This window comes from Hyperolius riggenbachi, chromosome 8 (genome assembly GCF_040937935.1).
Source record: "Hyperolius riggenbachi isolate aHypRig1 chromosome 8, aHypRig1.pri, whole genome shotgun sequence".
In the NCBI taxonomy this organism is placed as follows: domain Eukaryota; kingdom Metazoa; phylum Chordata; class Amphibia; order Anura; family Hyperoliidae; genus Hyperolius; species Hyperolius riggenbachi.
Window position 1 is genome coordinate 9,664,491 of NC_090653.1, and position 72,089 is coordinate 9,736,579.

The following is a 72,089-nucleotide window of genomic DNA, read 5'->3' on the forward strand; positions in this document are numbered from 1 at the left end:
AACTACCAGCAAGCAAGAAAATATTAAAAATAATTTTAAGAGTACTTTGTCATCTACTTTTTAATATTTTTCTAAAACTCAGGAGAAAAAGGGAACCGCATGTGTACCATAATGTACTACTACTGCTAAATAGTCATACAGAGGAAGTCACATGACCCTCACAAGCTGGAAACCCCCTTGCCAGGTAAGTAGGAATGGGGATGAGAGATTTTCAAGCTCGTTCTCACTTGCCCCCCCAATCTCACTTAGCGAGGTTCCCGTGAGATCAGCAGCTAATTTTACCATGAAGAAGCAATAGGCGAGAACAAGGATTTTCTGTCAAAATGATCTTAACAGAAGTAAGGAATATTAGTCATTCTTTCAGTTGATGTCAAGGCCGGATTTACCATAAGGCAGTATAGGCACGTGCCTAGAGGTGCCTGAAGATTAGTTGGCTCACCCCACTCCACGAGCGCCTCCCTCCTTACTTCCCTATGCAGAGTCCCTAGCAGAGTGTAAATGCCCCCGGATCTCAGCACTCCACTGATGAGATCTCCCTTCCGTCAGGAGCACCTCTAGCTACTTAATACTTGGGGACACCTGTAGCTACTTATTACCGAAGATAGCTCTGGCTACCTAATACTAAGGGGCACCTGTAGTCAGGGCCAGATTTAAGCCAAGGACACATAGGCCATGGCCTAGGGCACCACAGGATCAAGGGCGGGTGGGAAGCAGGCTATACTGCAGGGAAATGAAGGGAAGGGTCACCTGGCTACCTATACTGGAGGGAGTGGGGCCATCAGGCTATCTATACAGAAGGGGGGGAGGGTCACTAGGCTTCTTTAACAAGAGGGAAGGGGGAGGGGTCATCAGGATACCTATATTGGGGGGAAGGGGGCATCAGGCTATCTAAACTGGAAGAGAGGGGAAAGGTCACCTATACTGGAGGCAAGGGTCAAAGGGCTACCTGTACTGGAGGGAGGGGGAAGGGCTACCTATACTGGGGGGTCATCTAACTATACTGAAAGGGGGTCAGTGCTGACAGTGGCTTCGAGCGGTAGAGACTACAAATCTGGCCCTGCCTGTAGCTACCTATGATGTGCAAGGGAAGTAAGGAAGAGGGGACAGCTGGGACAGCCAGCACACTTGTGGTGCAGTTTGGCTGGGGTTTGTAGGTTCATGGTGGGCGGAGTCTAAGGTGCTAGGACATCAATGCCTATAGCCTCCTGTGATGTAAATCCGGGCCTGCATGAATTTAGCCTTCAATGTTGATCAAAATATCGCCGGCGGTTTTCTGACTAAATTTAGCATTTTATGTTAAAGTCAATGGTGCGGTTGATAGCACAGCCCCCGTACAAAGTTACTGCAGCGATAAATATATCACCAGCAAAAGTGGTGAATTTGCTGCCTGTTTCTGGTTAAGGTCGGCATATTTGAATGCTTTTGAACAACATTCCATATAAACAACCATATATAGACGTACAATCTCTCTTCTTTGACTTTAGCCCTTAGCAATGAAAAGACGTGATTTATTGATCATTTAACTTCAGTTTACAATCATTACTACTCCCATTTATGATAAGTGGAAGTTCTATCTACAATCGTTTTTTCCAACCTAATGTTTCTAATTCCATAAAACTGATTTGCAAAGCAATCAGAAGTATGACGGAAATCTCCGAACCTGACAGTGACGGTTCTGCCCATCACTGAGCAGGATTTGATTTTTGTGGTGGACCTTCCTATCTGTTGGTGGTCGGGGGGGGGGAGAAATATTTTATGTGCAGGAGCATGCCGTTTTAAGAAAATGATATTACTGAGTTTGCTATAAATTCACGGTCAAAAAATTCCTCTGTTTCATAAACCATATGACAGTATGCGATCCCAGCGCCTCACCCCCTTCCAAAGCACCCGGCAGAACGACGACTTGAGTGAAGGCTTCACTTTTGGTGGGGATACCTTCTATGCCTGTACACGACTCCTCTTCCTTGTGTTCTGGGTGAATAAGCCCCCACGGTCAGGTCACAGATGTCACGGTTTGGTGGCCATCGCTGGCAGTAACAGATAGGTTTTTAGCTTTATTTGTCTCTTTGCTCCAACACAAAAGGGTCCAAACAAAACAGAGGGAGAGAGAGAGAATTAATTCTAATAAAGAAAAACTTTACCACAATGGAAAACCAAAACAAAAAATTGGACGCTGACCTTGTCGTGACCCCTTAAAGGTGGCGAGGCGTTTCCTGACACGGCCCCTTCGCTGCCCACTCTCGTCACTAAAGAAAGGCATATTTCTGGAGAAAAGAGGTCAGGATCCCTAACGGGATTTCCGACAGGTCTGCGGTGTCCGGCGGTGGGATTGGGTTGGAAGACATGACAGTTAGATTGTTTGACAAGAAGTCAAGCTGGTAAACGGGAAATGAGTGTATTGAGGAGGTGAGGAACTGGACACGGTTGGTGGACATCAAGGCCTCCTCATCACCTCTTCTGGATAACCACACAAAGGACCAGGACACCAGAGAAAGCACAAGGACCAGGACACCGAAGATAGGACAAATACACAACCTGGCTTCTGGCTGTATCCATCAGACTTGGGAAACGGGTTGCTTTATTAAAGCCTGGTACATACAGACAATTTTGATTGGCCAATGATTGGTCTAATTCCCCATTTCAATGCAGTATGAGAGCTTACCTTCACTATCTCTTTATAGTATTTAAAATCTGCTGGCCTTTCACACTATATGGAGGTGGTAGAATTGGCCAGTCATTAGCCAATCAACATTGGATGTGTGTACCAAGCTTTAGCCACTTCCGGACCACCAATAGGCAAAGTGGCCACATGTGACCCCCGCCAACACACACACACCCAATGGCACCCACGGGTGCATCCCGATCCACTGTCCTGCAAAACAGATCATTTTAAATGTCTGTTTTGCAGGAAGTGGTTAAGATTAGAAATATCAATAGAATGTAAAGGTGCACACACCCAATTTTGATTGGCCAATCAGTTTTACCTCCTCAATGTAGTATAAGGGCCATTTACCCGAATAGGCAGCGTTTCCCATGAAGCTGCATGCGGGGAAATGCTGCAGATTTGGAAGTAGTGGAAACAGGCCGTTACAGATATTGGGGTACTGCAGGGTTACTAGAAAGAGAAGGTATTTAAAAAAAACAACTAGGCAGCATACCGCATGGAGCAAAGACCTGCCACGCCCCTCTCTGCTTCACTAGCCCCAGTGCCCGGGGGAGGGGTGTACGGTATGGGGTGTGGTCAGGGTGGGTTCCCAGCACAATGGGGCTCTGGGCAACAATGACACAGAGCTCCCCTTACCAGCCCCCTGTAAGCGACATTTCATCCCTAATGGTTGCTGCATTGTTGTATTTTTATTTTGTGACGGATGTTTGGAATTCTGCTTTACACTGCCCAGCATGGATACAATTTATGGGTATTGCTTTAACCACTTCAGCCTTCTGTGTATTTTCACCTTATGCATCCGAGCAATTTTCACATTTCAGCGCTCCTCCCATTCATTCGCCAATAACTTTATCACTACTTGTCACAACAAAATGATCTATGTCTTTTTTTTTTCCACGACCAATTAGGCTTTCCTTGGGGCGGTACATTATGCTAAGAATTATTTTTTCAAATTGCATTTTAATGGGAATGTTAAGAAAAATATTGAAAAAAAATCATTATTTCTCAGTTTTTGGCCATTATAGTTTTAAAATAATATATGCTACCATAATTAAAACCCACATATTTTATTTGCACATTTGTCCCAGTTATTACACTGTTTAAATTATGTCCCTATCACAATGTAAGGTGCCAATATTTTATTTGTAAATAAAGGTGCATTTTTTCATAATATATAATAAAAAAGTTCAGTCCGTAAGGTAACTATTTAGGCTTTGTTTGTTTTTTAAATTGTATTTTCTTTTCAAGCAAAAGTTTCATGTGGGTATTTATGGGAGAGTGTGGGAGGTAAGGGGTTAATTATAAATTATGTGTAGGTCTCTTTATTTAAATAAATGGATGGAGGTGTAATTTTACTATTTGGCCACAAAATGTCCTCACTCATTCGCTTCCTGCGTGTGCTTTTAGTAAGTAAAACAGGAAGCAATGAGTGTAAGGGTAATTACAGTGTTTACAAATGACCGCAGGCATCACATTGATGCTGCGATCATTGACATGGTGACCTAAAACGATAAATGGGAACTGCATTACCATTTATTGATCTCCAGGCTAATGGGTGGTGGTGATAACAAGCACAGGATCGCACGCACGGGCGAGCAGGAGAGCGCAAAACAGCGATTTTGACAGAGTACGTATATTTACTCCCTGAGGCTTACATGAAGTTTTTATGCGAGTAGATATACTGTACTAAAACCATTCAGTGGTTAAACAATCACATTTAAAATAATGGTTTAGGAATCCATTGTCCTTTAGTTTAGTCTCTCACCTGCATAGATGTGATTGTTTGTGTAACCAATCACATCTTACTGTGTGTGGTCAGCAAAACACTAAAGACGGCACCTCACAGAATGATGGCGTCTGCCCACAACAAGCCAATCCAGATGCTTGACATCTTCAAACTGTCATGGAAGGGATCACCGTAGCAGCCATAGCGAATACTATGGGCCCCGTAGACAAGGGGGGGCCAGTGGCAATGGCCACTGGCGATAATGGGGTCTAGAGTGGTCTCCCCTAATTGTAGAGTAATGCAAGCGGAACAAAAGACAGAAGTTATCTATACTGGGAGATAACTAATGCTGGGGGGGCCTGGCTACCTATATTGGAAGACTACCGTATATCTATAACTGGAAGCCCCTCTGACTATCCACACTGGGGGTTTACCCAATACTGAGGGCCCCTCTAGTTACCTATACTAGGGGGCTCATACCAGGGCCGGTTCAAGTAACAATTGGGCCTCTAGGGCAAAATTAGCCTGGGGGCCCCTCAACAGACACCCACCGACCAAAAAGCGTCATTAGAAGCCCTTTGTTGCAGCCAAATCTCCCTCCTGGGCCCCTGAGCTGGCTGCTGACCCTCCCCCCAATCATCCCCCAACTTAACAGACTCTGCAGAGTCCCTGGGGAGCAACAGTTAAGATGGGGGAGGGACACCTTGGGGGCCCTTACAGGCTCTGGGGCCCTGAGGCAATTGCCCATGTTTTCCTATGGTAGCTCCGGCCCTGGCTCATACTATCCATATGGAGGGCGACCTAAAACTTTGTGTACCTTTGGCTGCCTTTAGTGGGGAGCATTTCTAGCTACCTGTACTGGGGGCAGCTCTGCCTACCATACTGCCCAACTCTGGGGGCACCTAAAGCTGGTGGTTTTGTAGGCTGCAGGGGCACAAACGGGCCTTACAAATGTACAATACAATGCAACAGTAAAGCGTATGACAAAAAGTGCATACTAGTATCTATGCCTCAGGTCAATACATAGCTGTGGAATGGAAAGCAGGGAAGGTGGAAAGTCACTGAGTAAATAGTCAGGTGTTCATAAATGGCAGACTTAGACTAAACAGGTGGCTCTTCAGATTTGTAAGGATAGCATGACAGAAGGCTCTGGCTCTAAAGGTTGTGAGATGGACTCTGAGGGTGACCGACATGCAAAGTACAGATCAGATTGTTAAGTTCCGTTTTATTGGATCGCTACGCTTGCACGTGGTTCCGTTTGGTAGCCGTGCAATCATTTTTAGTGGCTATTATTACCATAATTGATTGATTTTGTTGAGAATTGTCTCTGTGGCACATCATTATACCGCAGGATTCCTAGTGTCCCTCTGACCCATTTCTCTGCCTTCCTAACGACTGCGTGTTTATTATATGAGTCAGGAATGTCCCCAATGCCACCATTCCACTGAGGAGGCGAAGCAGAACGCTTACCCGCCATCCGCCGCCGTCCTGGAGTGTGCGAATACCAAACGGATGGTCATTACTGCGCAAAGACATGTATAAGACCTGATGGGTGCCAGAAAATGATCAGAATTGCTAAAGAGGCCCTGTAGTGACATATAGCAGAATGCAGTAAAGAGGCCCTGTAGTGACATATAGCAGAATGCAGTAAAGAGGCCCTGTAGTGACATATAGCAGAATGCAGTAAAGAGGCCCTGTAGTGACATATAGCAGAATGCAGTAAAGAGGCCCTGTAGTGACATATAGCAGAATGCAGTAAAGAGGCCATGAAGTGACATATAGTAGAATGCAGTAAAGAGGCCCTGTAGTGACATATAGCAGAATGCAGTGAAGAGGCCCTGTAGTGACATACAGCAGAATGCAGTAAAGAGACCCTGTAGTGACATATAGCAGAATGCAGTAAAGAGGCCCTGCAGTGACATATAGCAGAATGCAGTAAAGAGGCCCTGTAGTGACATATAGCAGAATGCAGTAAAGAGGCCATGAAGTGACATATAGCAGAATGCAGTAAAGAGGCCCTGTAGTGACATATAGCAGAATGCAGTAAAGAGGCCCTGCAGTGACATATAGCAGAATGCAGTAAAGAGGCCCTGTAGTGACATATAGCAGAATGCAGTAAAGAGGCCCTGTAGTGACATATAGCAGAATGCAGTAAAGAGGCCCGTAGTGACATATCGTAGAATGTAGTATATTGCTCAGGATACCCACTTTAAGGCTGCTTTCACAGCGGGACGTTAAAGTCTCACGTTATAAAAAGTAATAACGCAGACTAACGCACAGCAATACAAAGTCTGTGCAACATTCACAGTGCACATGTTGCGTTGTGTGTAACGTGTAGCAATATTTAGAAAGTGCTGCATGCTGTGCGTTATAAGCGTTATTAGCTGCGTTGGACTGTTTGCACATGCTCAGTAATGTTTTCGTTTTTTAAAAAATGTGACGCATGCGCCGTTTTCGTACCATCAGTATGCAACGAAAACGGCGCACCAAGAGACACACAATGCAGTTTAAAATAACGTCCAACTTCAAAACCAACATGCGTTGCGTTAGGGGCACGTTGTGCGACTTTAACGTCGCATCAAACGCAACATCAAACTGGGAAAGAGGCCTTACAGTAATTTATTTATGGTTTTGGTATCAGAAATACTTCCTGCATCTATATATTGCGGTGTATTGGTATGTAGCCCGCCCTCTCAGTGATGTTTAGCCTAGGCTGTTTAGCTATGCAGAATCCCCTTCCCGAGGATTCTGGGGGACTTGACATTATTTACACTGGCTTAGGAATTCTCATGAACAAACCTTCCGCAGAGATCACCTGCCAGCAGTAAAGATGTCACCACCATGTGATAAATGTCAGAATGTAAATCAGGGAGAGGAAAGATTTTATAATGGGCAAACACTGACTAAATAACTTATAAAGGAATATTGTAAGCAAATAAGTCATTTTATTAATTACATCATTTTCACTACAGAACAACTGTCCTTTAAGCAATACCGGTTGCCTGGCTGTCCTGCTGACCCTCTGCCTATAATACATTTAGCCATAGCCCCTGAACAAGCATGCAGCAGATCAGGTGTTTCTGACATGTTTACATCTGATATTGTCAGATCTGACAAGATTAGCTGCATACTTGTTTCTGGTGTGATTCAAACACTACTGCAGCCAAATAGACCAGAAGGGCTGCCAGGCAACTGGTATTGTTTAACAAGAAATAAATATGGCAGCCTGTATATCCCTTTCACTTCAGTTGCCCTTTAAGTAATGAGGATAGCCTCACAGCTGACCAGAGATGGTCAATGAGATTCTAATGATCCCAGTTTGCATGCAAATATCATGCTAATGGTATGCAGCTTGGAATCGCACTAATCACATGCCGACATGGATTCGTCCAGTTCTAAGCTCCATACATTAGCATAACATTAGCATATTATTTGCATGACCTCAGAATGCTCATGATCTCGTCGGGTGATAGGACATCTGTTCTCTGCTGCAGTGGTTAATCCCGACTCGCTCTCTGGGTGTTTTATTCGCTCGGCTGCTAATATAAACCTTTCCTCCGTGGTGTTTGGATTGTCCTAATTGACTTTCCACTGGAGGGAGGCGACATCTGTGGTGAGGCGGGAGAGAAGCTGCTGCTCTGAGATGTGGCGTCCTCCGCACGCTCCTCCGTGAGTCCAGCTGCTGTGCGTGCGCCGGCCTCTCATTGGAGAAGCCAGCTGTCTGTCTGACGGGGATCTTCACGCTATTAATATTTGTATTTTATGTAATGCAACGCTCTGTCTGCACCAGCACAATATATGGCAAATGACTGTCACACCTGCTGTACATTGTTAAAGAGGACCTGAACTCAGAACTCCTCTCTTCTCTATAAGATACACAATAACATAATAACCTGTAAACAAAAAACATTTCTTTGTTACAGCTGATACAAATCCCAATATAAATCTGCAGTGTTTCTTCTTCCTGATTCATGGAAGCAGACATATTGTTTACAGCCTGAGCTTTCAAATGGACGTATCTGCCATAGGCAGTCATGTGACACAGCTGAGGGATCAAATTACAACTTGAGATTAGACACAAATGAGGGGGAATTAGACAGCCTAAACTCTCTAAGGGCCTATTCACACTAGAGCGTTGTGCCGTGATTTTGGCAAAACGCTCAAACGCTAGTGCTACTGCTATTTAAAAGCGCAAGTGTAATGAAACCCTATGGGCCCGTTCTAACTTGGGAGATTTGCGCTAATTGACGCAAATTGCCCAAAATCGCAAACGTGACGCCTGCACCATTTTCAGGCGATTTCCTGCGTCCCAGTGCTATAGAAGCGCTAAACGCGATCGAGGAAAAATCACCGCAGTGTTCAGTGATTTTTCTGCTGAAAAATCACTCATGCAAAACGCCAGCGGTTAGCGCTTTCAAGGGTGCATACAGGGTGCATTTTTCTATGTTTTCCTTGTGTCCTGTGCACCTAGGGCGTTTTATGTTTTTTTTTTGACTGCCTGCGATTTTGAAAATCGCCTTAAACGCGCTTGTGCAATGATTCCTTATGGGACGGTTCATATCAGCGCGTTTTGCCCGCTCTCCGCTCAGCAAAGCGGTGCCTGTACCATTTTCCGGGTGATTTTGCTACAATGGAAGGTATAGGAAAAGTGCAAAACGCTCACCACATCGCTTTATCCGGCGATTGCATTTGCGCTTTTAAGAATAAATGCATTGTATTTATTATTTCCCGGGTCAAAGAGTTATCTTCATGACTTGCGTCAGGCAGTGATAAAACAAACCGCTCTGCAAAAGGGCTTTGAAAAGCGCTGTACATAAAATCGTAGCGTGCAGCGGAGTGCCAGGGGGGGAAAAAATGCATAAAAACGAACGACGTCATTTCAGATGTGAACAAGGCCTGATTGAATATTGAAAAAAAAAATCGAAAACAATTTTCTGAATTGTTACTTTCACAACAGGTCCTCTTTAATATAAAACCATGGCTGTGGCAGCTTGCAGGAGATAGCTGCTATAATTATGGCCCCCTCTGTATATAACTTCTTCAGAACAGTGGACTGATGGTTGTTTGTAGATTGTGGAATGTGTCCCGCAAGTTTTTAGTTTAATGTCCATTAAGGATTGAATAGTGACGGTCGCCAAGCTGGGTTGGCCTGTTTACCCTAACAAGACGTGACCTCTCTTATCTCCACCGACTGGCAAATGCACCTGTCACTCTGAGGATGAAGATGTACAATCCTGGAGTGCTTTGTGGAACACGATACCCACCAAACAGATTCCCACTAACACACAATCCCCAGTCCTTCCACATAATGATATAGCAGTAACACGTGCAAACTCACTGTAACCCGTGCATAAGCTGTCTGCAAGATGCAAGGAGAGGGGAGACAGGAGAACAACTGCGGAGTCTGCTGAATCACTCTGCTGGACAACCGTCACACCATCACCGCAATCATCAGGAGGGTGGTGCAGTGCATAGCAGAGTCACACTGCATCAGGCCTGGGTACTACATGGCGTTTGTATGTTCATCCCCTGTTTGCATGGGCTTCCTACACAATCCCAAAAACATACAGATACGTTGATGGGTTCCCCCAAAATTGGCCCTAAAGGGCAACTGTAGTGAGAGGTTTATGGAAGCTGCCATATCTATTTCCTTTTATAGGATACCCGAGGTATCGGGTATGTAAGTGGCTGACTCAGTCCTGACTCAGACAGGAAGTGGCTACAGTGTGACCCTCAGTGATAAGAAATTCCAACTATAAAACACTTTCTGAGAGCCGGAAAGAGATAAAAAGGATCAATAATTCATAGATTTTAGCTCTGGCATACTTCAATGAAGGTGTCATTGAGCAAAAACAATAAAACAGTTAAAACTTAAAAAGTAGATTTAAACATAAAACTGTGGAATATCTTAAAAAGTCATTTTTAGGAGAAGGAAGATAGATACAATTGTTTATTTCATTCGTTTATTTTCACCTCGGGTGTCCTTTGAGGGCTTGTTTCCACTGTTGCGACGCGATTTCAGCCGCATTCCGACGCTTGTAAAAACGCATGTGGATGCGTTTCCACATGCGTTTTTACCCGCGATTTCGCATGCGATTTCGCATGGCAGGGTGCCATGCGAAATTAACCATGACACTGCCAGGGCTAAATAAAATTGAAAAAGGTGCGAAATCGCACGCGAAATCGCGGGTAAAAACGCATGTAACAAACGCATGCGTTTTTACTATTAAATACATTAGCGGCGATTCGCACGGATTCCCGACGCAGGCGAAATCGTTGGCTCTTTTGTGCGTTTTTTTCATGCTGAAAAAAACGCACCTCAACAACGCTACAGTGGAAACAGGCCCATCCACTTGTATTACATGTGCGGATCTGCATGCGTTGGACGCATGCAGATTCGCGATAGTGGAAACGAGCCCTGAGCAATACCAGTTGCCTGGCTATCCTGCTGATCCTCTGCCTCTAATACTTTTAACCATAGCCCCTGAACAAGCATGCAGCAGAGCAGGACATTTTTGTCAGATCTGACAAGATTAGCTGCATGTTTGTTCCAGGTGTGTGATAGATTCAGACACTGCAGCAACCAAATAGATCAGCAGGGCTGCCAGGCAACTGGTATTGCTTAAAAGGAAATAAATATGGCAGCCTCCATATACCTCTCACTACAGTTCTCCTTTGAAGTGCGCATGAGGTGACATGTGACATTATGAGATAGTCATGTATGTATAATGCCAAGCATACAAACTCCTATGCTGTGTAACTTTTCTTCTTTTTCTGCCTGAAAGAGTTAAACATTCAGGTATGCAAGTGACAGTTTCTCTCCAGTTGGAACCCAGTAGGGTTATAGTAACACTCACTGATAAGAAATTACAGCCATAAAATTCTTTACTGGAAGATAACAGCATCTGAATGCAGGAGATAGATAAAAAGGTCAATAGTTTGTATTTAGTATGTAGTTTTAGCTATGGGACACAGAAAGACAATGTCATTGAGCAGAGACAATACAAAATTAAATCTACTTTTTAGGTTTTTAAAGAGAGTCTGAAGTGTGAATAAATCTCGCTTCAGACCTCATAGATAGCAGGGGCACGGGTGTGCCCCTGCTAAACCGCCGCTATCCCGTGGCTTAACGGGGGTCCCTGATCCCCCAAATCCCCTCCGTAATGCGGGGGAGCGCTTCCTGGTTGGGGCAAGGCTAACCGCCGCAGCCCTGCCCCACGCGCGTCTGTCAGCGCGTATCTCCGCTTCTCCCCCGCCCCTCTCAGTCTTCCTTCACTGAGAGGGGCGGGGGAGAGGCGGCGATGCGCCGCTGATTGACGCGACTGGAGGCAGGGCTGCAGCCGTTAGCCCTGCCTCTGGGAGCGACCAAGTCTGCAACCAAGTGCCGCAGTAGGGGGTTTGGGGGTCAAGGGACCCCCGTTTAGCGGCGCTATTGCGGCGGTTTAACAGGGGCACCTATGAGCTCTGAAGCGAGATTTATTCTCGCTTCAGAGTCTCTTTAAACAAAAAATAAAAGTGTGGGATATCTAAAAATTCAGAGTACATATACAATTGTATTTCATTAGTTCATTTACCTCAAGTTACAATAACGACCGCCTCTGCCGAGACTCCAATGTATGTACGATAGCCCCCGACCTCTCTTGGTGACTTGGCTTCAGTCAAGCGAAAATCTCGTCTTGTTCAATTGAATGACTGGTGAATCTCATACAGAGCTATTCCACTAACATTGGAGACCATAGTAAGGATCTGGAGATATGATGGCCTGGCCTCGGCAGAGCTCACAGACAGCGGAGACTAATAACCCGAGAGACGCGTGCGGTTACGAATGGGGACAGCGCTCGCCACTAAACCGCTCTCATATCGGGCTCTTTCGCTCTCTTCCTAAATCAAAGTAAAGAATAACAAGACATTACCGCTTCCCAGCAGCTTAATGACGCTACCTTCATTATAAGCGCCCCCCTCAGTTATCAAAGTCCTTGGAACGCGCCCGCATTCCCCTCTCGTGGCATTAGCGACCCCGCCGTGTAGCCCAACATGTCATTTTATTTCCAGAGGCCCTTTAATAGACAAGCGAAGAGTCTAGCCTTGCCAGGCCGATAGCGCGCCGTATTCTTCCTCCTGCTCCTAGGCGGTAATTTGTGGCGAGGCTAAACGCCTCTCGTTTGATCGCTGCGGGTGTAATCTGATTTTTTACTCTTTCCCAGACATGGCTGAGAGTGTTCGCAGCACGCGGTTTCTGCACGACCTGTCATTGCGCTAATCCCAAACGCCGCAATTGTGGTTAGGCGACGGTGGGCGTCAGCGAGAATTTACAGATCGATGATGCCTTGATTAGAGACTTCTTTATGATATTATTCTCACATCTTCTTATAAAATATGGAATGATCTTTATAGGGTTAGATCAATGGTTTTTATGATTTTTGTTGTTTGTATAAGACACTGCCAAGAACACTAAAAATAAAAAAATGCACTTAAGGTTCATACACACCTACCAACTATCTGTCCAACTATCTACCTAACTTGTCTGTTAAGCCCCATACAACTTTTGAAATAAGTTGAAACAACTAAAAAAGTATCTTGCTATATATCAAACAGCTGATAAGACTGATAAGAAATCAATCCAACAGTTGGATCAGTCTTATCAGCTGTTTGAACAATAGCAAAATACTTGTTTTAGTCGTTTCAACCTGTTTCACAACAGAAGCTGTTTGACAATTGTGCTGCATAAAAGACCGCTGCTGAGCGTGTGAATGGTGCTTAACAGACAAGTTTGGCAGATAGTTGGACAGATAGTTGGTAGGTGTGTATGAACCTTTACCTGGGGCTTCGTCTTGTGCCTTCGCCGCAGCTCTGCTCCCCACTGGTGGTCCGGGGTCCCCTCCGGCGCAAGATGCCCACTGCGCCTGCGCGAGCGGCTCTCAGAGTCACGCTGATGTCATCCGTACTGTACTGCGTGGTCGTTCATTCGTCTCTGATGAGGTCATGCATGTCTGATGAGATCATGCGTGTCCGGTGAGGCCATGCGTGTCTGGTGAGGTCTTGCGTGTCTGGTTAGGACATGCGTGTCCGGTGAGGTCCTACGTGTCTGGTGAAGCCATGCGTGTCTGGTGAGGCCATGCGTGTCTGGTGAGGCCATGCGTGTCTGGTGAGGCCATGCGTGTCTGGTGAGGTCATATATGTCTGGTGAGGTCATGCGTGTCTGGTGAGGTCATGCGTGTCCGGTGAGGCCAATGCGTGTCCGGTGAGGCCAATACGTGTCCGGTGAGGCCAATGCGTGTCCGGTGAGGCCATGCGTGTCCGGTGAGGTCATATATGTCTGGTGAGGCCATGCGTGTCCCGATGAGGTCATGCGTGTCTGGTGAGGCCATGCATGTCCAGTGAGGTCATGCGTGTCCAGTGAGGTCATGCGTGTCCAGTGAGGTCATGCGTGTCTGGTGAGGCCATGCATGTCCAGTGAGGTCATGCGTGTCTGGTGAGGCCATGCATGTCCAGTGAGGCCATGCGTGTCCGGTGAGGCCATGCGTGTCCGGTGAGGCCATGCATGTCCGGTGAGGCCATGCGTGTCCGGTGAGGCCATGTGTGTCCGATGAGGTCATGCGTGTCTGGTGAGGCCATGCGTGTCCGGTGAGGCCATGCGTGTCCGGTGAGGCCATGCGTGTCCGGTGAGGCCATGCGTGTCCGGTGAGATCATGCGTGTCCGGTGAGGTCCTACGTGTCTGGTGAGGACATGCGTGTCTGGTGAGGCCATGAGCGTCTGGTGAGGTCATATATGTCTGGTGAGGCCATGCGTGTCTGGTGAAGCCATGCGTGTCCGGTGAGGCCATGCGTGTCTGGTGAGGCCATGCGTGTCCGGTGAGGTCATGCGTGTCCGGTGAGGTCATGCGTGTCCGGTGAGGTCATGCGTGTCCGGCAGGGTTGCCAAGCGTCCGTAAAAAGACGGACTGTCCGTAAAAAAACTATCAAAAACCAGCTGTCCGTACTGCCCGTATTTCCTGCCTGCTCGTCCGTCAAAATGCCCATAAATTCTTATAATCTCTTTTGCACATGCGTGCCATGCTCCCTCTGTTCCCCAATCCCAGATTCCCCTCACTCCAGCACTCCCTCAGCTTCCTTCCCCCCCCCCGACCCGACCCATGTCCCGTCCAATCATAGTCAGATCCTTTTTGGCGCCGGCACATCTGCTGCCCAATAAGGGAGAGGCATGTAAGTGATGCACGCGAGGAGGACAGTGCACTCACGGACACACGCGACACAGAAGGACGGAGCAGAGGTCGCATCAGCGCCATTTGGCCAGCAGCAGCAAGCAGCCCAGACCCCAGAGGACATATGCTATACAGACGGACGGAACGGAGGTCACATCTGCTGCCCAATAAGGGAGAGGCATGTAAGTGATGCACGCGAGGAGGACAGTGCACTCACGGACACACGCGACACAGACGGATGGAACGGAGGTCGCATCAGCGCCAGGCGGCCAGCAGCAGCAAGCAGCCCAGAGCCCACTGACTTCAGCCCAGCACAGTATCGGCTGCCGCCCGGAGCCAGGCGCTGCCAGCCAGAACACTGTGGACAGTCAGCCGGCAGCTGCCAAAGTCTGGAGGGAGGTGCAGCCTCTCCTACAGCAAGCCCACTAGGTCCCAGCCTCAGGCCCACCAGCTGCCCAGCAAGGGAAACGGTCGCCGACCTGCCACCGCCATAGACCATCCATCCATCCACCATCTGTTTGTGGGTGAGTTCTGTTCTGAATTCTGAACTGTGAGGGGAGTCAGGGGACAATGAGTGCACTGCAGGGGAGGGGGAAGTCAGGTAGTAGTGGGACTGAGTGTCACTGGGAGACTGCCCACAGTGTAAGATTTACTGGTCTAATCTGCCCACATTGTACGATTTACTGGTCTAATTTGCCCACAGTGTAGATTTACTGGTCTAATCTGCCCACATTGTACGATTTACTGGTCTAATTTGCCCACAGTGTAGATTTACTGGTCTAATCTGCCCACATTGTACGATTTACTGGTCTAATTTGCCCACAGTGTGCGATTTACTGGTCTAATTTGCCCACATTGTGCGATTTACTGGTCTAATCTGCCCACATTGTACGATTTACTGGTCTAATTTGCCCACATTGTACGATTTACTGGTCTAATTTGCCCACAGTGTGCGATTTACTGGTCTAATTTGCCCACAGTGTGCGATTTACTGGTCTAATCTGCCCACATTGTACGATTTACTGGTCTAATCTGCCCACAGTTTACGATTTACTGGTCTAATTTGCCCACAATGTACGATTTACTGGTCTAATCTGCCCACATTGTACGATTTACTGGTCTAATCTGCCCACAGTGTACGATTTACTGGTCCAATCTGGCCACAGTGTACGATTTACTGGTCCAATCTGGCCACAGTGTACAATTTACTGGTCCAATCTGGCCACAGTGTACGATTTACTGGTCTAATCTGCCCACAGTGTATGATTTACTGGTCTAATCTGCCCACAGTGTACGATTTACTGGTCCAATCTGGCCACAGTGTACAATTTACTGGTCCAATCTGCCCACAGTGTACGATTTACTGGTCTAATCTGCCCACAGTGTACGATTTACTGGTCTAATTTGCCCACAGTGTACGATTTACTGGTCCAATCTGGCCACAGTGTACGATTTACTGGTCTAATTTGCCCACAGTGTACGATCTACTGGTCCAATCTGGCCACAGTGTACGATTTACTGGTCCAATCTAGCCACAGTGTACGATTTACTGGTCCAATTTGCCCACAGTGTACGATTTACTGGTCCAATCTGGCCACAGTGTACGATTTACTGAACCAATCTGGCCACAGTGTACGATTTACTGGTCCAATCTGGCCACAGTGTACGATTTACTGGTCCAATCTGCCAACATTAGTGTATTTACTGGTCAAATCTGCAGCATTGTGTGTCAGTTCAGTATGACTGTTACACATGAGCCTTATCTTATGCGGTAATCACCTGCTTCACCTCCTCCCGAAATTCGCAAGAAGTTTCCTAAAAAGCCCGCTACTGACTCCGCCCCCGACTCCGCCCCCTGTCCGTCCAAAACTTGGGGTGTCCAGATTTTTTGACCATTTTGTCCAGGAAAAATAAGAAATCGGGTTGGCAACCCTGGTGTCCGGTGAGGTCATGCGTGTCCGGTGAGGTCCGGTGAGGTCATGCGTGTCCGGTGAGGCCATGCGTGTCCGGTGAGGTCATGTGTGTCCGGTGAGGCCATGTATGTCTGGTGAGGACACTGTCCGCACCTGAACTCTCTGTGCCCTCTGAGCGTCTCTCCTGCCAGCTCCTGATCATTCAGCTTGTTGTGGGATTATATTACATGACTTCTAATTTCATCCTCACTGTCGGCCTTATGTCACACCTCCCAGCCGGCCGCGGGATATTAACACCCTCGCTCAGTACAGGACACATAATATGCGGTAACTCACAACAACCAATCACAGCAGGACAAGAACTCTGAGAGATGGGTTAATAAAAGTCATCTGTAGTCAGATATGAAGTCACAGTGATGCCACAGATACACTCACAGAGGTAGACTCACTGCGACCGATGAGTGGTGAATACTATAGCAAAGCCAGTATAGCGATGAGCCAAAATGTCGTGTTTGCATAATGTTACAATGTAATTTGCAGTTACGATGCAAAACCGTAAATCGTCATTTTATGAAAAATTTGTCATTAATTTAGTCGTAATTTGTCGCATCGTTATTTTGCATTACATTGTAGTTCTGTGTGTAATTTTGTGTTACTTGCACACGAAATTACAAGTAACCCAAATTTACACACAAAATCATAATTAATAGTATTTACGCAAAAAATAATCACAATCATTAAGGCTGCTTACACAAGTGGGCTAATCACACAGCCCACGTTGCGTTACATGTAACGCTGCACGTTCTGCCGAAAGTGCAGCATGCTACGGCGTTAGAGCGGCTTAAAGTGAACCAGAGACGAAGCACCCTTGTGTATTTTACCATAGAAATCAGTGGGAACATTAGAGAAAACATTTACCATGCTCTCTGTTCCATCCTCACTGCTAAAAGTGTCTGTTATCTAGCTGAGATAAGAATCCCGGACTGAGCATTGATTCTGGCTTTGCTATAATGACTCAGCTATAATGATTCCTGAGCAAAGCCAGCAGGGGGCAGGCTTGGACTTGAAGACAGCAAAGAACACAGTCTCAGCTATAATTATTCTGTAGCAAAGCCAGACGGACTGCTTAGTCGGGATTCTTATCTTAGAGGTGATAACAGGCAAATTAAACAGAGAACAATGTAACAAAGAGCAGATTAGGTGTTTACTGTCATGTTCCCACTGATTTATAAGGTAAAATACATGAGGTTGCTTCATCTCTGGTTCTCTTTAAGCCGCGTTAGACTGTTTGCACATGCTCAGTAATGTTGGGGAGGAGGGGAGAGCGGCCAGGCACATGGCTAATTAATATTCACTGCACGTTGTGACGTGCAGTGCTTACTTCCTGGTGCGGCCGCTCTGTGCGGCGATTGTCCGGCGGGACCACGTGATGCCGCATGCGCACAAGAGTACGCATCACGGCATCAAGAACGCCAGAGTGAGCTGCACAACGCGGCTCACTCTGACGTCCACATCGAAGAGCACGTTGCGTTAGGTGCACGTTATGCGACCTTAACGTAGCACCTAACGCAACGTCTTGGTGGGCAAGTAGCCTAAATAAAAAACTATGCATATACTTGTAACAACACAACATTTCATATCACTTTTCATGATTACAAAAATTTAAGCAAAATTTTGCAAAATTGTAATTAGCACACAATCTACACTAGGATGTGGAGCAATTGCTCAGAAATTCCAATCACATTTTTTCTTCTCTTTTCATTTTCCCCAGTTTTTTTTTTTTTTTTTTTTGCATTACTTTTGATAATTCCGCCCTTTGTGTCCTCACTGGCGCTGTAGCAACAAAACCAACACCCCACCAAACATGTGAGGGTGCAGGCTAGTAGTGTACCTTATTTTCTGGCCACTGTCATCCTCCTCCCCACCCACTTTCACCCTCCTCCCCACCCACTTGCACCCTCCTCCCACTCACTGGCACCCTCCTCCCCACCCACTTGCACCCTCCTTCCCACCCACTTGCACCCTCCTCCCACTCACTTGCACCCTCCTCCCACTCACTGGCACCCTCCTCCCCACCCACTTGCACCCTCCTCCCACCCACTTGCACCCTCCTCCCCACCCACTTGCACCCTCCTCCCACTCACTGGCATCCTCCTCCCCACCCACTGGCCCCTTCCCATATTCTTAGACCATTATATGATTGCTGTACTACAGTTTGGCTACTCTCAGGCTATTTTATGATTGCTGTATTACAGTCTGGCTCCTCTCAGGCCTTTATATGATTGCTGGATTACAGTTTGGATATTCTCAGGTATTATATGATTGCTATATTACAGTTTGGCCGTTCTCTGGATATTATACGAATGCTGTATTACAGTTGGCCGTTCTCCAAATATTATACGAATGCTGTATTACAGTTTTGATATTCTCAAGCCATTATATGATTGCTGTATTACAGTTTGGCTACTCTCAGGCTATTATATGATTGCTGTATTACAGTTTGGCTGTTCTCCGGATATTATATGAATGCTGTATTACAGTTGGCCGTTCTCCAAATATTATATGATTGCTGTATTACAGTTTTGATATTCTCAAGCCATTATATGATTGCTGTATTACAGTTTGCCCATTCTCCGGACACTATATGACTGCTCTATCACAGTTTGGCTGTTCTCCGGATATTATATGATTGCTGTATTACAGTTTGGCCATTCTCCAGACATTATATGACTGCTGTATTACAGTTTTCCCATTCTCCGGACATTATATGACTGCTCTATTACAGTTTGGCTGTTCTCCGGATATTATACGATTGCTGTATTACAGTTTGTCCGTTGTCCGGATATTATATGATTGCTGTGTTACAGTTTGTCTGTTGTCCGGATATTATATGATTGCTGTGTTACAGTTTGGATATTCTCCGGACATAATATATGATTGCTGTATTACAGTTTGTCCATTGTCCGGATATTATATGATAGCTGTATTACAGTTTGGACATTCTCCGGACATAATATGATTGCTGTATTACAGTTTGGCCATTCCCCGGACATTATATGATTACTGTATTACAGTTTTACCATTCTCCGGATATTTTATAATTGCTGTATTACAGTTTGGATAGTCTCCGGACATAATATGACTGCTGTATTATAGTTTGGACATTCTCCGGACATTATATGATTGCTGTATTACAGTTTGACTGTTCTCCGGATATTATATAATTGCTGTATTACAGTTTGGATAGTCTCCGGACATAATATGACTGCTGTATTATAGTTTGGACATTCTCCGGACATTATATGACTGCTGTATTAAAGTTTGACCGTTCTCCGGGTATTATATAATTGTTGTATTACAGTTTGGATATTCTCCGGACATAATATGATTGCTGTATTACAGTTTGGACATTCTCCGGACATTATATGACTGCTGTATTAAAGTTTGACCGTTCTCCGGGTATTATATAATTGCTGTATTACAGTTTGGCTTTTCCCCGGGTATTATATAATTGCTGTATTACAGTTTGGCTGTTCTCCGGACATTATATGACTGCTGTATTATAGTTTGGACATTCTCCGGACATTATATGACTGCTGTATTAAAGTTTGACCGTTCTCCGGGTATTATATAATTGCTGTATTACAGTTTGGATAGTCTCCAGACTCTGATCTCCTGGTAAGATTCCGCTCGCACGGCTCTCACGTACGGAACGCAGTATTCTCCTCTCTGCAGGGGATGCTGACTGTATAAGTTACAGAAATAAAGCGCACCATGTGACCAGGCAGCTCCGCGCACTGCAAGGACGCACGTTCACCGGCCATGATAAGAGGAGTCAAGGCCCAGGTGCCGCCTTCTCCCCCTGCGAGTCCACAGCGAGCTTAACCCATGCATGGCCAGACACTGCACATCCATCCGCACACCTCTGTGATCAGACCGCCTCTGTCTGCGGGATTCACATAATAAGACTCTATTTTTAAGGGACAACTGTGGTGAAAATATGGAATCTGCCATGTTTATTTCCTGTTAAACAATACCAGTTTCCTGGCAGCCCTGCTGATGTATTTGGCTGCATTAGTGTCTGAATCACACCAGAAACAAGCATGCAGCTAATCTTCTCAGATCTGACAAAATTATCCAAGACACCTGATCTGCTGCATGCTTGTTCAGGGGCTATGGCTAAAAGTATGAGGGCTGGAACCCACAAGAGCGTTTTTTTTTTAGCATTTTGGCAGCGCTGCGATACGCTAGCGTTTTGCCAAAACGCTGGGCTAATGTTAATGGATGGGGCAACTTCCACAGGAGCGTTTGCGTTTCCCAGAAACGCAAACGCAGGACCTGCAGCATTTTGGGAGCGTTAGCGCTTCAATGTAAAGTATTGAAACGCTAGCAGAAACGCTCAGCAAAACCTAAACTGAGCGGTTTTGCTAGCGTTTTGCGGTTCAGCACACTGTAACAAAATTAAAAATAATTCACAGGACCAATCAGGATAAAAACGCAAAACGCAAAACGCTACGCACCCGCTGGGCAAAAAAATACAATGTTGCAAAACGCGACCGAAAACGCACATGAATCCGCTTGCAAACCGCTCAGACAAAACACTAGCGGTTGCGTTTTGCGTTTGCGGATTTCAATGGGTTCCAGGCCATAGAGGCAGAGGATCAGCAGGGCTGCCAGGCAACTGGTATTGATTAAAAGGAAATAAATATGGCAGCCTCTGTATCCCTCTCGTTACAGTTGTCCTTTAAGACGTAAATTGACATCTCAAGATTTTTACTTCTTCTCACCGTCAACAAAACAGTTTAATTTAAAACTAAGAGGTACAGACTAACCAGCAAGCTCATGGTGACCCAGAACTCATTGGAGTGTGTAAGGGACTACAATGGTCCTAAAAGCCCCCTTACTAAGATGTTAAGAAAAACAAAAGTTTGCTTTCTTAAAACAGAAAGAATTTGCGATAATTCAGGTTGGAGTGAGCTTGAGATGTCTCCCAGAGCATCACTGCTGAATATATGCAAATTAACCTCTGTTGTCCCTGGAAGCTAGCCACACCTCCAGATCCGCTGGAATGCAATGATGTGTCAGCTTGTTAACATACATCACCACTATTGAAGGTCAGTCAGATGGAATGATTTCTCCTTATTTATTTACATTCAAATTTCATGTAAAGGTTCTGCAGCTTGAACATGGGGGATCAGTGAATAATGGCGCACAGTGCCTATGCATAAAAATGGCGCTGCATTAAAAAGAGATGCTTATCGCTATTTATCGTTAGTACTGCATAATAATGGCGCACAGGGAAAAAAAGAAGAAAACCGGCACACACTAACGTTATTCATCAATAGTGGCACACACTAACATTATTTATCAATAGTGGCACACACTAACGTTATTTATCAATAGCCCCCTACATAAGCCAAACTGCAGACGTTATTTAACTGCAAAACGGGGAATGGATTTAATGTAACACTGTCAAGGTTAGGGTTAGGCACCACTGGGGGGGGGGGGTCTTAGTGTTAGGCACCACCAGGGAAGTCTTAGGTTTAGCCACCACCAGGGGGGTGGTTAGGGTTAGGCACCACCAGGGGGGTCTTAGGTTTAGGCACCACCAGGGGGGTGGTTAGGGTTAGGCACCACCGGGGGGGGCTTAGGTTTAGGCACCACCAGGGGGGTCTTAGGTTTAGGCACCACCAGGGGGGTGGTTAGGGTTAGGCACCACCAGGGGGGTCTTATGGTTAGGCACCACCAGGGGGGTGATAGGGTTAGGCACCACCAGGGGGGTGGTTAGGGTTAGGCACCATCGGGGGGTTTAGGGGTTAGGGATAGGTACAGAGAGGGTTCTGTGTGTTAACGGTAAATAACAATAAGGCTTTAACGTTAAATAACAATAATGCATTAACGTTAAATAGCGATAAGCGGCAAACGGATTAGCGGCAACACCGTGCGCCATTATTCGCAGGCGCCAATTTCAGATGGATGCCTGACCATGGACCCATAAAAATCAACATTAAGTTATTCTGATTGGTTCAATTTCAAGCTGTCAATCATCATCAATGGCCAGCCCATCTTTTCAGGTGATTGTTGCTATGTCTGTGGTGGGTATTGGATTGTAAGTCTTGCTACATCTTTGCTTGTGGCTACATAAGCCGACAGCAGCACGGCATTCTTCACCACGTTTGTCACGGATAAATCATGAATCGGTCGGCAGTGATGTGAAGTCTTTTCTGCTTTAAAAGATTGAGCCAGAGTTTGTCATGATGCCATACGGGTCTAATTTCAGTGCGTTTCTTCCACCCTCCAGTATTATTACCAGAGCAATCCATGACACGCTTGCATGTACTTTATATACTCAAATACAAGTCGACCTCGTGTATAAGTCGACTCTAATATTCAACCCTCTTAAAGCTGTATAATATTACATAATATTCAATAAAAACATGTTTTCCTACTTTTTATATGCCATACGGTAATCATATTTACATGTGTGCATAAGTATTATTATTCATTTAGAAATTACAAGTTTCCAAAAGTACAGTTTTTTGCTTTGAGAGCTGACTTTGCATTTTATTCATAACTGGTTTTATTCATTATGTACTGAAGGCAGACATGCTTTCTGAGTGTCTGTCTGTGTCTAGGAGCTTCTGCACAGTCAGAGAATGTGTCACATTGCTCCCTTGATACAATTAAAGGAATACCATCGATTCACATATTTTTTTCAATTGACACAGGAATTGTTTGGGAAGTGCTGCTAAGTACTGGTGTATACATTTTAGTAGCAACTTCTTTGTTTACTGTTAGCAAAATACATTCAAACTTTACTGACGCCAAAACTGAGGGCTGACTGAGCCGTGAGGAGAGGGGACATTCCCCTCACACTTGATCAGTTAACTCTATGTGTAGCTCTGTGTGTGACAGAGAAGAGAGAGCTCCCAACAGCTGCAGCTCCTGTGTCCTGCGTTTCTGACTGACGTGTCTGAAGAGAGCAGAGGAAATGTAACTAATTGTCACAGCTTTTCATACTGTTTTTGCTTTCAGAGTTTGATATGTTTGATATTTGCTTTCTGTAGTCTGATATGCAACTCTGGCTGTGCATTGAAGCAGACACCCCTTCTGCAATTGATTTGTCCCAATATAGCTAAATCCTACCCTCAATAAATTACAGCTTTTGCCTCAGATATTTAACATGAAAAGTAGGAAAATGTTTACACAGCTACTTAGACATTATTTGTACATTGTCATTTTAGAACACTTGGGTATCGATAGTATTCCTTTAAGTAAACACAAGATAACATTATCTCAACTTCGGATGCATCCAGATTTCTCTGCACTGAACTTGCAAGTCCTGTGTGTAACCCTTTGAATGCTGTTCTAGTAAAAAAAAAATGCTGGTTGTATATAATATGCTGTAAATAATTTTTTAGAGCACAGAAGAAATGCTGGGTTTCATTCCGCTTTAAGCCGGAATGTTTTTATTGACTCAAGTATAAGTCTACCCAACAAAGTTAATGGCTGCACTTGGGGCTCAGGAGGGGTTAATGACTGCACTGCATACAGTATTGCAGCTAGTAACCCCTTCTGTCTCTTAAGTGCCGCCAATACCTCCTCCAGGCCCACAAGTGTTGCAGTTATTCACTTCTCTTCCTGCAGCCCAGTATTCCACCCCCCCCCCCCCCTTCCTGCCCCTTTCCTTGGTAATTGTTGTGGCCAGGACTTTCACACCTGTGTTTGTTTGGCATTTCCTTTCCTCAAAGTATCACTTACCACATGGTACATTGCTGCAAATGGGAATGTCACTATTAGTACACACATTACTCAGTGTGCTCAGTGTTGCATGTGACTCGTGTATAAGTCACCCCTTCTACTTTTATGAAGTGAATTAGACCTAAATTTCTACACTTATACTCGAGTATATACAGCACTTCTGCGCAGATGCTGAATGCTCCTGACCACGGCAGAACCGGGCATGTGTGACAAAGAGCGTCTTAGCCAATGTAACGCCCATCCAGTGCGGGACCTGAGCAGCCTGGGAAGAAGGCGAGGGGCAGAGCAGCATAAAGGGGGCTGGAAGAAGTCCACGGTAAGTATAAAGGTAGGTATATATATATATATATATGTATCTGATTGAATCTGATCGGAGAGAGATCTGTCGGCTGGAGACCGATTCCTGGCTAAGTAAAATTGATTTTCATTCTATGCCCAGTATCAAATAAATGTTGCATGACCAAAAACTGCTGAGCCAGGCAGAGCCGGGACAAGGTCCTCCAGCACCCAAGGCTGAGACACCAAAGTGCGCCCCTCCATCCCCCCACCCCAGCTGTCACACACTGATTGCTATTACACTAAGAGGCCCCTCCTCCATCCCTCCCACCCCAGCCGTCACACACTGATTGCTATTAGACTAAGAGGCCCCTCCTCCATCCCTCCCACCCCAGCCGTCACACACTGATTCCTATTACACTAAGAGGCCCCTCCCCATCCCTCCCACCCCAGCCATCACACACTGATTGCTATTACACTAAGAGGCCCCTCCCCATCCCTCCCACCCTAGCCGTCACACACTGATTGCTATTACACTAAGCTGCTCCTCCCCCATCCCTCCCTCACCCCAGCCGTCACACACTGATTGCTATTACACTAAGAGGCCCCTCTATCCCTCCCACCCCAGCCGTCACACACTGATTGCTATTACACTAAGAGGCCCTTCCATCCCTCCCACCGCAGTCGTCACACACTGATTGCTATTACACTAAGAGGCCCCTCCCCCATCCCTCCCACTCCAGCCGTCACACACTGATTGCTATTACACTAAGAGGTGTCCCCCTCCATCCCTCCCACCCCAGCCGTCACACACTGATTGCTATTACACTAAGAGGCCCCTCCCCATCCCTCCCACCCCAGCCGTCACACACTGATTGCTATTACACTAAGAGGCCCCTCCCCCATCCCTCCCACCCCAGCCGTCACACACTGATTGCTATTACACTAAGAGGCCCCTCCCTCATCCCTCCCACCCCAGCCGTCACACACTGATTGCTATTACACTAAGAGGCCCCTCCATCCCTCCCACCCCAGCCGTCACACACTGATTGCTACTAGACTAAGAGGCGTCCCAGGGCCCCCAACCTCCCTAATACCTTAATCTCTAGTTATCTGGCTTGCAGTCACTGCCATGTATCCCCTTTTCCTATTTCTTTCTGCTTCAAACACAATTGGGAATGACAACTGAATGAATTGTGTGCCCCCTCCTACACTGCGCCCTGAGGCTGGAGCCTCTCCAGCCTCTGCCTCGGCCCGGCCCTGGAGCCAGGAATGTTCATTTCAGACTCCATGGGGCTGCTGTGGACTCTAAGGAGGCGGAGCATAGACTGCACTCTCTGAGACTACTGCCACCTATAGAATTAGCAGTCTGCGACACAGGAAATGGACAGGTTTAAGCTCCTGATTTAGTATAAGTGACTTATTGGACATCAGCTAATCCAGAGTTCTCTTCACAGGAACAATAAATAGTTCTGACATGAGGAACTGAACAGATCCAGGAAGACATGCATGCTTGGAATGAGACAATAAGGCAGGCAGTAACAGCAGTGTCTGATGGACACTGGGGAGACAGCTGATGTGCACATTATGGATAATGTAAGCTTTCAGACTACATAGGAAGATGTGGTTCTGCAACGAGCGGTAACAGTAGCAATATCGGCTCGCTATACTATCAGCCATTATTATCACTCTCCAGATGCCTATAAAATCATCTCTCTACAATACACTAGGCTTTTATAAGCCCTGAAATACTCTCCTATGCATGGATCTTTACAGATGATGTGAGGCCTACAGGAAGGGGCGGAGCAATTTATAACTTACATCACAAACTTGGCAAACTAGTGTCATGTTCTTTTCACCTTAAATCCAACACATTTCTCATGAGTTATCTACAGTATGTCTCACCTTAGGTACACACCATGCAATTTTCCCTTCATGATCCCTTTCGAGCGAGTGATCAGATCGATATTCAGATCTGACAGCCATTGGCTACAGAAGAAAGGTAGTGTACTCACGTATGTGATCAGATTGATCATTTCCAAATCAATATTTAGGGAAAAGTAATAGAATAATAGAAAAGGGCATAAACACATGATGGAACTATAGCCAAAGCCAATATTTCAAAATTATATTTTTTAGGATGTCTGGTCTGTTTCTGATCAAGAAACACGTGAGTTTTGAGCTGGTATGAGATATGGAAATCATTTTTTTAATTGGAAATAGGATAGGACGTGAAAATTGCATGGTGTGTGTGTACCAGCCTTTAGGTACACACCGTACAATTTTCCTGGTAGATAATTTGGAAATTTCTCATCTATATATAAAACCCGTGTGTCTTTGTCCATGCTTTTGGCCTACCGCGCAGGCGGCCGTTGGGACAGGAGGAGGACGGGGCCAGGGGAGGGGGGGCGGATGTGTGAGCGCGTGAGGGTATGCGGTGAGTGCGCGGGTTCGCATCGCGGCCGTGTGTGCGCGTTGACATGCGGTGGCGACGGGGTCGGGTTGGGAGGGAGGTTTCGAGCAGAATCCTAGCACCCGTTATTTTAATGAGCCTTAGATCTAGTTGTTCAATAACTTCCAGCATGTCCGACCTGTTTCCGATCGAGAAAGGGATCGAGAAGCCCTATTCTCAACCTATATAGCCCACGTGCTTAGAGCTAATTCCTTGCATCAAGAGAAAAGAAAAAATGGTGTGTGGGCGGCACATGACAATATAATCAGAAAAAGAAAGCTGACGGTCTACTGTGGCAACAATGCCAGTGGTACGCGTGACCAAGCGTCAGTTGAGACACGAAACGGCCGTCACTCCACCAATTTGAGCCTCCACCCACCTCCTGCACCGCCCACCCTGCTTGGTCCAGTCTCGTAAGATATTTCCGGCATCTCACCACTTGTACACTTGATATGTATTGGAAGTGTTCATCATGAATATGTGTATTGAGACTGACTGTAATACCACGCCAGTAAATTTTATAAGACGGATGGTGCACGCTTGTTCCTTTTCTCTTGTGATTACCAGTACTTAGAGATAATTTCCCCTTACCTTTTTGGAAGGCCTACAATGCTGCTAATTTCATATATATTTGGCTACATTCATTGCCACACCCACATTCTGTTGCATGGCCACGCCCATTTTTTGGCACAGCGTGTGTTGCGGGCATCCTGGGGAGGTGGTGAAATGTGTCTTTGTCCTTGGTTGATTACAACCCTAGCTACCCTAGCTAACCCTAGGGTTTCCGGTAGGTGGACTTTGATTGGTCGGTTTCCGGTAGTTGGACTCTGATTGGTGGGTTTCCGGTGGGTGGACTCTAATTGGTGGGTTTCAGGTAGGTGGACTCTGATTGGTGGACTCTGATTGGTGGGTTTCCGGTAGGTGGACTCTAATTGATGGGTTTCCGGTAGGTGGACTCTTATTGGTAGACTCTGATTGGTGGGTTTCCAGTGGGTGGGCTCTAATTGATGGGTTTCTGGTAGGTGGACTCTTATTGGTGGACTCTGATTTGTCGGTTTCCGGTAGGTGGACTCTGATTGGTAGACTTTGATTGGTGGGTTTCTGCCGGTAGGTAGACTCTGATTGGTGGGTTTCCGGTAGGTGGACTCTGATTGGTGGGTTTCCGGTAGGTGGACTCCTGATTGGTGGCCCATCTATATGGAGCGTGGCCATGGTGGTGATTGATGCTGTAGCATGTTTTGGGTCTGTGTATGTGTCCGTGTTATGATTGATAGCAGCCAGGGCTGGGTGTGATTCTGGCATTCATGGATTGGGTTACACTGTAGCCGCGGCCGGTAACATGAGCTGTTGCCGGTATTAGTGACTGGAAGCTGCAATGTTTCAGCGAATCTTCTCCGCTATGTTCCAAGGCTTCTAGGAATCCTTCCCGAGCTTCTAATGACCTTTCAGATAGAGCCAGAGTGCGGTAAAAAGAGGCGAAAATGTAGACGTTATGTGCGGCGATCACCCAATATGCCCAACATGACGACGGGTCAGTTAGTTCAGGGAGCCGTCGCTCAACTTCCCATTTTTATTGTGAATGTTTATGATTGTAAATTTGCATTAAGCAACAATGCATAAAATGTTGTTTATTCTAAGTCTGTAGTTTTTTGCTTTTTTATTATTATTTTACGGGGCACTACAGCAAAAACTTTAAAATTTACAATATATGCAAACATATACAAATAAGAATTTTCCAGAGTAAAATGAGCCATAAAATACTTTTTGCCTAGGTTGCTGTCACTTACAGTAGGTAGTAGAAATCTGAGAGAAGTGACAGGTTTTGGACTAGTCCATCTCTTTGTAGGGGATTCTCCGGGATATATTTATTTTCAAAAGCACTCAGTGAATGGCAGTTGCTCTGTCCAACTGCCAAAAAACTGTGTAGGGAGCAGGGAAGCCGGCCAGCATCATTGTCTAAATCCTTTTTAGGGAATATCTTTATAAAGAATAAAAGCCTTGCTGAGAATCCCCTATGAAGAGATGGACTAGTCCAAAACCTGTCACTTGTGTAAGATTTCTACTACCTACTGTATGTGACAGGAACATAGGAGAAAAGTCATTTATGGCTCATACTTCTTATTTGTATATGTTTGCACATATTTTAAATTTTACAGTTTTTCGCTGTAGTGCCCCTTTCATAATTATACAAAGAGTACCTGACTGTCTGGCTCCTGCAGATCCTAACCGACAGAAGAGTGGGAGGTATTTCCCCAACAAAGAGCCAATTGACTCCACCCACCTGGAGTTTGTGAACACACTGCAGCACTGCAACCTTTGCAGCTCCTCCCTGTTGAGGGTGTGGTGAAGCATTTAACCCCTTACACACCTTCATCAGTATGTTGACAAAAAGTCACACATACCTTTCCTCTCCATGCCATAGCTGCAAAAAGAAACAGTTATTTAACTCATCTATAAAGATAACATTGATGAGGCTATGCAAAGGGTTAATGCTTTCCTTTGTGCACAATGAGCAGGAACAGGGAGATAATAATGATCTGTACTTATAGTGATGGCCATAATGAGCTCATCTCACAGCAGCAGAGGGAGGAGGTGGTCCTGGGTCAGGTGATCTGTAATCATAGGGAAAGCCTACTGGTATCCTCCAGTCCTAGTGCCGCCCCCACTATCTCATAGGATGGGACAGGGGAGGAGCCACAACAACAAACAGTGCAGTTCAATTGCAGTGTGATCTCTACAAGAAGGGGAGCTGCAGGGCCCAGCCAGAAAGGTGCATTCTCTTCAGCCTGTTCTGTTCTATGGAGAGAGGGAGGGGGCAGTGTGAGGGGTAGGGGGGGGGTTATTGCAGGAGAAGTGTCTTCTGGCAATGCAAGACATCAGTACCAGCTACTAAGACTTAAAGGGAACCTGAACTGAGAGGGATATGGGAGCTGCCATAATTATTTCCTTTTAAACAATGCAAGTTGCCTGGCTGCCTCCTGATCCTGTGTCTCTAATACTTTTAGACATAGACCCTGAACAAGCATGCAGCAGATCAGGTACTCTGACTCTACATGATTAGCTATATGCTGGTTTCAGGGTTTTGAGACAGAAACTACTTATGTCATAATATTAACAGAGTTTCCAGTCGACAGGTATTGTTTCAAGGAAATAAATATGGCAGCCGCCATATACCTTTCACCTCGGGTTCCCTTTAATCACTGGGGATGGGGTGATTGGGGGGGGGGGGGGGGGGTAGGGTGTGTTTAGCGGAGGAAGGAGGAGGGGTACCTCTAAAAGGGGCTGCCATATTCATTTCCTCTTGAACCATGCTAGTTGCCTGGCAGTCCTGCTGATCTCTTTGGCTGCAGTAGTGTCTGAATCACACACCTGAGACAAGCATGCAGCTTATCAAGTCACACTTCAGTCAGGACACCTGATCTGCGGCATGCTTGTTCAGGGGCTGTCGCTAAAGGCAGAGGATCAGCTGGGCAGCCAGGTAATGTGCATTGTTTAAAAGGAAATACATCCACTCCTAAAGCCACCACCATAGTCACAAACAGAACTTTCAATATTCTTTAGGCCCCTTTTACACTTGCAGGTTGAACCTGCATTGCATTACCCTTTGCTACTGCAAGGGCCCGCAAAAGCAATGAAAGTCTATGGAGACTTCCACACTTATTGCAGTCCATTGGGGTGTACTGGAGTGGAAGTACCTGATCCGACACAAGCACCGCTCTTAAAGGGACACTGTAGGGGGGTCGGGGGAAAATGAGTTGAACTTACCCGGGGCTTCTAATGGTCCCCGACAGACATCCTGTGCCCGCGCAGCCACTCCCCAATGCTCCGGCCCCGCCTCCGGTTCACGTCTGGAATTTCAGACTTTAAAGTCAGAAAACCACTGCGCCTACGTTGCCGTGTCCTCGCTCCCGCTGATGTCACCAGGAGTGTACTGCGCAGACACAGACCATACTGGGCCTGCGCAGTACGCTCCTGGCGACATCAGCGGGAGCTGGGACACGGCAACGCAGGCGCAGTGGTTTTTCAGACTTTAAAGTCTGAAATTCCAGAAGTGAACCAGAGGCGGGGCCGGAGCATCAGTGAGTGGCTGCGCGGGCTGCGGGGGACCATTAGAAGCCCCGGGTATGTTCAACTCATTTTCCCCCGACCCCCTACAGTATCCCTTTAAAGGGAACCCGAGGTGGAGACTTCAATTTATAAAAAAAACACTGCTACCCCTGGGCGGATCAGATAGCCGCCATCTCCACCGCTCCTGTCGTCCGCATCTTCTTACTTTCATTTTAGTGTCCTCTGGGTCATGCCTCTGGAAGGAGAGTGAAATGCTCTGTCAGCGTTCAGGGAGGTGGAGGAACGGCAGGGGGCGTGGCCAGGGAGAGACAGCTACCCAATGGCAGCTGGGTAAAGCCTGCAAGAATGCCCCCAGTGGGTGTTTTAAACAGGGAATACCTCTTCTCCTTTCCCCTTGAATTTAGTGACAATCATCGTAGCCAATTTTGGGGGGATGATAGTCTGGCGGTGGGGGGGGGGAGGGGCAGAGAGCGGCGTGGGGGGGGGACAGAGGCATGTCGTGAAGCAGGGAACATGCCTCTGTGTCCCATCTTCCCACCTGTCGCACCGCCTCAGATACTCTTTAACGCACGGAGCTTGGAGTAATGCAAGTCTATGGGCGACGCCTGTAGTTTAAACGAAGGAGCGCGGTGCGTAACTGAGATCATGTGCGGACCGACGGGAATCCCAGTGAGGTACTTCCTGCCCAGCTGGACATATAGACTAAGGCTGGGTTCACATATGACATAGTGTGAAAAAGTAGCGTTTTAGGATGGTGCGATTGCGACTTGCTATTGCGTTTGCGTGCGTTTTAATGCGTTTGCGGTTCATTAATAGAAAATGCATATCCGTTTTGTATGCATTTTTATTTAATTTATGCAAATCACTAAGAAGACATTAGGAAGCGGAAACACATCAGAGATCTTTACATTTTAAATAAAAACGCATTGAAAAACGCATGGAAAACGCAATGCATATGCGTCACCATAGACTTTCATTATGTGGGTTTTAGCAGCCAGCCTGCATAATATGCAACACTACCAGCGTCTTCAGAACGCTTACTGTAAATCACAGGTGCAACGCTGGTCCTTCTGCGTCCCATACACTAACATTGCTGCATAAAACGCAGCGTTTCCTGCTCCGCAAGCGTTTCTGCCATGTGTGCGCCTGGCCTGAAGCAGTAAACCAAGGAGATGTTTTTGCTTTTCAGCCAAACTAGCAGACATCCAAAAGGAGAAACAGTCATTTGTAACATTTCATGATTTCCGGATCACTGAATATATTGGTAGGAAATATAATTCAGAATGAAATATAATAAATATCTACACATTTGTTTTGATGTGGAATATTTAGCTATAATTAGCCACAACGATAAAATAATTTGATCTGTTCCTCCGCTAATAAATTACCTAATCCAGTGGCATTTTTTTTCCCTGAAAAATATATCCTTGTAAAAACGTTTTCAGATTTTAAATTTTATTTTCCGATATTGATATTTTTTATGGTTTGGTCATAAGATAAAATGGGAAAGAAAATCATTGTTCAGTATTTTTTTTTCTTTTATATTTAGTAAAATATGCAAATGCCCAAGAACCACAAAATTCTCTAACAATCGCTTTAAATTAAAATATCACAAAAATAAATAGAATACGGCCATTAATATTTAAAAAAAATAAGAATTTTTCTTTTCGAGATACATACACATATATATACATATACACATATAAATCCATTTGCTTAAAAGGAAGAAAGAGTTCGAGGAACAATACTGGTTTTTGTGTTTTTTTTTTTTTTCTTTGTTTTTTTTTTTACAATATAGTAACCATGTTAAGATAATTTTTTTTTTTATATTAGAAAGTGCTATTAGGACAGATTCCATTCATTACTATACATTTGTTTAACACAAGTCGAATGGACAACGAGGCCTTCACGCTCTCTGAATGACGATGATTGGTTAACAAAGAACCTGTAGGCAAGTTCGTAATGAGACTTATATGACCAATTTATGTCCACATACATCACACTTGATGATAGTCCTCCTTATATCTGGTTTGAAAGACATTCGACGGGATGGTTGACATTAAGAAGCATGTTGACCTTGAAAGTTGACCGAACAATGGTGTTCAGCCATTTTACTCTTCTTGAGTGGGTTGAAGTTTTGGCAGCCAAGTCAATTGACCGGCTAGGTTACTTTAAAGAGTTAGTTGAATTTGAGTAAGCTGGCTTGTGGCAAAGAGATTATGGACGGATGTTTGAGTGATTTGTCTTTGAGAAGTAAGCTTTTTTTTAATGTTTTTGAAAACAGAATGTCCACTTGTGAACTGAATACCAAGAATTTGGGGGTGGCTGACTTTTGTCAGCCAAGCAGGCGTTGACCAGTGTTTTGCCAATAAAGTTTGTTGAATTTGTAGACTCATTTGATTTTGAAGAAATTGCTGTCCTAGTTGATGACCTGGTTGACTTTGTACAGAAGAAATCACAGTTGAATGTTGGCATCCGGTGGTTAAGAATCTAAAAATTGTTCTCCTGGATATTAAGGCCAATCCACTTCTTTGTTTTCAGCACCAGTAGTGAGTTAGTGAATGTAAGGCAGACAGAGTGGTACAGACGACCGTAGGGCAGTAGCTTTGCAGATAAGTCTTGATCCAGTGGTAATTAGACAAGCTTTCCTGAGGGAACAAAGGCCAACTTAAGCCCCAGCCAGACTTGCTGTATCCCGGACAAGGTCACATAATCCCATCCAAAATAATGTCCCAAAATCCATGGCTTTGTCAGACGGGATGGCGTCCAGACGTAGACGGATCCAGGAGGCACAAGGCAGGAGACCTAAAGTTTTCCTTCAGAAAGTTCAGCCTCACCCCAGGGTCAGACAAACCAGATAAATTCTGTGGAACGGGATGGATCTCTTGCCAGACCATCTGGAAGGGGAAAAAAAAAAACGCCAAGGGTTAATAACTCATAAGAGAAATGTATTCCACGATGTGGAGAAGAAGACATCATATAAAATAGACTTAAGGGTATAAATTTAGACATTTTATGGCCTCCTAGCCTCGCGACTGCAGGCATGCCACAGATGTAACTGTATCCCTCTCCATTTGATATTTGCCTTCTCGGCCTGACCAAACGCTCCCCAGTTATACTCACATAACCCTTTAATGCATTCCAAGTTATGCAATTACATCCTGTAGCCGGTAACTAGAAAAGGTTTACCAGTCCACTCAACTACACTCGAGATTCTCCGACTGTACTGAACTCCACTTGAACTGTCAAGTGATTGTGAAGAGTGTCAGAAGTATGGTGCCCATGCCAGACTACAGCTTATAATTAGGCCGAACTAAAATCCAATAAAGGAAGTGGCATAACGTAGAAAAGTTACAGCAGGTAACAACTTTTCTGTTCAGATGACTTTATATGTCCATTGATTTTGTCCAGTTCCAAGTTACGTATATTTTCATAAAATCAGCATACACTTTGCATCAGTTTAAAACTATTAGCTTGTCATTGACAATCTTTAATGAGGACCTGTGATATTTGTCATCATGCAGTTTGTAGTCATTAGCGGTTGTTTGGTATGAAGAATCTTTGTGGTTGCTGTAAGTAATGTGACTGTACGGTTATCGTGGTCTTTCGTACTAGATAAAGACCATTCTTACCTTTTATAGCTCTAGAAGGGCATTGGCCCCTTGTGAGAGAGGCGTGGTCTCTGACGCCGCAGTTTCCTGTAGCCAGCTGCTCGGGGTGGGGCTGCGTGACGCGAGTTCTTGTTTGAACTTACGAGGTTCCGAATATGGTGGTCTTCGTCATTCCTGTCTGCCCCTTCAGCTAATGGAGCTGCAAGGAAGAGAAGAAAGTCTCTGTTAGTTGTCTGTATTGTACACAGAAGAGGATCTTATGTATATGATACTAAATACATTTTGCATTATTTTTTAGCAAGAAAACAGCGAGACTTTGTCACGGCAGATTGATAGAATGTATCTTCACCTTGAAAACCACCCATCTCATTGCATCATTGTGGCATTCACTAGAGACTACAACAAGGGCCGGTGGGCTGCTACACCTAGTGGGCAGTGGACTACTTATGCTGCAAGTGTTTACTATGTGATGACCTGTGGAATGGTCCTGCCAGACACAGGGATAAGTGTGGAAGAAAAGGACTTGCAGGTATTAAGAAGTGCCCTGGTAACAGGCTAAGTACAAGGCTATGGGTGTTAAAACAAAACTTACATGCCAAAGTGGAGACCAACAAGAGTCGAGATGAGGTTCAAGCAGGATTAGGGTCAGATGAAATCGATGTCAGGTATCAAAAGAAAAAAAGTTATTCCTATTCAATGCCCAGTTTAATTATCCTTCATTAAGTTGACTTTGAAGGCTATATCAACAGTGGTCCTGCAGGCTCACTTGGTAACAGTCTGATCACTAAAGTGTATAGACAATGTCTAAGCTTATCTGCTCTTCCACTACACACACAAGACAGCCCACATCTTCAGAAATATACAATGACCAGGTACCATTTCACAGACCCCCAGCATGCTGCCACCTGGTCCATTCACTCTCCCCAGGCCATATTTGTAATAAGACTGGAGAAGTGTGGGCCAAAGAATCGAGGAATCCATGGATTGAGAAAACATAAGGAAGACACAATCCAACTTAAGTCAAAACACCAAAATATGAAAGAAATATGAGATTAACTCACACATTTCAGGTTGCAGCAATTAGGCAACCATGGCACCAAAAAGGCTTGCACATGATTTACCGCTCCTGTACGAGTTTGCAAAGCTCCTCAGAAGGTCACACTGTAGGTTGCTAGGTAGGTCCTGACCTAAAACGAGAACTTCACTAAAGCAATACAACCTCCCAACAGATGTGTACTGTAAGTGCGTGGAGGCCCCAAAATAATTAAAAGCCATTTAAGAAGGAGAGGTATGGTTGGCTTACCTTTCCTGAAGATCTCAAAAATAGCCAATATGGTTTAGTGTTATTTCAATAGCCTATTGCACACCGTAGGGTCAGCCAAGAAGATGTTTCACAGGTATTTCCTACTTCTATAAGTCTACGTCAAATAGCAAACACCAAAAATGTGCCGCTGGGCCGAGAGAAGTGGTCAGACTTAAAGAGGAACTCCATTGAAAATAATGTAATGAAAAAAGTGCTTCATTTTTACAATAATTATGTATAAATGATTTAGTCAGTGTTTGCCCATTGTAAAATCTTTTAAATCCCTGATTTACATTCTGACATTTATTACATGGTGGCATTTGTACTGTTGGCAGGTGATGTAGCTGCTGCATGCTTTTTTGGCAGTTGAAAACAGCTGTAAACCGCTAATTCCCACAATGCAACAAGGTTTACAGACAGGAAACTGCCAGGAGTACCACGGTCCTCAGAGTTTCTTGTGGGAGGAGTTTTACCACAATATCAGCCATACAGAGCACCCTGATGGTCTGTTTGTGAAAAGAAATAGCTTTCTTATGTAAAAGGGGGTATCAGCTACTGATTGGGATGAAGGTCAATTCTTGGTTGGAGTTTCTCTTTAAGGGTCTCTCCTGAAGCCAACCGCACCTGTCCTTCTAAAACTGCTTTTAATTAATTTTACTATTTTGTGCACCTCCACCCACCGATATCTTTATAATAACCCATCATTCTGCATCTCATGGTCCTTTGATGGGTCACTATGTGGCTGGGCCCACTCCTCTATAGACTGCTCAGCGGTCTTCTCTTATTGGCCAGAAGTATTCGGCCTGCTTCTGTCAGTAGGAATCTGAGCTGGGAATCTGCTACATTCCTGTCTCAATGGGGATTACATATGTTCTTGAGGTTTATTGTGTGTAAGACCTTCCTAGGAAGGGGTAATACGGAGGGGTATGTTAATCCGAGCGGAGCCCGTAGCATGACAAGCTGAATCGGCATTTTTGGGATGAAGCCGAAGTGGGCTGGATAATTCACTAATAGGATATAAAAGCAAAGTTTTAGAGAGTTGTGTGACTGGCGCGACATATTCTGGAACAATCACACAAGGAAGAGAATCTCGTTACATTGCAGCATATTGTCAGCAGATGGACGGCGAGAGTTTCCAACACGAAATCCAAAGATCCCTCAGAGAGGACTTCAGGGGAAGGAGAATCTGGGGCAGTTATTTGGGAAGACCTTAATCTGCTTTTATTAACGCCAATATAATAATAAGGTCACATTTCTGCCTCCACCTACTAATGAGACTCCCCTCTTTAATTTAAAAAGGTCAGTTGTAGGACCAGGAGGTCATAAACAGGAGGTTATAATCCATGGTGCATGTCGTGACTGCTGAGACAGGATTTCCAAAGTTCTTTCAAAGTCAGACCTAAACCTATATATACACACTGAGCATGTTATAAGACATAATAATAGTATATTAATACTGGGCAGGGTCTCCCTTTATTAGGAACACTATACTAATACTGGGCAGGGCCTCCCTTTATTAGGAACACTATACTAATACTGGGCAGGGTCTCCCTTTATTAGGAACACTATACTAATACTGGGTAGGGTCTCCCTTTATTAGGGACACTATACTAATACTGGGCTGAGTCTCCCTTTATTAGGAACACTATACTAATACTGGGCAGGGTCTCCCTTTATTAGGAACACTATACTAATACTGGGTAGGGCCTCCCTTTATTAGGAACACTATACTAATACTGGGTAGGGCCTCCCTTTATTAGGGACACTATACTAATACTGGGCAGGGTCTCCCTTTATTAGGAACACTATACTAATACTGGGTAGGGCCTCCCTTTATTAGGAACACTATACTAATACTGGGTAGGGCCTCCCTTTATTAGGGACACTATACTAATACTGGGCTGAGTCTCCCTTTATTAGGAACACTGTACTAATACTGGACAGAGCCTCCCTTTATTAGGAACACTATACTAATACTGGGTAGGGTCTCCCTTTATTAGGAACACTATACTAATACTGGGTAAGATCTCCCTTTATTAGGAACACTATAGTAATACTGGGTAAGATCTCCCTTTATTAGGAACACTATACTAATACTGGGTAAGATCTCCCTTTATTAGGAACACTATAGTAATACTGGGTAGGGCCTCCCTTTATTAGGAGCACTATACTAATACTGGGTAGGGCCTCCCTTTATTAGGAACACTATACTAATACTGGACAGGGCCTCCCTTTATTAGGAGCACTATACTAACACTGGGCAGGGCCTCCCTTTATTAGGAACACTATACTAATACTGGGTAGGGCCTCCCTTTATTAGGAACACTATACTAATACTGGGTAGGGCTTCCCTTTATTAGGAACACTATACTAATACTGGGTAGGGTCTCCCTTTATTAGGAACACTATACTAATACTGGGTAGGGCCTCCCTTTATTAGGAACACTATACTAATAGTGAGTAGGGTCTCCCTTTATTAGGAACACTATACTAATACTGGGCAGGGCCTCCCTTTATTAGGAACACTATACTAATACTGGGTAGGGTCTCCCTTTATTAGGAACACTATACTAATACTGGGCAGGGCCTCCCTTTATTAGGAACACTATACTAATACTGGGCAGGGCCTCCCTTTATTAGGAACACTATACTAATACTGGGTAGGGTCTCCCTTTATTAGAAATACTATACTAATACTGGGTAGATCCTCCATTTATTAGGAACACTATACTAATACTGGGTAAAGCCTCCCTTTATTAAGAACACTATACTAATACTGGGTAGGGCCTCCCTTTATTAGGAACACTATACTAATACTGGGCAGGGCCTTCCTTTATTAGGAACACTATACTAATACTGGGTAGGGCCTCCCTTTATTAGGAACACTATACTAATACTGGGTAGGGTCTCCCTTTATTAGGAACACTATACTAATACTGGGTAAAGCCTCCCTTTATTAGGAACACTATACTAATACTGGGTAGGGCCTCCCTTTATTAGGAACACTATACTAATACTGGGTAGGGCCTCCCTTTATTAGGAACACCATACTAATACTGGGTAGGGCCTCCCTTTATTAGGAACACTATACTAATACTGGGCAGGGCCTCCCTTTATTAGGAACACTATACTAATACTGGGTAGGGTCTCCCTTTATTAGGAACACTATACTAATACTGGGTAGGGGCCTCCCTTTATTAGGAACACTATACTAATACTGGGTAGGGTCTCCCTTTATTAGGAACACTATACTAATACTGGGCAGGGCCTCCCTTTATTAGGGACACTATACTAATACTGGGCAGGGCCTCCTTTTATTAGGAACACTATACTAATACTGGGTAGGGTCTCCCTTTATTAGAAATACTATACTAATACTGGGTAGATCCTCCATTTATTAGGAACACTATACTAATACAATACTGGGTAGGGTCTCTCTTTATTAGGAACACTATACTAATACTGGGTAGATCCTCCCTTTATTAGGAACACTATACTTATACTGGGTAAAGCCTCCCTTTATTAAGAACACTATACTAATACTGGGTAGGGTCTCCCTTTATTAGGTACACTATACTAATACTGGGCAGGGCTTCCGTTTATTAGGAACACTATACTAATAGTGAGTAGGGTCTCCCTTTATTAGGAACACTATACTAATACTGGGCAGGGCCTCCCTTTATTAGGAACACTATACTAATACTGGGCAGGGCCTCCCTTTATTAGGAACACTATACTAATACTGGGTAGGGCCTCCCTTTATTAGGAACACTATACTAATACTGGGCAGGGCCTCCCTTTATTAGGAACACTATACTAATACTGGGCAGGGCCTCCCTTTATTAGGAACACTATACTAATACTGGGTAGGGCCTCCCTTTATTAGGAACACTATACTAATACTGGGTAGGGCCTCCCTTTATTAGGAACACTATACTAATACTGGGTAGGGCCTCCCTTTATTAGGAACACTATACTAATACTGGGTAGAGTCTCCCTTTATTAGGAACACTATACTAATACTGGGCAGGGCCTCCCTTTATTAGGAACACTATACTAATACTGGGTAGGGCCTCCCTTTATTAGGAACACTATACTAATACTGGGCAGGGCCTCCCTTTATTAGGAACACTATACTAATACTGGGCAGGGCCTCCCTTTATTAGGAACACTATACTAATACTGGGTAGGGCCTCCCTTTATTAGGAACACTATACTAATACTGGGTAGGGCCTCCCTTTATTAGGAACACTATACTAATACTGGGTAGGGCCTCCCTTTATTAGGAACACTATACTAATACTGGGTAGAGTCTCCCTTTATTAGGAACACTATACTAATACTGGGCAGAGCCTCCATTTATTAGGAACACTATACTAATACTGGGTAGGGCCTCCCTTTATTAGGAACACTATACTAATACTGGGTAGGGCCCCCCTTTATTAGGAACGTTATACTAATACTGGGCAGGGCCTCCCTTTATAAGGAACACTATACTAATACTGGGTAAGGTCGCCATTTATTAGGAACACTATACTAATACTGGGCAGGGTCTCCCTTTATTAGGAACACTATACTAATACTGGGCAGGGTCTCCCTTTATTAGGAACACTATACTAATACTGGGTAAGGTCGCCATTTTTTGGGAACGTTATACTAATACTGGGTAAGGTCGCCATTTATTGGGAACGTTATACTAATACTGGGTAAGGCCGCCATTTATTAGAACAATTATACATAAAATACATATCTTTGGCTGACTGGAGTGGAGCTCGATATGGTACAATTTCTGCTCACTTCCTACCATGTCATCACAAGAACCAGACGTGAGAAAATCTCTCTAAATGGACATCTGGAGATGCGTAAGGTGGAGCCACATTAGGTAGGACTTTATAGGGTAGGTTTAGAACGTTAAATTAGATCCATGGTTTGATGAACTACTAGCAGACAGAATGGCAGATAAGCAGAATCTGAGGAACAAAGTTAGGTGGGTGAGCTGAGCAACATAGTTCAGGATGGATTGCAAGTGGTGCCGATCGGGTCCATGGTAGGCCCCACATAAAGGGCCGAGGTATGAGGTTGTGTTTGAAGACGTTCAGAGATGGGGAGTGCTGGATGATTTGCAGAAGTGAGTTCCAGGGGAGAGGACAAATTTGTGAAAAGTCCTGCATGCGGGATCAGGAGGCCGTGGTGACTAGAGTGAATGGAGGGTGATGTTTTATTCCTAATCATAAGCGCAGCAATGCATGGAGGGGGCATATTAAAGGGAACCAATTGACACTTTTTTCCGTAGATTGTCCTGGTTTCTAATAGCTATTGGAGCTGCCATGTTCCCCCCTCCCCTTCTAGCTACCCATGTGAAGATGGCAACTGTGGCTTCTCTAACCTCTTTGAAGCACAGTGTGGTATACCCCCTCCCCCCTCCTTCTGCTAATGAAAGCTTTTGTTTTCTTTCTCCTAATGTGTGCAATACAATAATTACATCAGTCCTTATCTACCTGAAATGTCTGAAGTCAGGCAGGCCATGGAAGGTTAGTAATAAAGGCCTCTGCTTAACTTTTAAATGTAAAAAGAAGAGGTAAAAATTGAAGTTTTTCTAATAATGAACCACATTCTTGGTATGCATTTTTAATGTGCTATTTACATGTCCTGGGTGCTAAAAAAGGGTGCTTGTTTCACTTTAAGTAGTTAAGGGGGAAAATGTGATGCAACACAGAATAATTAAGGCCAGGGCCACACATACAACACACTGGAAAACTCATGCGATTCTGCTAAGTGTGACCCTGGCCTGTTTGTCTTGTTATCATGAATAATCAATGATTTTTTAAAATTTTATCTTGCTGCAAACCTGAAGACAGAATGCAGTGCTGTATGGTCTCTTTTATTGTACCGCGGTCATCAGAGACGGTCCTATGTGCGTTGCGAGCTTTCACTGGTATCTCGCAAGGACCAGACCGCAGCTCGGTTACACGTTTTCCGCTCTGACGCACCACACTGACAGATTACTCCAGCCAATTCTGCGCTATGAATGACTTGCCAGCCCGAGCACAGCTGACTGTGAGCGATGGCGATCGCCCCCCCCCCCCTTCCCCCAGGAACGCAGCGATCAATGCAAAGCATGTTATTGTATAGAGCAGCGCGCATAATCTCCTCACGTATGTTGTGTGCTGCGGCATGTTTCCTGCAGATGTCCGCGTTCCTGGCAGAGATTTCCATTAGCCAGGGTCGAGGAAAGGCCGCCGCCCCCCTGAATGGGGGATAAAGGGGCTGAATGGCTTCTGGAAAGGTGTGTATTGGTTTTGGGCCACTTGTAAATGGATTTAGAGGGGGGGGGGGGGGGGGGGCTGGGATTGGTGAGTATTGCCGGGACGGTGACACCGAGCCTTCCTGTGCCGCTTCTCAAGCCTCGGATGGAGTTTCGTGGCAGCGAGACAAGGAAACGATGGCGCGCGGCCCAGTATGAGGCTCATTTTCCTGAATGACTTTACTAATAGCGCTAATCACTGCAAGATAATGAGTCTCATATTATTTCCCTGCAGCCAGAAGCAGCAATACTCAGAAATATCTCTTAAAGTGGACCTGAACTCTTGTGCAGGACAGAAGCAAAACACAGAGAAATCCACCCTGTATGTATTTAGATAGTTTAGCCTGTCTAATTCCCCCTCATCTGTGACTAATCACAAGCTGTAATTTAAACTCTCAGCTGTGTCAACTGACTGCCATGGCAGATAAGCTTATTTGAAAGCACAGGATGTTCACAATATGTCTGCTTCCATGAAAACAGGAAGTAGACACACTGCATATTTATTGCAGGATTTGGATCAGCTGTAACAAAGAAATGTTTTCCTTTAAAGGTGATTATGCTGTTGCATATATTTTAGCGCAGAGAGGAAGTTCTGAGTTCAGGTCCGCTTAAAGGGAGCAGATATCTCAATCAGACGCTGCAGACTCTCTGACATGTCAGGTAGGAGAAAGGCAATCCCCCTCTCCTGCATGTCATGTGATTCAAGGGGGAGTGGCTTGGACTGACGGGCAGCTAGCAGGCCGCTGTAGGTCGCTGAGGAGGAGATGAAGATCTAGGATTTAGTGTAACAGGTGACTTGGTTTATTATTTTGCAAAACTAAAACTTTTATTAAAAAAAACTTTATATGCATGATTAATGTGAATGAAATGTTGTGCCTGATGAGGGCCTTTATCATGCCTGGTACACACCATGCAATTTCCCATCTGATCGTCAGGTCAAATCGATAATTTCCGATGTGTCCGATCAGCTTCTGATCAATAACGGGATACATTTTGTGCAGTAATATGACATGAAAAATCAATCTCATTTATCGTTCAGGAGCAGTTTGGTCGTGTCGGTAATTATCGATTCAACTCATTGATCAGACGGGAAATTGCATTGTGTGTGTTTAGTATTAAGTGCCAGTTGCCCTATATTTATTAGAGATATGTTCTGCAATCGCTGATCAGTGACCTTCCCCTCACCCCATTATGTCCTGATGTGACCCTGATTGGGCAGTAAACTTTCACCACCTCACACATGCAATTTCGATTGGCCAATTTTACACACTTCACTACACAGAATTATATTTTATTATTGCAATAAATCACAAAACGATTTAAATTGCATCAATATGAGCATTATAATTTTTAAGAAAAGTGGAGTAACTATTTAAAGGGAACCTAAACTGAGAAGGATATGGATTTTTCCTTTTAAAATAATACCAGTTGCCCGCCTCTCCTGCTGATCCTGTGTCTCTAATACTTTCAGTCACAGCCCCTGAACAAGCATGCAGATCAGGTGCCCTGACTGACATCAGACTGGATTAGCTGCATGCTTGTTTCAGGTGTGTGATTCAGCCACTACTGCAGCCAAAGAGATCAGCAGGACAGCCAGGCAACTAGTATTGTTTAAAAAGAAACATCCATATCCCTCTCAGTTTAGGTTCCATTTAAAGAGGAACTGTAGTGAAAATACCCTAATAAATAAAATTGCTTATTTTTTATACAATATCTACTTATAGATTATTTAGTCAGTGTCTGCTCATAGTAAAATATGTTCTCTCTTTGATTTACATTCTGAAAGTTATCACAGGCGGAAACATCATTAGCCCTGTCAGGTGCAGCTCTGTGGATTGTTTGTTTTAGAGAATTCAGAAGGGAGGAGAATTCTGCATAGCTAAGCAGCCTAGGCAAAGCATCACTGGGAAGACGTGTTTCTGATGCTGAAACTAGGAAAATTACCGTTAAAAATGGGTAACCTGAATTATTTATTGCGTACTGTATGTCACTACAGGGCCTCTTTAAAATAAAGTCGCCCTTTTATTAAAATCCTCATGTCAGACCAGCAGGAAAATATTACGGGCTTGTTCCACGATAGCTGCTCCCTTCTGCTGGTGACAGGCCCTCTTTAAGCTGTCGAGGAATGCATTGCGTTCCAGCACAGATTGGGCCTGGCGTTGGGCCAGGACGGTCTCTAGGAAGCTGGTGATTGCCGTCTGTGCGGACAGCGTAATTACCATTAGAAAAGCGGGGGGTTCAGGGGGGCTTTTGTCCGATGACAGCCCTCTGCTATCTGGGACTGTCTCCCAGTCATATTTCAGCATTGCTTTAGTCCTAATTGCTTTGCCAACTTCCCCATTCAGGTTTTGTGTTAGTGTGTATGTGTGTGTTTTTATTATTTCTTTTCTTGGTTTAATTGACAGTAAGCGGTTCGGAGGAACCTCGGGATTCCAGGCCTCGGCCACTTTGTTCATTGTCTGAATACCTTTATCTGGGACAGAGGTCAGATTGTAATTTCCTCTCGCAGTAAATCATGGCTTTCTATGGCGGTAGCGGCACAAGGAAAGCCGGCTTTGTGTGTTGTTTGTGAATGGCTGTTACCGCAGGACAAACAATCATTCTCTATGCTGTCATTCGCTTTACAAACTGCGCCCGCAACGGCGGGTAGATCGGCACGTCCTTAGCCGCCCGGCGCGAGACTGCAATGCTGGTACTTCCGGCGCAACCTTTGGTCGATAAACTAGAACTGCTGCTTTCACTACCGTGCCCTCCTGTAGCTGATCATATAAGGCAGTGGTCCTCAAACTAAGGCCCGCGGGCCGAATGTGGCCCCCTGAGGATTTTTACCGGCCCACCACACACAAAATGTATTCGTTATAGATGCGGTCAGCTACATCTTTAAATATTGGTGGTCCGCATATACAATAGCAGTGTTGGTACCACCCATCCACATGGAAGCCAGAAAGCAGTTATTCGCTGGTTTCCAATCACATTCCACATCGGGTGAAATTGCTGTCCAATTGGACTGCAGATTGTCACCTGGGTATGCTTCACTGTCTGGCCTGCAAGGACTTCTACATCATTTTATGTATACTCCAGCCCCCCAGCAGTTTGAAGTATGTTGACCCGGCCCTCCACCCAAAACGTTTGGGGACCCCTGATATAAGGTTTGGCCATGTTTTTATATGATTGTGAGTTGTAACATCCAAAAATAAAAACTTTCCAAAAAGTAGTTAGTGCCCCAAAACGTATGAAAACCCTTTTTCACAAATAGTTCCCCATATGTCCCTGAAAGTGAAAGTTTCCTGTTTTGGATAAGATAAGGAGACTATGATCAGAAGCTAATTGAATCCCCCCTCCCTTTGGATAGTTTACAAACTGATGTTGTCTAGGTGATGTTTGCTGTGGGAGGGGCAGTAAGCTGTGGCAGTAGGGAGGCAAAATTAACACTGAGCTGGGTTGAAAAAAAATGCACTTCTAGCAGTTTTGAGGTGTTCTATAAATGCCTTCAAAAGCCCTTCAAACATCTGTCAGTCATTTGGGCAACTGCATGTGAACATCATTGTTAAATGGGCAGTTTTCACTTGGCCCTTAGGTGAGCATAACCACCAGTTAGATACATATAACCAGCCCTTAGATGAATCTAACCAGCCCTTAGATGCATATAACCAGACCTTAGATGCATATAACCAGACCTTAGATGCATACAGCCGCGGTTGGCTCTGTACAATCACAGAGTATTGCTGTTTGGTTGGTGTTGCTGATAAATGGCTCCATCTGATCACCAGAGACATAATTTCTAACAGACAACCTCTAAACAGGGAATCCCCTTGAAAGCTAATGACAAACATGTTAAGTGAAGGTGATTTATCCTCCTCACAGCCTATTAAACTCCTCTTCATGTCTACCTGCTGAGAAGGCATCACCCCACTGTGATCCAGACCTTCAAAGACCAAATCCCCCAACACGCAACCTTCATCCGAGATCTGAGGTTACCTCCCCGTCCTGCTAATCTTCATGTGTACTCGTTGTCTTCTACAGAAACATTTGCCCCAAGAACATAAATATTGTCCTCTTTCAAGTCTCCTGTGATGTGCAGAAAACAGAAAGAGCGAGGAGGGGGGCAGATCTGAGGCTCCTGAGATATTCCCAGGTGTCGTGTAGCTGAAGAGCGGAGATAGAGGTTCCATCTCCACCCCTGATACTGAAGGCCCACATCGTGGTTATCACCACGGATGGAGCATGCTGGGACAGGTGTCAGATCTGAGAGGCTGACATTCTTAGACAGGCGTCTCCCTTCGGCCCGCTCAGCCGAGGTACCAGCCTGCTTCGTGGCGAGATCGATGTGATTAGTCCAGGAGACATTAACCATACGGGCTGATATCGGGAGATAGAGAGCAAAACCATAACCCTTTCCCAATCGAAGACTCTGAAGTGAAATCTTCCAGCGCTTTGCCTCACTGCATTTCATATTTCGCCATTATTATTATTATTTAGTATTCATATAGCGCCGACATATTACGCAGCGCTGTACAGTGTATATATATCTTATCACTAACTGTCCCTCAAAGGAGCTCACAATCTAATCCCTACCATTGCCATATGTCTATACTATGTATTGTAAGTACTGTAGTCTAGGGCCAATTTTTGTTAGGGGGAATTAACTTATCCGCATGTTTTTGGAATGTGGGAGGAAACCGGAGTGCCCGGAGGAAACCCACGCAAACACGGAGAGAACATACAAACTCTTTGCAGATAGTGCCCTGGCTGGGATTCAAACCAGGGACCCAGCGCTGCAAGGCGAGAGAGCTAACCACTACGCCACCGTGCTGCCATTTTCACAGTCCGCTTATTAACCCTTCCCACTCTTATGTCGGGATATGTCCAACATTGGCCTTGTCCAGTTTAGGCCCAATGTCGCACATACTGTGGTCTGACACATGAAAAATGGCTGCCGCAAGATGGTGCTGTTGTTGGATAAAATCAGGCACACCATCAGCCCCTTTCGATCAACGTCGCAACTGACCCCATAATCCATCACTGTGCCACGTAATTTAAATATTACATGGACGCTTTTGGGCTGATTTCAGGATCTGGTCTGGGACAACGTCACCCCAAGTGTCCGACACTCCAATCCCCTCCAGCATGCAGTCTATAGATGGATTGACCAATCCACCCAATTCCTCACGTTCATGGACAGACAGATTGGGCTCTGGCCTCGCTCACCTTCTCCTGGCTCTCTGCGAACAGAGTCTCCCCCTCCTCTTCTGATGAGCGACTGAACAAAAACAGGTTCAATCAAACAGAATTGTACAAAGTATCCTCGTGTTTAGTATCAGGGCCCCCACGGGGCTCTCCCCCATAACAAGCCTTTAATGAATGTTTTGTGTAAACGTGCTAGAGGAGTCTCAATGATGGATCACCCTCTTCAAAGCCTTCGCTGCCCTTTTAGCCCCCAGTGAGAAAAAAGCAGCTTATATTCGCTGATGGTTTTCAGAAGCCCCCCAGTCACCCCACCCCACCCATCAGCACTTTAAAACGCATCTATCAGGCTCATCCGCTGAAAGAACACATGTGGCCAATAAGGCGCCATAAGTAGCCATTTCCTGCGCGGTCACCGGGCTCCTTGCTAAATCAGCGGGGGAGAGGCGTATTTCAAAAACTCCAGATTCTTCCTATATCTGCAGATCGCTTAGAAATGACTTTGTACAAGTGGACATCTGTTAGGTGAACTTTAAAAAGTGAAATTGAGGAGCGAATGTGTCTCTCACAACTAGGGATGAGTGTTCCAATATCTCAGAATTACGATTTCCAAGTCGCCGATTGGAAAATCGGTTTTCCACGGGCGGAATGGGAATTCTGGGGAATGCCGCATTCCCTAGAGCAGTATTTCCGAGTACCAAAACTCAGAACTTTTAGACCAATCAGAGAACTTAGAACTTAGAAGTGTACTGTGGTTGGAAATACATCTGCCTACATCTGCAAATAAAATAGCAGATTCTGCAGAAAAAAACCTTACTCTATAAAAAAAAAAACTAACTTTATTAGCAAAACAAAATATTCCGCGGGAATCAGAAAATTCCAACCATCCCTACGCACGGTTCTGAGATGCCAAAAATATTTTGACAAAGTGTGGCTGGTGGAAGTCGCCTCACAACCACGGACAGATACCGGACATCCAGTAGTAAAATGCCCTCAACCACACTGCCCTCCTTACCCAAATGTGCCCATTTTTGCCTTTTGCGCCACTGCTGTAAAACTCCCGCCATTGCAGTCTGAACAGCAGGATCATGCAAGCCAAGCAGCAGCAGCTCCACCCACAAAGCCTAAAACCTACCTTCCCCTCTGAAACACTGACTCTGTACATTAACCGCCTTCTGAGCTCTTGCCCTGGAACAAGTATGCAGGTCTGGAGTGTCACAACACCTGATCCGTATACTGGTTTCAGGTAGTGATGGTTATGTCTAGAAAAACTCACGGAGAAGCATGCGATTTGTTTGATCAGCTGAGAGAAGCCCCAATAGAAGCCTCCGTAGGTCTATAATGTGAGGTGTAATATAATGTTCCTTCGTATTAATTTGAGTTTTGTGCAGCTCAGGCCAGGCATGGCTGGAGGACTGGTGTCATCTGTTGATTGTTCCGAGATGGAATAACAGCACAGAATGAGTTTTGTTAGGCCCGTAAAAGAGCTATTGTCCATCTGGCCGGCCACAGGAAGGGCAGCACATCGAGGATCTGTCAGCCTCGTCACATCTTCTCCTCTCCGGCCTTCATAAGCCCCACTACTTCCTAAACGCAGCTCCCACCACCTCAGCATAGGCAAGATCGACGTCCATTGTACGGTGTACAAGTGGCAGGCCAAGGAGCTAATTAATGCTCTCCAGAAAAGTATTTCAGTTTTGAATCCTGTCTTAAGGAGTTGTAACTTATTATATTGTTTTGGCTCTGCTCTCTGTGTATGCGTCCCAATTTCCTTCCCATACATACTCTCCTGAAGTGACCAAACCTCTTCAACAGTCTGAGGAGGCATCAGAACCCCATCTTGTCTTCATTACTGTCTATAATTTCCTGTCAACAGGGGGGGGGGGGCAGCCATTTCTTTGCACGCCACTGTACGTGGTCTATGTTCAGAGAGGTTACGGTTAAGGTTAGGCATCAAGAAGGGGTTTCCATTGGGTCGGAGGGGCAGGGTTAGTCTTACAGGTTAAGTAGGAGATTACATTGTGGGTATGGTTAGGGATAGATGTCAGGAACAAGTATATGATGGTGAGAAGTTTAGGTTTAGGAGTCAGTAACAGGATTACTGTGGAGGGGAGGTTAGGGTTAAGAAGGGGCAGGAATGTTTTTAGGTATGGAGGAAGGATAGGGTTAAGCGTCTGGAAGGGTTTCCATTGGGGCAGAGTGGCAGGTTTAGTCTTACAGGTCAGGAAGCAGATAACATTGTGGAGAAGGTTAGGGTTAGATGGCAGGAACAAGTATATGATGGTGAGAAGATTAGGTTTAGGAGTCAGGAAGGGGATTACTGTGGAGGGGAGATTAGGGCTAAGAAGGGATATGAAAGTTTTTAGGTTTGGAGGGAGGTTAGTGTTAGGAATGAGATTACTGTAGAGGGGAGGTTGGGCTAAGAAGTGGCAGGAACGTTTTTAGGTATGAAGGGAGGTTAGAGTTAGGCGTCAGGAAGGGGCTTATGTTTGGAGGCCGGTTAGGGCTCAGTGTCAGAGAAGGGATTACAATGTGGAGAAAGGTTAGAGTTCAAAATTAGGAATGGGTTTATGTTTGGGGAGGAAGTTGGGCTTAGGCATAGGTAGAGGAGGCCCCTTTCAGACGAATAGCTAAACGGCGCATCAATCGAATCTTTTAGCCGCCGACTGTCAGAGTCAAGCACCTTCCAGTTGCAAAATAATGCAACCAAATGGGAGTGTTAGTAACCACAAGTGTATCAGTGGTCGATACATGGTGTAGTTACTGCCCGGCAAAAAATTGCAGTATGTAGCATCCAGGGCCGACTACCGCCTTCTCGGATGCAAGCGCCCTGCACAAAAAGCGAAGCGGCTGTCAAGCAGTTAAGTGCGCTGCTGTCGGACGTTCGTGAAAGGGCCCTTAGTATCAGGTGTCATCAGGCCCATACATACTAGCATTTGCCAGAAATATTCATGTGCCAGTGCCAATGTAGGTGCACACCTGTTAGCAGACGTGCGTTTCATGAAGCGTTTCGGGAGAACTCCCGTACGCAAACTGGCAGGTGCTTGTTCACCTTGCAAACCATATTGCACCATGTTATTCACCCAACACTACTAAAATAACTACAATATTTTGTTTCCTTAGTACCAGATTTAAAAGTTACACCTTTCATGTGCTTAGTTCAGTTGTAGTTTCCAGAAGTCAGAATTCTTTGGGGATCCATTTCTGCCTTTGGTGATTTAAATAAATATACAAACCTTCCCCAAACACCCAAAACGGATAAATTAATATGAAAAACTGACCCTCAAGCACCTGCTTCCCTCCCCTCCAGCCTCCCCTGAACCGCAGTCTATCTCGCCTTCACCTCCGCACAACGCGTTCTGTTTGAGATCACAGATTACATTGGTTAAACAAACAGCAGAGATCCTGCCCATGGTTTATGTTATGTGTATAGAAGCACGTTCGCTATAGCGGGCAGCAAAACTCGATATATCACGCTCAAGGTCACCGCGTACACAATAGCGTCACAGCCGGGCAAATCCTGACATCCTGTCTACAAGTCACCTCAACAAAAGATTCCACCTCTCAACAAACCTGCAGAATCCATTGATTCCTTCATGTCAACGTTTCTTTGAAGAAAATAAAGCGCTGAAAGTTTATGTGGAGATATTTCGGTTCAGCGGAACAGAACTTTTCTAGAGCACTTTGGTGTGTTGACATTCAGCTCATTGTGGTGCGTATCGCACGGCAGTGTAGAGATAACTTCACAATGAGTTTCCCTGATAAAGAAAGTGTTCTTGTGATCGGCAAATCGCGTGTATTCCGAAAACCAAACTGTGGGACTTTTTCCACTATCCTGCGATTTGTGATTTGATTCCGATCGCAAAATGCAAGGTACATTAAGCTAATGGAAACGGCGGCAGCAATTTCCATTAGTGCGATCCGATTGCAATGCGATTTTGGTCAAAGCGCAATCGTCGTCCTGCCACGTTTTGGATGCGCTTGAGCTCTACTAATATTATTATTTAGTATGTATATAGCACCGACATCTTCCGCAGCGCTGTACATAGTATGTATATAATCTTGTCAATAACTGTCCTTCAGAGGAGCTCACAATCTAGTCCCTACCACAGTCATATGTCTATGTGAGTATGTATTGTAGTCTAGGGCCAATTTAGAGGGAAGCCAATTAACTTATCTGTATGTTTTTGGGGTGTGGGAGGAAACCAGAGTGCCCGGAGGAAACCCACGCAGACACGGGGAGAACATACAAACTCCTTGCGGATGTTGACCTGGCTGAGGTATGAACCAGGGACCCAGCGCTGCAAGGCGAGGGCGATAACCGCTACGCCACCGTGCTGCCCATTATACTAAGTATAGTAGCTCAATTGCAATCACATGGTGGAAACTGAAATGCGATCGCATTTCATAGTGGAAAAGAGCCCTAAAGTGAAATTAGTGGAAAAAAGGCCCTTAAAGTGGACCTGAACTCAAAACTTCCTTTCTGCTCTAAAAGATAAGCAGCAGCATAATACGCTTTAAAGAAAAACATTTCTTTGTTACAGCTGATACACGTCCTGCAATAAATCTGCAGTGTGCCTACTTCCTGCTTTCATGGAGGCAGACATATTGTTAACATCCTGTGTTTATCAATTAGCTGCTCTGCCGTGGCAGCCAGCTGACACAGCTGAGAGATCAAAGTACACTTGTGATTAGTGACAGATGAGGGGGAATTAGATAGGCTAAACTCTCTGAATACATACAGGGTGCATTTCTCTGTGTTTTCCTTCTGTCCTGTGCAATAGTTCAGGTCCAGTTTAATGCTGGGTACACACTATGAGATTTTATGGTCGATTTATTGTCAGATCGATTATTTCCAACATGTCCGATTTGTTTTCTGATCGATTTCTGAGCATTTTCCGATCGATTTCCGTTAACTTTAATTGGAAGTCGATCGGAAAATGCTTGGAAATCGTTCGGAAAGCAATTCAAACATGTTGGAAATAATCGATCTGCCAGTAAATCGACCATAAAATCTCATAGTGTGTACTCAGCATTAGGCCCATATTCGGTATGCAATATTTCCATACGATTTTTCATCATGAACGATTTCATCCGCGATATCGTGCAACATAATTCAACGAAAGTTCATTAAGCAATGATCAACGCTGGCCAATTGCACGCAATAACTGTTCGCCTTGAGCAACCGTTGAGACGGATCCAATCCCTGATGGTCGTTTACGATGCCCATTCACCCCCGCTCTAATTACCACGATCATTCAACATCCCGTTCGTGCCCGTCGTTTGTTACCATGGTATGCGATTGCAGAAGATAGATTCCATGTGCCATCCCAAACCCTCTCCTACCACCCCCAACCACCCCGCTAGCCCATATCCATTCTTCTCTTCTGTCTCTTTCTGTGTCCAAGTGTCCCCTTTGGGCATCTCCGTGGTTCTCAGAGATTTTTACATTACCGGACACAGTTTAGAAGCACTTTGTTATGTAAAGTACAGAACTAAAAAAATGTTGTTTGTTCACAACACCCAAATCACAAAAGTAGGCATAATAGCACAAATGGACAGAGAAAGGATAGAAGAACGGTCTTCAGAGAGACATGGATCAATGGTTGCCGCATTTGGCTCAAGGAGAAGATCTTACGTAAGATGCAGAGCAGGAGAAAAGGCTTTCGGGGAAAGTGTCATGGCTCCGGTCACACATGGACAGGGAGGACTTCTGGTTGGAGCTGTATGGATCTATGGAACTTCTATAGTGCGAAAGACATAAAGACCCAGAACAGCCGCTATTCAGACAACATTACACACTCCATGAAGTCCACATCTAATTACTGCCACCTTTAGCCCCTCAGAAGACAACCGTCCCTAACATATTTCCAAACGGCGTGAAGTGGATCTGGAGAAAAAGCCGCCATCTGGAATTCTAATTGTCAAAGACTAGCTGCCCAATTGCCAGTCATGAATCCAAATGAGTTGCCTTAGAAAGAGTTGGAACACAAAGTCCGAGAGAGACGTGTTACCAGCCAAGAACTTCTATAGAGCCTTTTATAGGAGGCCTGGTGAACGCAGCTTGAAATTCAGCCACTCGATTACACTACCCATTGATTTCGATTGGCCCAATCCCAAGCATACACTATACATTAAGTTTGCATTGGAAAAGATTTGCATCTCATGGACTGACCATCTCTAATTTACAGCTGGCTGGATTAGGAGGAGGAAAAAGTTTACAGCGAAAGAAACAGCCGCAGTAATTTCGGCAAACATTTCCCTTTTAGTAAGGGAACCTAAAGCAAGGCTTCCATATTCATTTCCTTTTAAAGCGGAACTGTAGATACTTTTTAAACACATTGTTTCATTCACCTGGGGCTTCCCCAAGCACCCAGCAGCCGTCCTGTCCCGTGCCGGTCCTACACGAGTCTCCATACTCCCGCTGCCGCTCCGTTCCGTACCTTGACTTGTAAGTTGAGGCCAGCGCAGCCCTGCCAAGTGAATCTTTTCTATGAGTTCCCATCTGCAATAGCGGGGAATGCGAAGAAAGGATACGCGTGGCCAGAGCCGCGCAGGCGCAGTGGCCCGGCAGCGAAATTGAAAGTAGCTGGCAGCGGGAGAACGGAGGCTCGTGGAGGACTGGCCCTGGACAGGACGGCTGCTGGGAGCCCCAGGTAAGTGAAACAGTGTGTTGAAAACGCATCTACAGTTCCGCTTTAAGTAATACCAGTTGCCTGGCTATCCTGCTGATCTCTTTGGCTGCAGTCGTGGCTAAATCACATCCTCTGCCTCTAATACTTTTAGCCATAGACCCGGAACAAGCATGCAGATCAGATGTTTCTGACTGGAGTCTGACTAGATTAGCTCCACACTTGTTTCTGTGTGATTCAGGCACTACTGATGACAGAATGATCTGCAGGACTGCCTGTTAACTGGTATTGTTTAAAAGGAAATAAATATGACATTCTCCATATCCCTCTCACTTCAGTTTCCTTTAAACTTAGTCAGAAAGGAGTTGAGATGGAATTGCACCTGCGGTTCAGTGCACATCCACAGGTCAACATTCCTTCCAAACGATACCAAATATCCCAACAATAAACACCCCAGAGGAGGATCCTGGGAAACAGACTAGCGTGTGATGAGGAATTAGACATTAAAGAGGCTTCCAGTATTTAGGTTAGGAGTGATAAGAATCCACATCGTGAGAGATCTCTGATTGTGATAGGCCTCCTCTCTCTTCATTAGTGCCGCAGCACGCACGGCCAACATTGTCCTCACCGGCTAATCTCTCCTGGAGAGGGCCTGGGGGTCTACAAAGCTGGGCTTCAGTTGGGTAAACATTGTAAGATGCAGACAGAATGGAGGTCAGGGGGTGTCATTGTGTACACCGTGGCCCGGGGGTGAGGCGTCTGACTCAGATCTTGTTGTGGGTCTCAGCTAATGGGATTTGTAGCAGTCCGCTCACAAGTGGGTCCTGTTGTTCATTTGCGGTGTTTGAACGTTGGGTGAAAGCGGCGTTTTAGATGGTTGAGGGGTCTTATTCCTGGAATGCAGTAACGACACAAATCAGGAGACCCCAAATGGATCTACAGGCCCTTGTGGAGAACTAAATCATGATTGGCTGGCTGGCAAGACCCACCCTGGTCACCCCCCCCCCCCCCCCCCCCAAAAAAAGAAAAAAACTTTTTCACACTGCCACTAAAAAGTTTTTGGCAGTGTAGACACAACTGTCCTGGTTGGCGGACTCCTCCGTTGCTCCGTGGCTCTGTGCGTTCCCGTCTGCATCCCCGCTGGTCGCATCTTCTCAGTGACCCCAACGGCATATTACATAATAACATGTTTCAGGTCACGGAGGAGAGGAGCCCCTGGGGGGGGTGAAGACAGGAACGCACAGAGCTACAGACTAACGGAGGAGCGTGGCAGCCGGGACAGGTGAGTCGCTACAGTGCCAAAAACTCTACAGAGTCCCCGATGACCACAATAACACTGGGGGGAGACCTGGGGGAGGGGGCAGACAGGTCGGAGGACCTGGGAATTTGGCAGAAACAAAGGAGCCTCTAAATGGGTGGGGGGGGGGGGGGGAGGGGGGGATAGGTCTTTTGGGGGCAGGTTGGGGCCCCCAGATTAATTTTGCCTGGGGACCCCATTGTAACTGGAAAGGGCCCTGGATGGATTTGCTAGAACATCGAAGGTGGAATTTTTGTTTACACTTTTTTTTTGGGGGGGGGGGGGGGATATTATATTGTGGGATAGTAGTAGGACATGGTGGGGGATGGTGGTGTAGCCACAAGTTGGACGTTTAGTTTGCCCCCTCCCAGTAATGCCCTGCATTGTGGCCTGTATAAAAGTGCCCAAATGTCTACACTGTTATACCCTCTGTATCCGGCTGTACTGCCCTTCATTGCCCCCTTGTAGTTCTTTCATTGCCCCCCTTGTAGCGCCCTCTATAGCCACATGGGTCCTCTGGAAGCACAGGCCCCATTCACGACCAGGACCTCGGCAGCTTCTGTTCCTTCCTGGGCCACTAGGAGGCAGTACTGAGTGCACCGTGCCATTCTGTTCATATTTACTATTCAGATTCATAATAACTGTATCCCAAAATTATCTGGAACAATAAAGCAGCGCAGATCAGCATAGAAGGCTCTGGAAATACAACCTGTGCATTGACTATAATACACACATTCACAATGAGCTGAAGAAAACAACAACAATTTACCATTGGGGAGTTAAAGGGAACCTAAAGTGAGAGGTATGTGGAGGCTGCCATATTTATTTCCTTTTAAGCAATACCAGTTGCCTTGCAGTCCTGCTGATCCTCTGCCTCTAACACTTTTAGCCACAGCCCTTGAACAAGCATGCAGCAGATCAGGTGCTCTGATTGAAGTGTGACTGGATTACCTGCATGCTTGTTCCAGGTGTGTGATTCAGACACTACGGCAGCCAAAGAGATCAGCAGGACAGCCAGGCAATTCGTATCGTTTAACAGGAAATAAATATGGAAGCCCCCCTTTAACAAAAGAATCTTACCCTAAAATGTGTAGCCTTTGCCTGCAGGGAAAGTCATTTTTTTTCCATTTTCATGTTCCCATAAAACTGAGCAGTTACAATAAACCTCTCAGTCAATTACAATTTGTTTTTATGATGCTATTAGCATTGCCCCCAGTTATACGGTTTAACTGAATCACATTCCCCAGGTCATGAAATTCTCTGTTCTAACTTCACTATTGGCCCAACGATCTCAGTAATGGCCAAATAATGGGCAAATAATGGCCTCCAGTATTAGAGGGCCTTGTTAGCTGAGGATGTGTGAGATTCTCGGTGTTTGCCAGCAGTTGAGACAATACATCAGAGGTTTCCTGTAATACGGGAAGAAGGATTTTGGTAAAGAGAGGGAAGTAGGATGGATGGATGGATGAAAGGGTTGGGCTCTCCAGAAAATCCCTGGGATTGTCTTAGGTTACCAGACTGTAAAGTGACAACACGGTGTAACGTTTCACAGAGCGCGGAGTGTGTACCTGTCAATCAGCCCAACTTCTGTAGAAATTCCTCTACAGTCGTTGGGCGTATATAATGGCTTAACGGGCATAGAGGGAGAGGTTTGGCAACGCTGGTTAAAATTTAGTTTTTTTGAGGAGGTTCCTCATCTTAGGTTGTTCTTTAGATTTTATGGGGTGTGAGTACCCCAACATTTAACTAATCCTGAGTTCTCCCAAGAGGACCGGGAACTCTGATTTGTGCACGCAAATTTTCTTCAAACAATCTTTATCTACTTAAAGGGGAACTTCAGCCTAAACAAACATACTGTCATTAAGTTACATTAGTTATGTTAATTAGAATAGATAGGTAATATAATCTCTTACGCACCCCGTTTTAAGAGAACAGGCAAATGTTTGTGATTCATGGGGGCTGCCATCTTTGTCATGGGGGCAGCCATATTTTTGGTTGAAAGGAGGTGACAGGGAGCATGAGACACAGTTCCAACTGTCCTGTGTCCTGATCACCCCTCCCAGCTGCACACGCTAGGCTTCAAATGTCAAATTCAAAATGTAAAAAAAAGAAAATTGCACCAAAACAGCAGAACGAGAACAACAACATCAAAAATCCCATCATGCTTTGCACAGCACTGGGGAAAAAATGCCCGGGCAGTTTTTTTCTGTGCAGCTAAAAATGAGGCTTGTATAAGAGAAAAAAAGTTCTGATGCTGTGAAACAGTTAAAGAAACACCAGGCCTTTTCAGTGCTGCTGAGTCAATTTTTAGTCAGGAGGTTCACTTTTAAGGTGGCCATTAATGGTATTTTCAGAGAACGATCGTATTTTAAATCGGAATATTCAGATCGTATTGTATGAAAACAGAGAAGCTAGTGGGTCTAATCCATCTCAAACGATCGCACGGTCAATCGTTTCCTTAAAGAAAAGTTGATCAGAACTAGTTTATATTTGATCACAAGTTGGATTCTTTAATAATGTGGATTGATCGAGTAGATCTTTTCTTTAATGGTTTTCAATTGAAGATAAAGCCTGGTATACACTTTCAATTATGATTGGCCAATCACTAACCAATGTTACCACCTCCATGTACTATGAGGGTTTACCTACACAATCTGCTCATAGTATTCAATATCTGTTGACCCTCATGCTACACGAGCCTATGAATCGGCTGCTGGGAGACTTGGGTGGAGGGTAAAACCGATAAACAGCTCTCCCTGCTCCTGCACAAGTCCTGGCGACGTTAATTACTATTCCCCCTCCAGGTCCACGTGGATGGTGGGTAATGATGTAAATCGATTTCCAGCTATTGCTGGTGGACGAATTACAGTGTTTTAAAAGTAATTTGTGCTCCGTCTTTTGACGGCATCCAAATTACTCACTAAGTGCCGCTATAGTCGTAATTCCTATTACAGCCTATGGTGGCGCCGGCTGCGCCCATATCTCCTGCGCTGTTTATATAGGGTGTGCATACTACATGGTAGCTGTAAAATTTGTCAGTGATTGGACAATCATAATTGAAAGTGTTAACCAGACTTTTGTAAGGTACACACAATGAGATGTTCTGGCAGATTTACTGCCAGATCGATTATTTCCAGCATGTCCAATCTGATTTCCGATCGATATTCTGATTATTCATTCACTTCTATGGAAAATCGATCGGAAATCAAATCAGACATGTTGCAAATGATCAATCTGGCAGTAAATCTCATTGTGTGTACAGGCATAAAAGCTTGGTGCAAAGCCTCCTAATTTTGATTGGCCAAAGTTATCACTTCCATGTAGTATAAGAGCTTACCTGGACAAGCTTCATAGAATCGTTTTGCCTCATACTACAGAGAAGTGGTGTCATTGGCCAGTCCTTGGCCAATCAGAATTAAATGCCTGTATGCACCCTGGGGGGCAGGATTTTTGTATTGTAAAGGCTGAGCATACAGACATGTGTCTGGCAGACAGGGCACCCCCTTTGCCCCGGGGCCCCACAACACCCGCCTCAGCTGCCACTGCTAATACTGGATTAGCAAACTTATTTTTTCAAGTGCTATTCTAATCTAAATCACCACTCAGACAAATGAATACAGTTTGCCTGACTGAAGCCGACTCCAGCCCAGTTACATCGCCCAGCACACAGTGAGACGAGTCTGACCCCTTGCTAGGTTTCTTTTGTTGTTGTTTTTTGCTGTCTTTGACCCCTGCAGGATAACTTACTCTCATGCTAGTCCTACAGTGACTTTCAGACTTCTATGTTTAGTTTAAAATGTCTCTTCGTTAGGAGAAGCCATCAGGATGTGGTTGTCACCAACCGTTTGTCACTGACCCTCTGGCGGTTTCTCCATAAGAATATAATGATAACGCAATCAGGAAACGCAGGTGGCCATGCACTCATGTACTTACCCGATTTGCGATGACGCAATTGTGATTCCCATTTACTGGTTCCTCCAGTTCGACGAAGGCGTTTTTTAAGCCGAAAGCTCACTGTTTATCCATCTCTAAGTTAGCCAATAAATGGTATCATCCTGATTCAAAACTTCTTGCTTTTACTGATGGCTAACACAGTACAACACTCTACTGCTTCTCTTACAGTGAATGGGAATTGCAAAGTGTTTGTGTATTTTTTTACGGAAACCATGCGGTGTGATTCCGAAAGTAAATTGCATGGATGGGGACATCAGACCGTACAGCCTATGCACTTCTGATGTCCCTGCGGATCACGTTGCCACAAAGCAAGGCTAAAAACGCGACTGTGGGGGAGGGTCCAAAGGCTACACACAACAGGAAACTGCTCTGACCGTTTTATACTAATTAGGTCTTTGAAGAGCTTTAAACTGGCCCCCAATCAGTTCAAAATTAAAACAAAAACAACAAAAAAAAAAACCCTTTTTGTACAAACTTTTCTAAGTGACGTTTTACCTGAAAATGGGCGGGTGTTCACCTTTTTTTTGGCCCCTTTTACACTGCGCACATCACAGTTCAGTACTCTCCCCGCCACATCTCATTGCAAGAGAGATGAAAGTCAATGGAGAGTTTCATATTTACGCGTTGCAATGCGGCGCAACGGAAGTGAGCATTTAGACGCAATGCTGTTGCAAAGTCTGCAGTGTGTTACCGTATGAGCCAAGCCTGCCGCATGGATAACGCAGTAACGCGTGTCAATGGGCGACGCAGTCTGTGTAAACAGCAGAGCGCAGTGCGACGCACATGAGCGGACCGACGGGAATACCTAGCAGGGAGTATGTCGCTGACTGGGAGGCGGGCCTATGCATATGACCCTCTTGGCGCACTGTGGCGCAGGGTCATATGAGGAAGGATTTGTGCACTGGGGCGGCGACAGGTTCCCCTGCAGCGCGATCAGCACGCCGCTGTAGTGTAAAACCGGCCTTAAAAGAGTCTTTGTATATTACGGTTATGAACATAAAGCAATTGGTGACCACAAATTCAATTTCCTCAATTTGCACGGATTAAAAAAGCCAGCTCTGATTGGATTTTGCTTAAGGTGCATAGGCACATCCAATTTTGATTGGCCAATCACTGACCAATTTCACCACCTTTATGCAGTATGAGGGTCGACAGATATTGAATACTGTGAGCAGCTCTCAAACTACATGGAAGTGGTACATTTGGCCAATTAAAATTGAATGTGTGTAGCAGGCTTTAAGATGGACAATGAAATGGAAATATTTCTGTGTCGCATTCAAATATTATGCAGCTTCTCACCGGGGCCAATTCATCTGGAAATGTAACTGATTGGCCGGTTTCCGATGTGCATACAATTTGCATGCAAGCCTCAGTTCTTAGCGTCTCCCTGACCATGTCTTGTGGTTGCAGGTTGTATGTTTCTCCTGTTTTTATAAAGTCAGAGCACCAGTATTGTGTGCGGAGTGTAATGTCTTCACCTGCTGTTGCATACAATTTGCACTACATTTGCATCCAACCCTCAGTTCTTAGCATCTCCCTGACCACCTCTTGTGCCTGCACGCTGCATGTTTCTCCTGGTTTTATAAAGTCATTGCTCCAGTATTGTGAACGGAGTCTAATGCTCTTTACCTGTTGTTGCATACAATTTGCATTACATTTGCATGCAAGCCTCAGTTCTTAGCATCTCCCTGACCACCTCTTGTGCCTGGTTTTATGAAGTCAGCGCACCAATATTGTGCATGGAGTCTAATGCTCCACACCTGCTGTTGCATACAATTTGCATTACATTTGCATGCAAGCCTCAGTTCTTAGCGTCTCCCTGACCATGTCTTGTGGTTGCACGTTGTATGTGTCTCCTGGTTTTATGAAGTCATTGCGCCAGTGATGTCCTCGGAGTCTAATGCTCCACACCTGCTGTTGCATACAATTTGCATTATATTTGCATGCAGGCCTCAGTTCTTCGCGTCTCCCTGACCACCTCTTGTGGCTGCACACTGCATGCTTCTCCTGGTTTTATGAAGTCATTGCTCCAGTGATGTCCTCGGAGTCTAATGCTCCTCACCTGCTGTTGTAAACCTTACGACGTCCAGCAAGTCTAACAATAACTCTGAGCTTGGCAGGCGTCCAGGATGATGTTATAGAATCCATAGTGCTGGGATTTAATGAACAGCAAACAGCCAGCGGCGTGCTGGGAGGCGGATGAGCTTGCTGAGCAGTTTAGTTTATGGCAGGAGGGATAAATAGATCACACAACTCTAAATGTGGTTTATACCCCGTACAATAACAAACCTTGAGGGCGGCGGATTAGGGACGCTGGATTACAACAGACATACGCTACAGGTCCTCCGCGCTGTGTAAACTTATTGTCATGAGCCACATTCCTCAACACTCGCCTCAAGGCCTCCTAAACTCTACCTATTCAATAAACCAAATCATCCAGACTCCTAAAGTGTACCTATTCAATAAACAAAAAGTTCCAGACTTCTAAACTCTACCTATTCTATAAACCAAATCATCCAAAAAATCCTAGTCTACCTATTCTATAAAACAAATCATCCAAAAACTCCTAAAGTTTACATATTCATAAAACCAAATCATCCAAAATCTCCTACAGTCTACCTATTCTATAAACCAAAAGATACAGACTCCTAAAGTCTACCTCTTCAATAAACCAAATCATCCAAAAACCCCTACAGTCTACCTATTCAATAAATCAAGATCATCCAAACTCCTAACCTCTACCTATTCTATCAACCAAAACTCCTAAAGTCTTCCTACTCTATAAACCCAAACATCCAAACCGTCCAGTATGGATGAGTGAAATCGTCAATGGCAAGTTTCAAAGATTTTCAGCAAACCAAAAGGTGCCCGTTGACAGTCCAATATCCTGAACGATTGAACGTATGATCAATCAGATTGGGTGCAGTTAATGGTGTCGATCGTTCCATCAATTTAAATGTCGGAACAAGCCTTTTAGTCTGATAAATTGCTTTGTGCTATAAATTCGCTTGTTTTTCTGAATGACCATGTACGCTGCACTATAGATCACATGACTCAATGTCCTCATAGGTTGCTATGGTTACTACGTTAAGTGTCCATTTGTGGTTTCATGTTTCTTCCCCTTTTGGCACTGTGATTGGTTCCACTGCCAGTGGGAGCACCAGTCGCAGCAGACATCAAGTTCCAGAGGCGGGGAAGAACATCCTGACGCACACAGCATAAAATCTATATGTTGTAACCATAGCAACCAACATAATCAAACTGTTGGCTGTGGAGCGCAAGGTAATGAGATGTTTTTCAAACAATTTACATCGGAGCATATAACAATATATGGGAACTATATGAGCTGGGGGGGGGGGGGGGGGGGCGAGGTGAAAAACATGAAGTGCCCCAAAGGTGGAAATCTACTCAAAATCAAGTCCTGAAGGGTACAATTTGGGTGAAAGCCTAGGGCTAGTTCACAGTGCTCAGTCACCTTGCAGAATGATTCTGCATGCCAACTCACTCCTTATACAGTCCTGTGGGCCATTTCACAGTACTGAGTTGTAGATGATTGCATTATTCTAGCTCGCTGCATGCAGGCTTTGCATTAAAGTCTATGTCCAGTCTCCATTGCAGTTCACACTCATTATAACGCATGCGTCATGCAACCGATCACAGCAAATCCAGCCTTAGGACCCATTCACACTAGAGCAATTTGCCGGCGATTTCGGCAAAACGCTCAAGTGCTAGTGCTTTTTAAAGCGCTAGTGCAATAATACTCTATGGGCCCATTCTCACTTGGGGGATTTGCGTTAATCGCCGGCAATTAACGCAAATTGCCAAACGCGAACGTGTAGCCTGCACCATTTTCAGGCGATTTCCCAGCGATCGTGTTTCAGTGCTATACAAACGCTAAACGTGATCGCTAAAAAAATCGGCAAGTGTGAATGGCAATTTTTTTTCCCCCGTTCAACGCAAGAAAAAAAAAATCGCCTGAGCAAAACGCTAGCAAAAGTGCTACCGTTTTGCGTTTAGCAAGTGTGAATGGTGCCTTAATGCTGGGTATAGTACACACGTTGCGATTTCCCGCTCGAGAAGCAGCTGAGGCCCCTTGAGATATGTCTGGACAGATTATTGATTAAATTATTTGTATATAGGGTAGTTGTGACCCTCAACCAGAAATAGGCAGCTTTTTTTGCACAGAGATGCGATTTCCCGCTCGATGCACGGTGTCGATTCGATTATTTCCGACATGTTCGATTCGGTTTCGTTCGATACAGCTGTCGATTTTGCATACTTATCATCGCAACATGTGTACCCAGCATTAGAAAGCTCCCAATGTTCATCCTGAGGGATATATTTATTAAGCCTGGGCAAACAGACTCCATTGATACTAATACTTTACGATAGATAAGACACCAAAACCGGGATGTGAGAGATTTAACCTGTGGTCAAGAAGAAGACAATTTGTGAATCAAGGCGAGGTGGCTTTGCTAGGGCTGTTCTGATTGAGCATCGATTAGTAACATTAGATCTTCCCATTAGTTTGTGTACAAGCAGAGAGTCTTCAGTCTCAGGATGACAGACAAGTGAAGAGGTCTTTTGTTTATTGACCATATCAGCTTTCATCTCCTTGCTTCAAGGCAGTGAGAGGAGCAGTTCCACTTATCAGAGGCTTCATCAGATCAGGTACAAGAGTAATGAATTGTTGTTCAGCAGGATAGCACCACCCAGAGCGGAGGGCTTGGTAGCCACAAACTAGTCAGGAGCACAGCCAGCAGGTGGCTACAAGCTCTCTGCAGATCTATCACCACCAGGATTGTCAACAGCCTTCTGAGTCCCACAGGACCTCATGTTAACATCATTCTAGAGATAATAATTTATTATTATTACTCATTTGTATACATACAGAACTGACACGTTTATCAGCACTTTACAGCGGACATTTAATGGTGTATATGATTGAGGCCTGGTCACATTAGTGTTAAAAAACGATATATTCCTGGATGGGAAGGGAACGGATCGTAACAGATGAGAATGGATCCAATGTTAACCTATGGATCCGTTCACATCTGTACGTTCAAACGGATCCCGTTCTGCACGATCCGCTGAACAGATCGCATGTAAGTAGCTGGATCAATTTTTCACTGAGCCCAACAGAACGGAAACGGACGCTAAAACGATACATTGGGGGCAATGAGGAAACGGAACGTTTCTTCACACTAGTGAAGAAACGGACCATTCCAGCCATCAAAATCCACTTTGGTCTGTGGGGGATATTGGGAAATGGAATGGAAGCAGATGAACAGGAATGGAGTGAAAATGGATCAGATTGACCGGTTTTCACGAATCCATTTGCCACTTAATTGCCAGTGTGAACCAGGCCTAAGTAGCAACCAGTGAGGTTCAAGACTTGAAATGCCAACTACAGTCCACAGACAAATTTTGGAGGAAAGCTGAAAAAAGATCAACCAAAGGAAGCCCATCAAAATATAGAGGATAATACACAAACTCCGTTACGATATCATCTAAGCCAGGAAAGATGCATGCTCGTTCACTAGAAGCCAGCCAAAAACGTCCAGATTTCCAAAAAGATTGAAGATAAATATATGTATAATTAAAGTATTGCTAATGGATACGTGACCAGGTGAGCGATCCAAGTCTGTCCACCTCTCGCCATTCAGAGTAAACAGGTAGATCCAGTGATTGATTAACTCTCAGTATTGACATAACCCCACTATCTGATCTTTCCAGGAATCCTCACCAAAGTTTATCGCTGAGGTCTCAGGGGGACCTTAGAGGGGCAGCTTTTCCGTTGGTTATGAATGCTGTGTTTTTAATGACTGGACCTCATAAACAAAGGTTGCTGCTGGTGTATGATTGAGTCGTGACAGGTGTATGTGTATCCGAAGACATACGCAACAATAAAAGACGTTTAGGTCATTCCGTTGATGACTAACTGTACAAGATTCCTCTGCAAGCTTTTGAAACTCTAAGTTTCTTCTTCAAGCATGTTTTAGAATTGGTTCAAAGGTTCAGATCCAGTTCTGAAACATTTCTTAAGAAGAAACTTAAAGTTTGGAAAGCTTGCAGGGAAATCTTGTACCGTTAGTCATTAACGGTATGTCCTAAACAACTTTTGTTGTTATGTCTTCGGATTCTCTCCATGACTAACACCGGTCCACACGCAACCAGGTGTATGTGTGACTGACACAGGAATAAAGTTTGAGGCCTTTTTTCAAACCAAATATTACATTATTTAAACTCCAAACATACTACATTGGATTGGCTGTGTTACGTTCTTACAAATATGCATACCCCTTGTTGAGATCCTGGACTCCTATCCACAAGCGCGTTTCTTATAATTCTAGAGAAGATTCCAGCCTCCCTATTCTCCACCAAACCATGTCGTATAACGGGATCGGCCGGACATCCATGTGCAATGGCTGCCCGTGACTTGGGGATGGAATTGCCAACACAAACGTAGGGATACCCCCAGCTGAGATTCTGAGAGATTTAAAATCCAACAGGTGGCCTAACTCACCAACATCAAAACCAAAATCAATGCGGGTTCTGGTAGCTGATGTTTTCACAATGAGTAGAGCTTGAAATCAGATTAAGCAGAAGGTTCTTTCTTGAAGGGTCATATTACTCAAACACAACTCAGCTGACTAAAACCAGCATGTTCTTCAATATTTACTTGTGCGGTAACCCATTGTGAAATATGTCCCCCCTTTCACCACTAGGGGCACTGGTCAGTTTCAAAAAATATTTAGGTGAGTAATAATAATAATAATACCTTTTTTTTGTATAGTGCCTTTCTCCTGTCGGACTCAAAGCGCTTGCGAGGCAGCCACTAGAGCGCACTCAGTAGGCAGTAGCAGTGTTAGGGAGTCTTGCCCAATGAACTCCTTACTGAATTACTGGCTTACTGAACTGGCAGAGCCGAGATTCGAACCCAGGTCTCCCATGTCAGAGGCAGAGCCCTTAACCATTACACCATCCAGCCACAGCTGGATTAGGAGCATATTAAAAACAACAAACAAGAATATATATATTTTTTAAAATTTTCCATAATTTGCAGATTGATAACTACTTGATATGACTCTTTCTCCAGGCTTGTTTTTGTGTCATTTATATAAGTTGGGTATTACCTTATTAACTGCAATCAATGCCAACATATCTACTACAGATCTGCTGGCATGGGGTACACAGTTCTAACTTTGCCATCTGATGGTTTAGTAATGGGATTGCCACCTTTGGGATTAAAAGGGGTGTCCGCAGGTAAACATCTTGTTTTAAAGCTCCGCTCACAGGTTCTGAAGCAACCCAGCTGTACGAGTTAACGGCAGGCTCTGTGGGCTGAGCTACGAATCATTCTACAGTTCAGACTGCAAGAAGGCTGTACACACAAACATAGATAGCAGCCTGAGACTAGGTAATACAAATGTGATTTATCTATATATGTAAAAGGCACTCATAATATGCATGGCGTGGATGCAGTGCTGCGTGTGTAATGATGGGGGATCCCAAGTGTGCCTGCGTGGTGTATGTGTGGGGGTGGAGGCATGCGCATCAGAATGAGAATCCAATCAAGAAGCTAAACAGGTTAGAAAAGGATCTGCTAGGGGGCATCACCACACGCCTAGGAGAGGATTAATGTTAGAGTTATGCTTTAACATACATCACAATGTAAATGGCTGAGCTATTGTATGACTGCTCTGCTTTCTCACACACAGCTTCATGGCATGACCGGCCAGACAAGCAGCGCTATTCATAAAACACGCATTCCATTCATATCTGACCCAGCGCCGGGGTTGTATGCGGAGCCCATTAGGGTACCACATTATGGAAAGACTGATGCATAAGCCAGGCGACTGTAAGTCATGACGTTTCCTCAGCCCGATGCAAAGATTCTGTCCCCGCTATCGATTCCACCCCAGATGCTTCTGGCCGCGATCAGCATCACCCCCCATCCCTAACTATGATAAACTTATCTCAGCTCATCTGTCAATGTCTCACAAACGTCTCCTATTGTCCCTCCTGCAAGAAACCTCCGGCAGCATCTATAGAAACGGGCTGCAGCCATTGTATAGCTCAGATGGTTTAATTATCAGGTATATCACAGCATGAATAATGCATGCCTGCTATAGAAAGACTGAAAGCAGCGCACAGCCAATTATAAAACCGCATCAAATCAAACTAGCATAATGTAAGGAGTATGAAAGGAAAACATGCATGCTAGAAAGCCTCAAAACCATCTATTCCAGCTTTATAAAGGTCAAATGGATGACAGAATGAACAAAAAATCTTTTCATATGAAAATGTTCAGAGTTGTTGCAGAGTAACCACCAGTTGAAAACCACCTAATCTCTCATTCTACAACTCTGTAGCTGGAGGCAATGCAAAGCTATGGAGACTGTCCCTAATCCTCCAGAATGTCCACAGCCCCGGGTCATTAAGCATTATATTACCACAAGACTCCTGCTGCTGGCACTGGTAAACCTATTCACTGCTAGCCTGTTACTTTATCCAGACAGCCAGAGGCTCTAGACAATAATATCACAGTGATGATTCGCTATTAATTACAGCAGGAGGTCCAGCACTGGGCAGCCAGCAATGCCGTCACTGCAACCGGCCAATCAAAAGCTTAACGCTCCCAATAAATCTATCCACAGCCAATGCTTCAACAGCAATCAATCAATAAAAATCAAACAAATGGCATTCAGTTGTTCAACGCCAATCACAAAGATCTATAAACGCCATAATGCAGACCACATCTTTATCTCAGCTCTTCCTATTTCAGTAAGCCAGCACCTATTCAGTAAGGAGTTCTCGGGCAAGACTCCCTATCACTTTTACTGGCTACTGAGCGCGCTCTAGTGGCAGCTTTGCAAGCGCTTCAAGTCCGACAGGAGAAAAGCGCAATACAAATACTAGAGTTTTTATCTTTGCTGCTATTAAATCTAATTGGCAATTTATCCCAACAGCACCCAATGTGCTAATAACAATCCTACAGCAATCTATGTTTTCAATAACTCTACATCATTGACCACAAATAAAATAATAAATGAACAGCAGTGACTGGGAAGTCAGGTGTCTTAATATTTTGCAAGATCAGTTTGAGCCCTGCAATCGATATTCTACCTCAAATACAATCACAACACATCGAGCTGGCGTGCAATATTACACATCAATTAACGTAAAAAAAAATTGCAATAAACATCCAAGCAAGAATCAAACACACAAATAAAAAAATACCAAGTTTTTAGTATCAAGTACAAAAGAATGTAACTTGCTATCGGTTCTAATCTCGGTAATCAACTTTTTGTTTTTAGCTGAATTCAGCTGTTTTGCAACAGTCAAAAAATACGAATAAAGTCAATTCTTCACAGCAGTAGGCTTAGTATGACTCCAGCCACAATCAGATCTGCCAGCAACGATAACACTCTCGCTGGGTTCCGCCTGGTTGCTGGGTCAATGGCCTGCATCGGTTAATATTTGACATCGCTTTCCAAACTGTTCTCGCTACAGTTAGCCTACCATGGTAGAGTGTCAGCTCTTGGGCTCAGAATTTGGAGAGCTCCGAAAGAAGCATGCAGAAGAATAAGAAAACTAGCAGAATGAATGAAACAGAAGAGATGGGAAGGGAAGCCACACATGGAAATATTGCTGGAAGATGAAATCTCTCATATTTTAAAGTCTTGTGTCCTGAAGGACAAGGCGACGGCGGAGAAGGACTCACCTCCAAAAGCTGAAGTGAAGGTTAGAATGAGCAGGACAAGCGCCAGGAGCCACAGCCTGAGGTTCATGTTTCTGGAGTGAGCTGTGATCTACCAGGCAAGCTGCTTATATGTCACTTAGAGAGTCCAGCCAGAGGGGGCTCTGCTCTGCCAAGAGTCTGTGCAGTCAATGCTCTCCCTACAGCTGGGGCTGCAGTTATGTATTGGGAAGTCTGGCTTGGAGGAGAGCCAGCCTGGTCATGTGGTCACCAGTCCTCCCCCTCCCTCCTTTCTTCTTCTTCTTTTCTCCTTTTAGCACCCATAATGAATTGAAGCGCCTTGCAGCACGTTAGACAATGGATTTGGCTTTTGACAAACAGAGAGCAGTAGGGATTGGGCAGCGGCCAGATGCTTTTTATTTTGGGGGGGTTCAGCTGAGACATATTGAGGATTATTTTTGTTTCAGAGAACCACAGAGCGCGTGTGGCTGCCTGCTAATAATAATACTCATCAAATCATAATAATAACAGTTATAAAAGTCCTCATGTGAACTATAAACATGAATTTGTGCGCTGAATACCTCTAATAATATAAATCTGGCGGAGTCTGATGGCGGGGGTGGGTGGGGGTAGAATAACTGCCCCAACGACATGCTTTATAAAGGGCTATGCTGGGAGTTGTAGTATCACTGATTATGTGCTCAAATAATTATTATTACTGTTATTGTTGTCATTAATATTGCTAATATTACTATTATTATCATCACAATCATTATTATATTTACTACTATTACTATTACTTATTATTTCTATTACTATTATTACTATGATTGCTGTTGTTGTTGTTATTATTGCTATTATTAGTGTCATCATTACCATAATTATATTTAATATTATTAATAGACTACTACTACTATTAATTATTATTATTAAGCATTCATACAGTGCTAACCTCTTCCTCAGCACCTTTACTGAATCATTGATGTCACTGGCTAGCTTTTCCTCAAAGGAGCTGACAATCTAATCTCTGTCCCCGCCACAGTCACCGCCTGCAGGTACATTTGGGGGAGAACAATTGACTTACCTGTATATTTTTGGGAGGGTCTTGGGGGGAACATACCACCTCCATGCAGATAGTGTGACGACATATGGTGTATACAGGCAATGCTGAGACTTACAGTGCCTCACTTCTATATTGGGAAGTGTATAAAGGACATACTGGGAGTTGTAGTCCCCAAGCTACAAAATACAGTGAGTAGAGAACTCATGCTTGTACACATTGGAGCCAATAGTGTTCTTAATTTAAAGGCAAAAACTTTCTCTGTTCTCTAGCCACATTATACAGTATATAGGGTAAGCTGGGACTTGTAGTCCCCCCAGTCACATGACATACAGTGTACACAGCCCATGCTGGGACTTGTAGTCCTCCAGTCACATGACATACAGTGTACACAGCCCATGCTGGGAATTGTAGTGCCCCAGTCACATGACATACAGTGTACACAGCCCATGCTGGGACTTGTAGTCCCCCAGTCACATGACATACAGTGTACACAGCCCATGCTGGGACTTGTAGTGCCCCAGTCACATGACATACAGTGTACACAGCCCATGCGGGGACTTGTAGTCCTCCAGTTACATGACATACAGTGTACACAGCCCATGCTGGGACTTGTAGTCCTCCAGTCACATGACATACAGTGTACACAGCCCATGCTGGGACTTGTAGTCCTCCAGTCACATGCTGGGACTTGTAGTTCTCCAGTCACATGACATGCAGTGTACACAGCCCATGCTGGGACTTGTAGTCCCCCCAGTCACATGACATACAGTGTACACAGCCCATGCTGGGACTTGTAGTCCTCCAGTCACATGACATACAGTGTACACAGCCCATGCTGGGAATTGTAGTGCCCCAGTCACATGACATACAGTGTACACAGCCCATGCTGGGACTTGTAGTGCCCCAGTCACATGACATACAGTGTACACAGCCCATGCTGGGACTTGTAGTCCTCCAGTCACATGACATACAGTGTAAACAGCCCATGCTGGGACTTGTAGTCCTCCAGTCACATGACATACAGTGTACACAGCCCATGCTGGGACTTGTAGTGCCCCAGTCACATGACATACAGCGTGCACAGCCCATGCTGGGACTTGTAGTCCCCCAGTCACATGCTGGGACTTGTAGTCCCCCAGTCACATGAAATACAGTGTACACAGTCCATGCTGGGACTTGTAGTCCTCCAGTCACATGACATACAGTGTACACAGCCCATGCTGGGACTTGTAGTCCCCCAGTCACATGCTGGGACTTGTAGTCCCCCAGTCACATGAAATACAGTGTACACAGTCCATGCTGGGACTTGTAGTCCTCCAGTCACATGACATACAGTGTACACAGCCCATGCTGGGACTTGTAGTCCCCCAGTCACATGCTGGGACTTGTAGTCTCCCAGTCACATGACATACAGTGTACACAGCCCATGCTGGGACTTGTAGTCCTCCAGCCACATGACATAAAGTGTACACAGCCCATGCTGGGACTTGTTGTCCCCCAATCACATGACATACAGTGTACACAGCCCATGCTGGGACTTGTAGTCCTCCAGACACATGACATACAGTGCACACAGCCCATGCAGGGACTTGTAGTCCTCCAGTCACATGACATACAGTGTACACAGCCCATGCTGGGACTTGTAGTCCCCCAGTCACATGACATACAGTGTACACAGCCCATGCTGGGACTTGTAGTGCCCCAGTCACATGACATACAGTGTACACAGCCCATGCTGGGACTTGTAGTGCCCCAGTCACATGACATACAGTGTACACAGCCCATGCTGGGACTTGTAGTCCTCCAGTCACATGACATACAGTGTACACAGCCCATGCTGGGAATTGTAGTGCCCCAGTCACATGACATACAGTGTACACAGCCCATGCTGGGACTTGTAGTGCCCCAGTCACATGCTGGGACTTGTAGTCCCCCAGTCACATGAAATACAGTGTACACAGCCCATGCTGGGACT